The 72,089-nt window shown below is 43.9% G+C and overlaps 2 protein-coding genes across 5 annotated transcripts; one reads left to right on the top strand and one right to left on the bottom strand.

Annotated features, from left to right (window-relative positions):
• Window positions 1-33,424: 33,424 nt before the first annotated feature.
• On the bottom strand, window positions 33,425-47,832 carry LOC129395562 (RNA-binding motif protein, Y chromosome, family 1 member F/J-like). Of its 4 annotated transcripts, none has more exons than XM_055107029.2 (11): window positions 47,732-47,832; window positions 45,755-45,867; window positions 45,195-45,298; window positions 42,056-42,233; window positions 39,993-40,145; window positions 37,866-37,980; window positions 36,801-36,911; window positions 36,255-36,365; window positions 34,677-34,787; window positions 34,502-34,590; window positions 33,425-34,002 (listed from the first exon to the last, which is right to left on the bottom strand). In XM_055107029.2, exons 2-11 carry the CDS (start codon window positions 45,861-45,863, stop codon window positions 33,701-33,703), a joined length of 1,383 nt encoding a protein of 460 aa, XP_054963004.1. In that variant the 5' UTR covers window positions 45,864-45,867; window positions 47,732-47,832; the 3' UTR covers window positions 33,425-33,700. The 4 variants fall into 4 exon arrangements, with proteins under 4 accessions (XP_054963004.1, XP_054963001.1, XP_054963003.1 ...); XM_055107026.2 differs by adding an exon at window positions 35,709-35,819 and having other exon boundaries at window positions 33,701-34,002; window positions 45,755-47,832; XM_055107033.2 differs by adding an exon at window positions 35,709-35,819 and having other exon boundaries at window positions 33,990-34,004; window positions 34,509-34,590; window positions 45,755-47,832.
• A 9,733-nt stretch (window positions 47,833-57,565) lies between these two features.
• LOC129395572 (testis-specific Y-encoded protein 3-like) lies at window positions 57,566-60,305 on the top strand. The gene is made up of 6 exons (XM_055107046.2): window positions 57,566-58,042; window positions 58,650-58,727; window positions 58,856-58,967; window positions 59,069-59,214; window positions 59,321-59,402; window positions 60,096-60,305. Exons 1-6 carry the CDS (start codon window positions 57,689-57,691, stop codon window positions 60,116-60,118), a joined length of 795 nt encoding a protein of 264 aa, XP_054963021.1. The 5' UTR covers window positions 57,566-57,688; the 3' UTR covers window positions 60,119-60,305.
• The last annotated feature ends 11,784 nt before the right edge of the window (window positions 60,306-72,089 follow it).

The raw sequence follows: 72,089 nt of genomic DNA, 5'->3' as shown, positions 1-72,089 counted from the left end.
AGAATAAGAGTTTCCTTGTTGGTGGCTGAAATGGGAATTTATCGTTTTAAAGTATCAAAACTGTCTAGTCATTAAAACGTGACAGTGTTTGGAAGAAAACGCTCATGCAGTGGATTCCACTGAGGGTCATTCACAAGCAACAGGGAAACGTTTAGTGTGGAAGTCATTTAGCCAGACCCAGGAAACCCTAGGCTGACCAGGAACATGGAAGTCAGGAAAAGAAGTGGGGAGTATGGAGGCCACATCCCACCCAGCATCAATCCATTCCACTGCCATTTGGCTCTAGGTATGAAAGCCCTTAAATCAGGAGTTTGCCAGGATGGCGTCAATTTGCACTCCACATGTTCCTTGCACGTAGGAGTTCTGCCACCTGAACTCCTGGCTATGGTGTGGACCGCTTGTGCAATTAAGGGAATGCGGGCATAGAATTGGAAACACCTTCTGTGTCATTTGTCTTTATCTTTTTGCAGGTGAAGTTGCGGGACCCCTTCCCCTTGTCACCAGATTATATCCTCACCGTTATCTGACCTTATTTCTGCTCATATTCTATGTCCCAGGATGAAATCCCAAAATGAGGGAGGAGTGTCTCCTCACAATGTATAGCACCTGATCAGCTGGGAACTGAATTCGACGTAAATATAAGGGCCCTGAGGACCAGACTGCTAGTTTCTCTCCCTGGGTTGGCTGCAGGAAAATGAAACATCGGGAAATGTCTGTTTTTTTGGTATGGTGTGCTCCTCTTCTTTCTAGAAGAGTGGCTTTTATTGCACGGGGAGATACCTTGGTCACCGGCAGGCTTGGCCCGCCTCCAAAATCACTGAGGATTCATGATTCACAGAAAAATAAATAACACAAGCCCGACAGCCCAAAAGAGCCACAGAGACAGGCCACCGAAAGGTTAATATACTCAAAAAAAAAAAAAAAAAACAAAAAAAACAACACTGAAGTGCTTTAGCCACATTCCTTTAAGCAGACTCCAGTTAATGGCAGACACACACACACAGATACACAAACACACAATAACACACACACAGGCAGACATCCAACATTTGCAACACTCCCACAAAAACACATAGCCTGTCAGCTCCTCAGGCTGAAGGATTATGCAGGGAGCCCCATCTGAGACAAAGTAACTCCAAGGAAAAGAGATGGGCTGTACCTAAATATCACAGATAAGACAAGTTCCAAAAAGACACCCTTCCAACATCTAGACAGCATGCAGATGTTTTCTGATCCTTAGGGATTTGGCAGCTTATTCCTGGGGCTCTTCTTGATGTTTCTTCAGGCTGGCTCACGTCCTCCCTATCCTAGGATTATGGGACTATCCTGTGGATCTCACAGAGTAGACAGGTGAGAGACCTCAGCCGATGAACCTCCATGGAGGTCTCCTCCTTGGGAGTCTTCTCCACAAAGCCGCGGGGACTTGTCGCTAGGCAACAGTGACATTCACTGTGACTCTAGACAGAGTTCACACTCAGGACTGGTGCCCTGAGACTAGCTTATGTGGATTCCTGAGACAGGCTTATGTGTCTTGCTGTAACAGCGTTCAGCCTGCCTAAGCAGAGGAAAATGGTACAGTCGGAGCTGGCCTGGTATCAAGAAAAAGGCTGCCTGTGAAGACCCATGGCAGGACAATAAAAGCCTCGACCTCAGGGCTCATTTGGACCATCTCTGTGGTCGTGTCCTGATGGAGGATGAGGTGTTTCAAGACTCTGAGGTGGTCACTGAAAACTGCCCTTTGAAATCCATTCCCAAAAGAGAATGTGTGTCTGCAAGAATCGGGTCCCATGGTGATTGGCATATAGTCTGTCTGGTGTGTTGTTGATGGTTCTTTGGGTCACAGCATCATACCTGAGACCCCAGAGGCATTTTTTAGCAAAGATGTCTGGGCTCTTGACCTCACTACCTCCATCATCCTATGCCTAGCAGGGGCTCTCTGAGAAAGGCAGGAACCATGAAAAAGGCAAGTCAAAGTTTGAACCATATTCTCACACCTTGGACTGACCTCTTATGGGTGAAGATGAGGTAGAGACCACGTCTCAGAGGTCATCTTTGATGATGGCAAGCCTGAAAATGACGTCCAGTAGAGCTGTTGAAGGACACTGTGGATTGCCCATAAAAGCAAAGAAAAATCAATGCTCACCGGACAGAATGAGCTGCACTGAGCTGGAGTTTAAGCAATGTTCAATGCTTCCTGTCAGAGAACCCAAAAGCCTCCTGCAAATTGCAAACAACTTCAGCCCCCACCATGAGACAACAGGTCGAAACTTGGAGTGCAGCCAGACTCCTCAAAGTCCCTTTTGCTCTTTGAAATCCTGGGAAGCAAAATAATCTTTGGTGAGAGGCAGTCCCATCCAGCCACAGCCCAATGAAAGAATACCTGCTCAATAAGATGACTGTGCAGATGAAAAAAATCAGAGGCTAGACTACCAGGCAAAAGCCAGACAGGGCTGAGTGCTTCTCACCCTACAGGAATCATGCAGAATGCCAATAGAAGTGAAAAAAAAACAAGAGTTTCCTTGTTGGTGGCTATGATGGAATTTATGGTTTTAAAAGTATCAAAGCTGCCCAGTCATTAAATTGTGAAAGTGTTTAGAAGGAAACACTCATGCAATGGGTTCCCATTAGGGTCATTCTCTGTGAACTGAGAAACATGTATTGTGGAAGTCATTGAGCCAGACATAGGAAACCCTACACTGACAAGAAACATGGAAGTCAGAGAAAGAAGGGGCAAGTGTGGAGGCCACTTCCCATCTACTATCAAACCATTTCATTCCCATTTTGCTCCCAGTATGAAAGCCTGCAAATTGAGAGTTTGCCAGGATGACCCCGGTTTGCACCCCAAATATTTCTTGCACATTGGAATACTTTCATCTGAACACTGGGCCATGGTGTGGACTGCTTGTGCAATTAAGGGAATGTTGGGATGGAGTTGGAAGTACCTTCTGTGTCATCTGTCTTTATTTTTTTGCAGTTGAAGTTGTGGGATCTCATCCAGTTCCCACCAGATTATATCCTCACCCCTGTATGACCTTATTGTTGCTCACACTCTATGTCCCAAAATGAAAACCCAAGACGATGGAGTATTGCCCCCTTATGATGTGAAGTAACTGCTTGGCTGGGACCTGAATTTGAGGTAAATTCAAGGGCCCTATGGACAGGAGTGCTAGTGTATCTCCCTGCATTGGCTGCAGGACAATGAAACACTCAGAGATGACTGTTTTTTCATGTGGTGTGCTCCCCTTTTTTCTAAGAGTGGCTTTCTTTTGGAGTGGGAGGTGAGTTTGACACTGGTGGGTCTCAGCCTGCCTCCCAATTCACTGGGGATTTATGATCCACAGAAAACTAAAGAACATGGAGCCTCACAGCCCAAGCAGTGCTGTACAGACAGGCCACCAAAAAGTTGGGAGACTCAAAAAAAAGAAGTGCTAAAATGTGTTAGCCACATTCGTTTAAGAATACTCCACTTATATTCTAACATGCACACACACAGACACACACACACACGCAGACATCCAACACTCTCAATACTTTCACAGAAACACACAGGCTGGCAGTTCCTGAGGCTGTGTGGTTCTGCAGGAAGCCCCATTTGGGAAAGAGCAACCTCGGGGAACACAGCCAGTATACCTGGATATCACAGTAGAGCAATTTCAAAAAGACTCAACCCTATGAAGTCTAAACAGGTTTGAGGAATTCTGCAGATTGTTTTGTATTCTCATGGATTTCACAGTTTATTCCTGGGGCTCTGTTTGATGTTACTTCCGGCTGGCTCATGTCTGCCCTCTCCTGGGATCATGGGACTATCCCATGGATCCAACAGAGAAGACAGGTGAGAGTCCACTGCTGACACACCTCCACGGAAGTCTCTTTATCTGCCAAGCTGCAGGGACTTGTCGCTAGGCAAAGGTGGCATTCATTGTGAAGCTAGCCAGAGCTCACAATCAGGCCTGGCGCCCTGAGACTAGTGCATGCACATTAATGAGGCAGGCTTGGGCGTTGGCTCTCAGACCCGTCAGCCTGCCTAAGCAGAGGAAAATGGCAGAGGCAGAGTCGGTCTGGTATCAGGAAATAAGCTGCCTGTGAAACCCATTGCAGGACCCTAAAAGTCTCAACTTTGGGGGTTATTCAAGCCATCTCCATGGTTGTGTTCCACTGGAGGAGGAGGCATTTCGAGACCATGAAGTGGTCATGGAAACTGCTCTTCTGATTCCGTTCCCAAAGGAGGCTGTGTGAAAGAATTGGGTCCCATAGGGATTGATATATAGTCTGGTGTGTTCTGGAGGGGTTTTTTGGGTGATAGCAGCAGACCTGAGATCCCAGAGGTGGGTGTCAGCAAAAGATGACAAGGCTCTTGACCTCTCTGCCTCCCTTCATCTAGGGCCTTGCATAGGCTCTCTGGGAAAGGCAGGAAGCAAGACAAGGCAAGTATAAGATCAACACTGTTCTCATACCTCGAACTTGCCCCTCATGGGTGCATATGAGGATGTGACACCATCTCAGAGGCTGTCTGTGGTGACGGCAAGCCTAAAAACAGTGTACAGTAGTGCTGTTGAGGAGCACTGTGAATTCTCCATGAAAGCAAAGAAAAATCAAAGCTCACCTGAAACAACGAGATGCCTTTTGCCAGAGTCCAAGCAATGTTCAATGATTCCTGTCAGAGGACCCCAAAGACTCCTGCAAAGTGCAAACAACTTCAGCTCCCACAACAATACAACAATCCACAATCTGGAGTGCAGCCAGATGACACAAAGTCCCTTCTGCTCTCTGATATCTCTGGCAGCTAAATAATTGGTGGGAAGAGGCATTCCTATCCAGCAACAGAACAATGCAAGAGCCCCTCCACTATGAGAAGGCTATGCAGATGAAATGAAACAGAGGCTAGTTTACCAGGCAAAAGCCAGACACAGCTGCCAGCTTCTCATCCTACAGGAATCATGCAGCATTCCGACAGAAGGGGGAGAATAGGTGTTTCCTTGTTTGCTGTAACAGGAATTAATGGTTGTTAAAGTACCAGAGCTGCCCAGTCAATAACAATTGAGAATTTTTAGAAGAAAACGTTCATGCTATGGATTCCCATGAGGGTCATTCTCATGAACTGAGAAACATTTAGTGTGGAAGTCATTGAGCCAGACACAGGAAACCCTAGGCTGGAGAGAAACATGGAAGTCAGAAAAAGAAGAGGCAAGTGTAGAGGCCACATCCTACCCAGCACCAATCCATCCCACTCCCATTTGGCTCTGGGTATGAAAGTTCTCACATTGGGAGTTTGCCAGAGTGGCCCCAATTTGCCCTCCAAATATTCTTTGCACGTTGAAATACTCCCACCTGAATTCTGGGCCATAGTGTGGACTGCTTTTGAAATTAAGGGAATGTTGGGATGGAGTTAGAAGCACCTTTTGTGTCATCTGTCTTTATTTATTTATTTATTTATTTTTGCAGGTGAAGTTGCTGGAACCCATTCTCCATTCAGCAGATTGTATCCTCACCCCATGTGACCTTATTGCTGCTCACACTCTATGTTCCAGGATAAAATCCCAAGAAGATGGAGAAGTGCCCCCCTCATGATGTGAAGCATGTGCGCAGCTGGGAACCAAATTCGAGGTTAATCCAAGTGGCCTTGCAGACAGATCTGCTAGTGTCTCTCCCTGCGTTGTCCTCAAGATGAAGGAAACACTGAGAGATACCTGGTTTTTGGTGTGGTGTGCTCGTCTTCTAGAAGAGTGGTTTTTTTTTTCTGCAGGGGGAGGTGATTTTGGATGCTGGCAGGTCTTGGCCCACCTCCAAATTCACTGGGGATTCAGGATCTACAGAAAAATAACACGGAGCCATGCAGCCCAAGCATAGCCGCAGAGACAGGCCACCAAAAGTTAGTGAGGCTAAAAACAAGAAGCACTGAAGTGTGTTAGCCCCATTCCTTTAAGCAGACCCCACTTACAGGCACACACACACACACAATGCCACACACACTCGACGTCAAACACTCGCAACACACCCACGGAAACACACAGCATGGCAGATCCCGAGGTTGCATGGTTCTGCAGGAGGCCCCACCTGAGAGACAGCAACCCCAGGGAACACAGGCAGGCTGTACCTAGAAATCACATTGGCGTAAGTTTCAAAACCCATACAACCTCTAGGCTGGCCTGAGGAATTCTGCAGATCCTTTTGGATCCTTAGAGATTTTGCAGTTTATTTGTGGGGCTGTGGTTGATGTTTCTTCAGGCTGACTCCCATAAGCCCTCTGATCGTGGTTGACATTTCTTCAAGGCTGGCTCACATCTGCCCTCTCATAGGATCATGGGACTATCCTGTGGATCCCACAGAAAAGACAGGGGAGAGTCCACCGCCAATGCACCTCCGAGCAGGTCTCTTTCTCTGCCAAGCCGCAGGAACTTGTTGCTAGGCAACAGTGACATTATAAGGCTAGCCAGAACTCACCGTCAGGCCTGGTGCCCTGAAACTAGCACATGCACATTCTTGGGGCAGGTTCAAGCACCCAGCTGTCAGAGATGTCAGCCTGCCTAGGCAGAAGAAAATGCACAGGCAAAGCTGGCGTCATATCGGGAAAATGGCTACCTGTGAAAACCCACTGTGAGACCCTAAACATCTCGACCTTAGGGCCCCATGGGCAGCCTCCATGGTCTCGTCCCACTGGAGGAGTACACATTTCAATACTGTTAGGTAGTGGCTGGAAACTGCTCTTCTGACTCTATTCCTGAAAGAGAATGTGTGTGCAAGGACCAGATCCCACGGGGATCAGGATATAGTCTGTTGTGTTGTTCAGTGTTCTTTGGATGATAGAATCATATCTAAGACCGCAGAGGCAGGTGTCAGCAAAAGATGGCCAGGCCCTTAATCTCACGGCCTCCCTTCATCCTGGGCCTCACAGGGGCTCTCTCAGACAAGCAAGAACCACAAGAAAGGCAAGTCCACCTTGGAGACATGTTCTCACACTTTGAACTGGCCTCTCATGGGTGCCGATGAGGTTGAGACAGTGTCTCAGAGGCTGTCTGTGCAATTCCTTATACCCAGAGAGAAAAAAATCACTTGACAGCATTGTTGGGAAACCAGCCCCACACTGCCCAGCAGGTACCCCGAGTCCACCGAAGACAAAGGAATTAGAAAGAGACAGAATGAGAGTTTAAAAGGCAGGTCCAGGGGACCAGAGAATTGGAGTCTTGTTCATGGCCTGGAGCTCTCAGCCTCCACCCAATTTATTGGTTTACAAGCTTTTTGTTCATAGGGCAGATAGGAGGAGTAGAAAGGGATGAGGGGAAGGATTAATCAGTGAAGGAGAACTCGTGAGTCATTCAATAGGATGTATAGCAGTGGCGGTTTCTGTGAATTTCCTTGAGCAAAGGTGTGTGTCTAAACTACTTAATGTATTTAACTTATCGGGACTGAAATGGGTGGGAGTAGGTTTCAGGAGAAGCCAAGACATTTGATTAGACTCCACTGCTTCAAGGGAGTGTTATTTCCCTGAGCAAGCTGTGGCATACCGCTGAGCTGTTATGCTCTCCAGGCATAAGGGCATGAAGGCAATAAGGAGACTTTTCTCCTCAGACACCATCCATGGCTCCCCATGGGAGTCTCACACAGGGGAGACCAACTCATCTGGCATCCCAGAAACTCTCTTTTCCATATGTCCCACTTTTTTGTCCCCATTTTTTTTAAAATTAATAACCACCATTGCTATCATAGCTCATTCACGGTGTCTGTCTTCTCTCCCAAGGTGCTGTCCGCAACTGCAGACTAAAAAAAAAAAGAAAGCACAAACAGACACAAACCAAAATAATATTTGCAGTTGATGATCCACCTATGGTTTTAATTCACTTTAAAGGATTATTGTTAAAAAGGCCATCAGTGGCTCTAGCAAGAATATCAGCTCCAGGCAACAAGCTGAGACGAGCCTGAGATGCTGCAAAAAATTGTTTTTTCAGTTTAGCAGTATCTAATGTTAAATTATCTTCTCCTGGTAGGCGATGTCTAATCAACTCCCAGTGGTGTTCAGTGGTATTATAAGAGCTAGGAGGAAACAAAAATCAGAAGTATTCCAATCACTTTGCATTTGAATTCTCTGCTCCAAGCTCATAATCTGACCACCCATTCAAATTACTGTTTGATGAAGATCATTAATTTGATTTGCCAATTTTTGATCTATTTGGCTTTGGGAATTCCAAAGCTTGGAAAAATTTTTCTGTCAACTATCCACAGAGCTCACAGTTTGAATAGAAGAATGCAAAGCTACACCAGCAGCAGCAGCTATAGCTGTGACCGCTATAAGGCCCGTGATGACAGCTATTAAGGTAAATATGAATCTCTTTGGTCTATTAAGTATTTCTTTTAGTACTGCAGTGATAACATATATGGAGGAAGAGGCGTCCCAAGGTCTATTGAGGGAAACAGGTATCCAAACTCCTTCTCAGGCCCTAACCAGTAAAGTGCTGTTATCTTTATTAAAGGTAGAATTAATGCAGGTAAAAATATGACAGCTGAGGCATGATATGGTTTGAGAGTCAAGTAGGATATTAACTTTTCCTGCTGCTAACATAAAAGGAGGTTTAACACAACTCTGCAATGGGACTGTCTGATTAGAGATCATGGCTACAACAAATCAAAGTTTTTCACTATGAGTCTCTGTTTTATATTCTCCTTTCCAAATCCCAACTGGGGTTTGAGCCAACATTAATTTCCACAATTCTGGATGTTCTGGACTTATAATTGGATCAATCATTTTTGGCTTTGGAGGAGCCATACCATTCTCCTCCCACTTAATAGGGCAATTTGTTTCAATTCTTCTATATAATTTTAGTGCATTATCTGGGAAGTCGTTTGCAAAGGAGCCTCTCCAAAATCTTTGCTGTGTCCGGTACAATTTACGGCAAAGTGACCCCCAGGGGCCCAATCAGTGACGATTCCAATGGAATTATTTTGCAATGCTGCAGCGCTGTTTGCAATACAATCTTCCCAGGTTAGCACCTCTAGATTTTCAGACCATTTAGTGGCCTGCCTGGTGCAGGACTTCTTATTAGGTTTAAGTTTATTAATCTGATGATGTGTCATAACATAGCCATGCTCAAGGTATTTAATAGTGTCCAAAGACTGAAATGTTCTTCCACTGATTACATGAATAGAGGTCTTTCATCCATTATGTTCAGGGACATAAACCATCCAATGTTGTTTATCATAATTTAAACATCCTGCAGCTGGCCCCAGGCAGATGGGAGGAAAGTGATAACCAATGGAAACATTCATTAACATTCCTTCCTCCTCTGGATGAGTAGGACCTTGGTTATCTATTGGTCCAGGCATCCAGACACTATCATTAACATAACCTCCACTGGGGCATCTAAACTTGTAACAGGCCTAATCAGTGGTGGGAATGCAATGTAGGTCCAATAAGTGTAATTTTGATCTGCCCCACTGCAGGGAGACTCACCACCAAGGAGATTACCACCATCATAGCTACCATTAGATTACTGGTGGTCAGCAGCTTGTGCTGAGACCGCAGGTTCTCTTCTTCAGTGTGAGCTAGTCTCTTCATCTGCCCCCAGGTCGGTGGAGTTGCTTGGTAAGTTTTACTGGTTTCCATCTGCTCAACAGAGATGTTCATCTGAGCCATCTGATGAACTGGGGGTGTAGGGACTTTCTGAGGTCTTTTCCTCTTCCTCGAATTCTGGCTCCTGGCACAGCTTAAGATGTCTTGTGGGTACCCAGACAAGAAGTTGATTCTCTTCTGGTGAGATACAACCAAATCCTCAATCCCAACAAGACCCACTGGGGCCTTTTGTTTGGGTCAGTTTTTGGGCCATTGATAAACGCTATGATTGACACATCTGCTCCTGTATCGACCAGAGCCTCAAATTGTTTTCCTTTAATAGTGACCTACAAATAGGACTATTGTCAGAGACTTGATTTACCCAATAGGCAGCCTTGCCTGCTGAATTTGTGCTTCTACATCCTCCTTTTTTTCTGAGCTTTCTCCTATCTTAACATATGGTAAAAACAACAGCTGAGCTATTCTGTCACCTGGATTAGCACTCCAGGGAACAGTGGAGGAGATAACAATTTGAATTTCTCCCTGGCAATCAGAGCCCACTACCCCAGTATGTACTTGAATTCCCTTTAATTTTAAGCTGGACCTTCCAAGTATAAGTCCCACCATGTCCTTTGGCAATGGGCCGTAAACTCCCGTTGGGATCTTCCTGGGAGTCTCCCCAGGAATGAGGAATACAGCTTTTGTACAGCATGTATTTACTGCCCCACTTTTATCTGTGGAGGGGGACAATTGCTCTGCATTTGTGCAGGGATAGACTGGGCTGGGAATCCTCTGTTTGGGGTCAGGGATGACCCACCCTGAATTGGGAATGCCCTGTTTTGAATCAGGGCCTGGTCCTGAGTTTTGCCTTTTTTGGCTCTTTGTACACTCTCTTTTTGCATGTCCTATCTGTTCCCAATTATATCAAGATCCAGGGAACACTCATGTGTTTTTTGTTACCCTTAGTCCAGCCATTGCCTGAGAAAGGAGGCTGGGCTCATATAAGGGCTCCTCACTGCCATCACAGGCTGTAATATATTCACTTACAGTTTTTTCCTCATTTAGATCTGCCTTTACCTTAATAGATCTAATTTCTGCCTGACATTCTCTATTCACAGTTTCATAAGCAAGCAGCTGAATGATCACTTTCCTGGCACAAGAATTTGAAATAGTCTTTTGAGCAGCTTCTTGCAAATGGGGTGATAAAATCTGGATAAATCTCCCTTGGACCCTGTCAAACTGAGTTAAAAGAAGGATAAATAGTAACAGGGTCATGAATTTTTTTCCTGGTATCTTCAGCGTATAGTTCTGAGCTGATCAACAGACTCATCACCCATTACCATCTGTTGATTTACAGTACCCCATGCCTGTCCAATTCCAAGCAATTGATCAGATGTGATATTAATAGGAGGTTGGGCCTGAGCATTTCTCCCTGCCTGACTTGTTGCTTCATCTGTCCACCAGGTTTTAAATTGGAGAAATTGAGAGGGAGACAGGGTGGATGGAGCTAATGACTCCCAATCCATAGGTATTTAGGGCCTGTTATAAGCCACAAATTATAATGAAGAATGAACCTAAGAAAAATTTGGCCCATATTGTCCAATTGCTTGCTTAAAGTCTTTTTAATATTTTAAAAGGAAATGGCTCCCAGCAGGCCCGAGCATGTTCTCTGGGCTCCTCAGCTGGAGAAATAATTACCAGAAACTGCCAAGCATCCAAATCCCCCATTTCTTGTGCCTGTCAAATGGATGCCTGAATTGCCCCTGCACCATAATTTGTGTTTGGACTGGCTCACAGCATTTCTCTCCCATAATTAACAGGTGGACAAGCCTAGATCATTCCCTCACCGTAATTGGCTGTTGGGCTGTTGAAGCTTCCCTTTACCATAGTCAATGGTAGGCCGTGAAACAATGGGAGTGGCAAGCTGTGTCTCAGTCTCCCTTTCCAAAAATTCATAAGGCTGAGGTGGAGGTGGCTGTTCTGCACCTTCTTCTAAAGGGGCAGTAGGGGGAACTGTTTCTTTCATACGTTTTTGGAGGTTAGCCTATACACCTTCCCATTTCTCCCCCTTTTTTAAACTAGACTGTGATGGTTGACTGTGCTGATTATCAGACTCCTGATTATTAAACTTTTTTATGTCACCCTGAAACTTCTCCTCCTCCTTCTCAGTGTGGAAGGGCTCCAGTGCTGTTTTAATTGCTGACCACACAGACCAAGTGGAGAAGGGAGTATCGTGGCCCTCTTGTTGTGCTCCTTTTAAGTCTGGTCCGATCTTGTCCCAGTCTTTTACATTCATGGTTCTGTATTCCAGGAACCAAGGAGAATACTTTTCTATGAGATGGAAAAAAGATATGAGATTTTTGGTACTCATAATTACTCCTCTATGGCTCAATAACTGCTGCACCAGGCTTAAGTAATTAACAAACTTGTTTCCAGCCTGACCCATATTTTCCTGAGGTTGCCCTGGAATTCTCTGAGTGCCCCACTTACCTGTAGAGTGTGAAGGGAAAAGGTACTCGGACATCCTTTGTCAGTCATCCTGCACTTTCTACGCTCTGGTGTTCCCTCACTGGATGATTTGTAGAGATATAGGGAGCACCGTGTTGGGCACCAGATGTTGAGGAAACAAGCCCCACACCACTGGGCAGGTACCCCGTGTCCAGCGGAGACCATGGAATTAGAAAGAGGAAGATTGAGAGTTTAAAAAGCAGGTCCAGGGGACCAGAGAATTGGAGGCTTGCTCACGGACCCGAGCTCTCAACCTCCACCCAATTTATTGGTTTACAAGCTCTTTGTTCTTAGGTCAGATGGGAGGGGTAGGAAGGGATGAGGAAAATGATTAATCAGTGAAGCAGAACTCGTGAGTCGTTCAATAAGATGTATAGCAGTGGTGGTTTCTGTGAATTTCCTCTTGCAAAGGCATGTGTCTAAACTATGTAAGATTTTTAACAGCCAGGAGCAGTGGCTCATGCCTGTAATCCCAGCACTTTGGGAAGCAGAGGCGGGCAGATCATGAGATCAGGAGATCAAGACCACGGTGAAAACCTGTCTCTGCTAAAAATACAAACAATTAGCCAGGTGCAGCGGTGGGTGCCTGTAGTCCCAGCTACTCGGAATGCTGAGGCAGGAGAATGGTGTGAACATGGGAAGTGGAGCTTGTGGTGAGCCAAGATCACACCACTGCACTCCAGCCTGGGTGACAGAGGGAGACTCCATCTCAAAAAATTATAATAGAAATAATAAAAATAACTTTTCAGGACTGAAATGGGTGGGAGTGGGTTTCAGTAGAAGACAAGATGTTTGATTATACACCACTGCTTCAAGGGAGTGTTATTTCCCTGAGCAACCTGTAGCATGCCGCTGAGCTGTTATGCTCTTGAGCATAAAGACATGAAGACAATAAGGAGACTTTTCTCCTCAGAGGCCACCCATGGCTCCCATGGGTGTCTCACACAGGGGAGAAGAACTCCTCTGGCATCCCAGAAACTCTCTTTCCCACAGAGAAAGGAGTGAAACAAGCTGCCTTGTTCTGGAGTCCTAGCAATGTTCAATGATTTCTGTCAGAGAACCCAAAAGCCTCCTGCAAAGTGCAAACAACCTCAGCCCCCATAAGGAGACCAATACCCACAACCTGGGTTGCAGCCAGCCTACCCAAAGTCCCTTGTCCTTCCTGAAATCCCTGGAGACCAATAAATCTGTGGTGAGAGGCAGCCCAACTCAGCAAAAGCCCAGTGAAAGACGCTTTCCACAATGAGGAAGGACATGGAGATGGAATGAAACAGAGTCTAGATTACCAGGCAAAAGCCAGAAATGGCTGCCTACTTCTCCACCTACAGGAATCATGCAGCCCTCTTGTAAAAGCTGGAGAGCAAGGGTCTCCTTGTTGGTGGCTGTAGCAGGAACTTATGGTTTTAAAATTATCACAGATGCCCAGTCATTAAAACATGACACTGTTTAGAAGGAAACACTCATGCAATGGATTCTTTGAGAGTCACCTTCCATGAAGAGGGAAGTGTTTAGTGAGGAAGACATTGAGCCAGACCCAGGAAACCCTAGGCTGATGAGGAACAGGTAAGTCAGAATAGGAAGAGGCAAGTGTGGAGGTTACATCCTATATCGTATCAATCTCTCTCACTCCCATTTGGCTTCTGGTATGAAAGCTCTCATATGGGGGTTTGCCAGGATGGCCCCAATTGGCAATCCAAGTCTCCAAATGTTCCTTGTACATTGGAGTACTCCCATTGTAGCAGCACAAGCCATGGACAAAACCCTTCAGACACTGGCTTAAAGAAAGAAGTGACTTTATTCGGCTGGGAGCATCAGCTGACTGTCTCAAAAACCAATTTCCCCAGAGAGAGATTTCTGCCATTTTTAAAGGCTTACAACTCTAAGAGGGTCCCTGGGAAGGGGTCGTCATTGATTGAGCAAGCATGGGGTATGTGGCTGGGGCTGCATGTATGGGTAATCAGGATAGAAGAGAACAAAACAGACGGTTTCATGATGTTTCCTCATACAGTGTCTGGAATCTATAGATAACACAAGCGGTTAGGTGAGGGGTTGATTTTTAACTGCCAGTCCTGGAGTGCCGTGCATGTTCTGCCTGGCAATTGAATTCATCTCTGCCTTTCTTTAGTTTTTGATTCCTTTTTCTTTTTTTTAAGGTATGGACAATAAGAGAGGTGATCTCCCTCCTTATTCCCCGCTTTGAGAATCTCACTTATTAGTGGGAGTTCTCACTCTCATCCTCCCTTCCTAGGTCTTCCTGCAAGACAGATCTATAGTAGTTCACGTAATATACAGGTGCTGAAGCATTTTGGTGGACCAAGCAGACATCCGACACTCACAACAATCCCACAGAATCACACAGCCAGACAGCTTCTGAGGCTGCATGCTTCTGCAGAAAGCCCCACCACAGAGAGAGCAACCACGGGGTACACAGGTGGTCTGTTCCTCGAAATCACATTGGAGCAAGTTTCTAAAGGACTCACTCCTACAACGTCTAGGCAGGCCTGACGCATCCTGCAGATACACTTGGATCCTTAGAAATTTCACTGTTTATTCCTGGGGCTTTGCTTGACTTTTCTTCAGGTTGGCTCACATCTGCCCTCTCCTAGGATCATGGGACTATCCCGTGATCCCACAGAGAAAACAGCCAGAATCCACCACCTATGCACCTCCATGGAGGTCTCCTTCTCCACCAAGCCACAGGGACTTGCTGCTATGCAATGGTGGCATTCATTGTGATGCCAGACAGAGCTGACAGCTTAGGCCTGGTAGCCTGAGAAGAGCGCATGTGCATTCGCAAGGCAGGCACAGGCGCCCAAATATCAGATCTGTGAGCCTTCCTAAGCAGAGGAAAATGCTACAGGCAGAGCCAGCCTGGTATCTGGAGAAAGGCTTTCTGCGATAACGCACTGCGGGACCCTGTAAGTCTCAACCTCAGGGCTCCGTCGGGCCATTTTTGTGGCCTGGTCCAGCTGGAGGAGTTTCAAGACTGTGAGGTGATCGCTGGATGCTGCTCTTCTGACTCCATTCCCAAAAGAGGCTGTGTGCAAGGATTGGTTCCTATGGGGTTTGGAATACAGTCTGGTGAGTTGTTCAGGGGTCTTTGGCTGACAGAATCATACCTGAGACCACAGAGGCATTGTCAGCGAAAGTTGGCCACGCCCTTTACCTCATATCCTCCCTTCACTCTGAACCTTGCAAGGGCTCTCTGGGAAAGGCAGGGACCATGGCAAAGGAAAGTCCAAGGTGGAGCAGTGTTCTCACACCTCAAAGTGGGCACTCACAGGTGCAGATGAGGTTGAGACAGTGTCTCAGAGACCATTTCTTGCCGTTGCCAGCCTGAAAATGGTGTCCAGTAGTGTTGTTGAAAGTCAGTGTGGACCCACCATGACAGCAAAGAAATCAAAACTCACCTGACAGAAGGAGCTGACTTGTGCTGGAGTCCAAGCAGTGATCAAAGATTCCTGTCAGAGGACCCAAAGCCTCTTGCAAAGTGCAAACAAATTCAGTCCCCACAAAGAGACCAGGACCCACACCCTGGAGTGCAGCCAGCCTAACCGACTTCCCTTTTGCTCCCTGAAATCCCTGGCAGCCAAGAGATCTGTGGAGAGAGGCAGTTGCATCCAGCCACAGTCCAATGAAATACTTCCTCCACAATGAGAAAGGACATGCAGACACAATGAAACACAGCTTAGATTACCAAACAAAAGCCAGGCATGCCTGCCTGCTTCTCATCCTACAGGAATCATGCAGCCCTCCAACAGAAGTGGGAGAAAAAGAGTTTCCTTTATGGTATCTGTAATGCTGATTTATGGTTTTAAATGTATCAAAGGAGCCCAGTCATTAAAATGTGACAGTGTTTAGCAGGAAACATGCAAAGAATTCCAATGAGGGTCATTCTCCATGAATGGGGAAACATTTAGTGTGTAAGATCTTAGCCAGACCAAGGAAACCCTAGGCCAACAGGGAACATGGAAGACAGGAAAGGAAGAGGCCAGTATGGAGGCCACATCCCACCCAGCATCAATACATCCCACTCCCATTTGGCTACGGGAATCAAAGCCCTCAAATCAGGAGTTTGCCAGGATGGCCCCAGTTTGCACACCAAATGTTCCCTGCACATTGGAGTAGTCCCAGGTGAACACAGGGCCATGGTGCAGACTGCTGGCGCAATTAAGGGAATGCAGGGATGCATTTGGAAGCACTCTCTGTCTTCACCTTTTTTGCAGGTGAATTTGCAGGACCCCATCCACCCCTCACCAGATTGTATGCTCACCCCTATGTGAACTTATGGCTGCTCACACTCTCTGTTTCAGAATGAAATCCCAAGACAATGGAGGAGTGTCCCCTAATGACATTAAGCACGTGCTTGGCTGGGAACCGAATTGGAGGTAAATTCAAGGGGTCCTGTGGACAAGACTGCTAGTGTCCCTCCCTGGGTTGGCCACGGGACAATGAAACACTGGGAGATGTCACACTTCCTGGGTATGACGTGCCCCTCTTCTTTCCAGAAGAGTAACTTTTTTTTTTTCTTTTTTTTTCTTTTTTGCAGGGGGAGGTAATTTGGACTCTGGTGGGTCTCAGCCAGACTCCCAATTCACTGCGGATTCATGATCCACGGAAAAATAAAGAACACAGAGACCCACAGTCCAAACAGAGCCACAGACACACAGGTGACCAGAATGTTGAGTTACTAAAAAAAAAAAAAAAAAGAAGCTCTGCAATGTGTTAGCCACACTACTATAAGCAGACTCCACTTACAGACATGCACACCCACACATACACCCACAAATACACAAAGCCACACATGCAAGCAGACATCCAACACTAGAAACACTCCAACAGAAACACAGCCCAGCAGCTTCTGAGGCTGAGTGGTTCTTCAGGAAGCCACACCTAGGAGAGAGCAACCCCAGGGTACACAGGCAGGCTGTATCTAGTAATCACTGTGGGATAAGTTTCAAAAATACTTACCCTTACAATGTCTAATTAGGCCTGAGGCATCCTGTAGATCCTTATGGATCCTTAGGGATTTTGAAGTTCATTCCTGGGGCTCTGCTTGATGTTTCTTCAGGCTGACTCACATCTACCCACTCCTAGATTCATGGGACTGTCCTGTGGATCTCTGAGACAAGACAGGCAAGATTCCACCACCAACACACCTCCAGGGAGTTCTCCTTCTCCGTCAAGCCACAGGGACTTGTCACTAGGCAATGGTGGCATTCACTGTGAAGCTAGCAATAGCTCCCTGCTCAGGTCTGGTGCTTTGAGGCTATCACAGGCACATTCATGAGGCAGGCTTGGGTGCCTGTCTGTCAAAACTGTCAGCCTGCCTAAGCAGACAAAAGTGGTACAGGCAGAGCTAGACTGGTATTGAGAAAAAGGCTGTCTGCAATAACCTACTGTGGGACCCTAAAAGTCTTGACCTTATTGACCCTCTGGGTCATCTCGCTGGTCAGGTCTCTGTGGAGAAGGAGGTATTTCAAGACTGTGAGGTGGTGGCTGGAGATGGCTCTTCTGTCTCCATTCCTGAAAGAGTCTGTGTGCAAGAATCAGGTCCGACGGGGATTGGAATAGAGTCTGGTGAGTAGTTGAGGGTTCTTTACGTGATGGAATCACACCTGAGACCTCAGAGAATAAAAATGGCTCATCACCTTACCTCACTGCCTCCCTTCATCCTTGGCCTCACAGGGCCTATCTGGGAAAGGCAGGAACCACGACATAGGCAAATGCAAGGTTGAGCAGTGTTCTCTCACCTTGATCTGGCCTCGCTTGTGGGCAGATGAGCTTGTGACAGTGTCTAAGAGGCCGTCTGTGGTGATGGCAAGCCTGAAAAAGGTGTCCAGTAATGCTATTGATGGGCAATGTGGACACCCCAGGAAAGCAAAGAAAAATCAATGCTCACCTATGAGAATGGGCTGCCTTGTGCTGGAGTCCAAGCAATGTTCAATGATTCTTGTCAGAGCACCAAAAGTCCTTCTGCAAAGTGCAAACATCCTCAGCCCCCAAAACGCAACCAGGACCCACAACCTGGAGTTCAGCCAGTCTATCTGAAGTCTCGTTTCCTCTCTGAAATCACTGGAAGCCAAAAGATTTGTGGCAAGAGGCAGTCCTATCCAGCAACAGCCCAACAAAGGAGCCCTGCAACAATGAGAAAGGATGTGCACATGAAATGAAACAGAGCCTAGATAACCAAGCAACAGTTAGACACTGTTGCCTACTTCTCATCCTAAAGGAATCATGCCACCCTACAATAGAAGTGGGAGATCAGTAGTTTCCCTGTTGGTGCTGTGTGGGAATTTACATTTTAAAACTATCGAAGCTGTCCAGCCATCTAAAACATGAGTGTTAAGAAGGAAACACTCATGCAATGAATTCCCACGAGGGTCATCCTTCTTGAACCGGGAAATGTTTTGTGTGGAAGATGGTGAACCAGACCAAGGAAACCCTAATTCGATGAGGAACACAAAGTCAGAAAATGAAGAGGCAAGTGTGGAGGCCACATCCCACCCACATCAATCCATCCCACTCCCATTTGGCCCTGGGTATGAAAACCCTCAAAGTGCAAAGCCCCAGTTTGCACTCCATATGTTAATGGCAGGTTGGAGAATTCCCACTTGAACACGGGGCCGTGGTGTGGGCTGCTTGTGCAATCAACGGAATGTGGGGATGCAGGTGGAAGCAACTTCTGTGTCATCTGTCTTCACCTTTTTTTCAGGTGCAGGTGTGGGACACAATCCACACCTCACCAGATTGTATCCTTTTCCCTATCGGACCTTATTGCTGCTCACACTGTCTGTCCCAGAATGAAATCCCAAGATGATGAAGTAGTGCCCCCTCATGACGTTAAGCACCTGCCTGGCTGGTCTGACATATTGATTAATCATACTTATAATTGTTTACATTCATTGTTAAACACAATGTTTCATTTTTCTTCCTTATTCTCCACCATTTATTTTCTTCTCATATTAGTTACACTTTGTAACTTATTTAGTTAAATATATACAATGAAGTAACACTGCAGTATTGCAGAAAACATACTGCACTGGAAACAGATTCATATTGAAACAGGAAAATGTTCCTTATCCCCCATTACTGGGCAAGAAATGAGGACAGGTTTTGGGTCTCCGACCCCAGGCAGCATCCAGGGGTGAATTTTTACAGCTCCTGAATCCCCATTGGGCATATGTTACATGGTGTTAATTTAGTTTATCCTAGGTCAGTGAGCACAGTCCTGAGGGTGGATCCCTAGCCAAGAACCACACCCTCCTCTACCAGACACTTCCCTGCCCCCCTTCCATATCAATAGTTTTTAAATTTAAAACTCCAAAAGTAGTACCCAAATCCTTTAGGGAAGACAATTGGAGAAGACGGCATTAGAAGAACCAGTCTAGGATTAGGATCACTGCATAGAAGATGGAAACACAGAGAGCATGTCCTGTAGGCCGTGGAATCACCGTGGAAACATATCTCTTACTGAGAAGGAAAGGGAAACAAACTGGCTTCTCTCATCTTGTTCTCTAATCTCTGCAGTGTCACCCATTAACTGAACTAAAATAGAAAGTCAATTTTATGTGAGCCTAGGAACCGTGCTTCTCAGGGGCCAGGCCTCTCTATAACAGAATAGTGCCAGGGAGAGGTGAGTGATGTTATCTGTGGGCATACAAACCCAGGACCTCAAACAAAGGAGTATCAGAGACAAATATAGTATGAAGAGATTAAGAGAGAAGTAATATCAGGAACAATTCATGCATGATATTTGTGAAAAGACCAAAAAATAAAACAGAGCTTATGAGGTAGTAGACATAATAAGAACATAAAGAAAAGCAGGCAAAATTGTAAAGTCCAGGGTATTTAACTTTCCTTTATAGGATTTTGAAAATCCCTTCCAGAATCGTTTTCCCAATAGCTTCCTTTCATGGATTCATTCAAGAAATATTTAGTGAGCTAGCATGGTCTAAGAATTGGTCAGATGGCATCATATGCATTGTTAGTACTTCTTTCATTGACAAAAAGAATGTTTCTTTTTTTCTACAATGTTTTTCTCCCAAACATTCTTCATACAAATTCGAATCCTTACTGATCCAGTCAATTGTTCCTGCCCTAAGAATGTTCCCCAAACCGCTGCAAACCCCGTTAAGAACTTCATTCCTCTCCAAGTTACTAAATTGTGTCTATTTTAACACTTGTCAGAGTACATTGCAATTATCTCTGTTCTCTTTATTCTCCAATTAAACTATGACTATTTTGAAGGAAATATCTATAAACACAATAGCTTGTCATTTGTCAATACTTATTGTACCAAAGGTTATTAGATATTAACATATAATATTCTAATATAATTATCCTAATTTTTGGAAAACAATACAAACAATGTTCACTGCCCATTCCTCATGAACTGCTCAACTTTAAACAACGTCTATGCTTTGGAACAATTATACAAACTTCCAAAGAACACCTGAAAGTGTTTTTATTTTGTTTGACTTTGTTTTGTTATATTGAATTATTTTGTAGAAACAAAGTCTTGCCCCATGGCCCAGGCTGAAATGCAGTGTGCAATCACAGCTCACTGGAACTTTGAACTCCGGAGTAAATAGAAAAACAGGTGTGTGCCATCATGCCCAATTTAATTAATTAATTAATTAGTTACCTTTGTAGAGATTGGTCTTGCTATGTTGCCTGTGCTAGTCTCCAACTCTGGGTTTGAAGCAATTCTCCCTTCTCAGCCTCCCAAAGAGCTGTGATTCCAGGCATGAACCACCAGATCTCAAAGAGGAAATTTTAGATTTTAGAATATTGCAATATGTTAGACTTCATTTCTTCTTTCAATTTTGCATTTGCAGTGGCACTTAAGAAGAATTATTTCTTATGGTGAGAGTGTGATTTCTCATATTTGGTCAACAAATTTTGAAATCTTTGTTTACTTAAACCCTAATAACTGGTAGTCAAGTCAGCTGAAAGTCAAGTACATGTCAAGTACATGGGTGTTTTTGTGTTGAGGTTTTGAAGGCAAATGTAGAGAGATATTAAGAACCAAAGACATTATATATATATATATATATATATGCTAAAGTTTCATCCTTGCAGGTGAGGCATCATACACGGCAAGGATAGTTTTTATAAAATACCATGAAATACATAATTTAGTAAACAATTCAGCACTTGAAATTTCCCAACTTTGTTTTCACCAGGAGTTAATGATGTATGGCACTTCTAGTAAGTAAATTAATGTTTGAACTGCTGTTATTTAAGTCATTGCTCAGCTAATCATTTATCAAAGATTTTTACTTGTGCAATATCATAAATGCTGGACATTAAAAATTAATCACTAGGGTTTATGTATCTAAGAGCTACCATCTAATGTGATATTCTTCACTAAGTTGACAACAATAATTATGCAGAAAAATAGTCATTCCCATAGTGTGAGCCATTACAGCAATTTCCACTGGAGGATTTCACAGTCAGAGTCCAGATCTAGGCAACAGTGATTAATATAAAGGTTTTTTATGAGAAGAGATTTTGATATATCTAGCTGTCTTTAGATGTCAGTGCCTTGAATAGACGGTTTGGTATTAATAAGAAAGGGTGCATTGGACTGGATCCTAAGAAACATACTGAATTGTTTTTCTTGTTCTCTATAACATGAAAGCTCAAACAGAGATATAGAAACAATGGAAAATTTCACAGCATGGCCTGACATTTCACAGCACTTTTTTTTTTTTTTTAGCCATGTACAAATTCTTTAAATATACAAAGGTAGGACTGTTACAGGAAAAAAGTGTTGGCGTGAGAAGTCACAATCCACAGCAAAGTAAGTGTCTTGTGGATGGCACCTTGAGTGATGAATTAGAGTGAGAATCAACTTTCAGGCTGCCAACAGGGGACAAAGAGAATGAAGTTATCATCAGTTAACATTATTGGATCAATTAAAGTGAATGTTGACAGAGATTTTGTTGGTTTTACATCAAATTGAGTATAGTACTTCAAATTGATTATTTGATAAAGATAAACTCTTACCAAATTTCCCACATGTAAAATTGAGGATTAAAAGATTACACAACCCATACATTATGGGTATCTCATATAAATTTATATACACATGTGCAAACTTGCAGTGTGCTAATATTTGTCTGTATCTAAATATATCCAAATCCACTGATGAACAGTTAGAAATTTAGAAATTATTCTCCCATTTTACCATTCCCTTTCTTAGAATTTTGTCACAAATATAATTTTTCCATCTATTTGAAGGCTACTCTCTGGAGTCATGTAATGTATGGTTACAGTAAAGCCATGAGCTATCACAGGGTTTGTATCAGAGAAATCGATAAAACTGGTGTTATAAAAGATCCACTGTGAGAAGAAATTTATACTTCACATGACTACAAATACAGAAGTGCTATTTCATTGAAAGCTGGTATCAGTCAATACAATTTGTTTTTAAAGTTTTATTTAAAATACTTAATCTCAAAAGGATTATTCAAGTAGAATAATGTTATTGGTAATAAATAATGATTAAGAATTTCCTTTCCTTTGTTGATTATTTAAAATGTAAGTAAAATACTAAAAAGTATTGTATAGTGTAGTTTCACAATGCATTCTCTATGGTTTTTGTAAAATTAATGGCCTCAATGGAATTTTTTTGGCACAGAGAAATTTCCTTATATCATTTTATTAGTGTACTTTCACTTTGTTACTTGCTTGCACATCATAACTGATGGAAATAAAAATATTTTTATTTACACATATACAAAGCATGGAATTTTGTTTTCTAGTGAGAAAAAGTCACCAATAATTTTATCTGTATAGGAACATTTTGACATGCCCAAAGTTCTTAACTTCCTTTTCTTTAGAAGTTTCATATTTCAGTCTAGGTATGAGATGGAATTGACTGTGATCATTGTTTTTATTTCACTGTGACTACTGAGTTTCTGACACAGTGATACTAATGTATAGACTTAAAAGCTTGCCACTTCCTCCTCCTCCTCTTCCTCCTCCTCCTCCTTCTTCTTCTACTTCTTCTTCCTCTTCTTCTTCTCCTTCACCTCCTCCTCCTCCTCTTCCTCCTCATCCTCCTCCTCCCCGCTTTGGACCTGTCCATGTGATTTCTGCAGTAATATGCACCGTTTTCTGAAATAAGGTTGCTGAAAGATACAAGCGTAAGTGGAATTCTTTATTTTTGGGAACCCTTAGGAAGAGACAAGTAAAACTGAAACATACTTGTGATATGAATTTAAGTCTGCAGTTTCTCAGAGAAGTACAAAAAGGATGAAAATAAATTTAAAAATACATGGCTTATCCAAAACAAGAGGTAGAATAATGAAAAATTTAAATTGACATAAAGACCAATTTAAAAGTTATAATTATTCCAGGTGAGAGAAAGTAGCACTAAAAATCCCATTTTCCCTGTTTAAATACATAACTATTACTGTATCTTCAGGCTTAAAAAGTGTTAAGTCTAACTTAAGCAACAATTTGGCAATTTCTAACAATGAGTGCATCATCTTAGAATTTCTCCAAGAATCTTTTGGGAGAAATATAATCTAATCTTGCTCTATAAACAATTGAATTAATCAAGGAAATTATTATGACTGTAGTCTTGCAATTTCATTGTCCTTCTCTTTTCAGTTTTTACATATTTTCTTTAAAATTCAAAATCCCCTGGGAAAATATGATAAATAACAATGACTGAAACAGTTGAAAAACAAAAACTGAGCAGCGGACACATTTCAAGGTTTCCTTTATGAGAATGCTACACTAACCATGTAATACACACGATATAAATCACTGTGAGAAAAAAAAAAAACATTTGTATAGCTACTTAACAGTTTATACAGTAACAGCAAATATTCTCATTTGAACTTCAAAAGGGTTTTTAAACTTGTGTTTCATAAATGAGGAAAATGTGGTTTCTATTTCCTGTATTTGCCTATTACAGCAGTTATCACACTTATTATTCCTCATTTATCTCTGTGCCTGTAACAACTGCACTCTCAGAAGGACCATGTTTTTCTGAGCTTCTTGCAGACTGCCAGGCTTACTGTGGCATTTAGAAACTATCTGCTGAATGTTTGTGATATCTTAATGCAAGTTAGATTCTAGGCCACAACTAATTTTCTATTTGGTATTTTGGTTTGTAGAGCTATTTTTCCTTTTCAGTTTTTTTCTTTTTTTTAAATTATACTTTAAGTTCTAGGGTACATATTCACAATGTACAGGTTTGTTACATAGGGGTACATGTGCCATGTTGGTTTGCTGCACACATCAACTTATCATTTACATTAGGCATTTCTCCCGATGCTATCCCTCCCCAGCCCCGCATCCCACCGACCGCCCCATGTGTGGTGTTCCCCACCCTGTGTCCCTGTGTTCTTATTGTTCAACTCCTACTTATGAGTGAGAACATGCGGTGCTTGGTTTTCTGTCCTTGTGATAGTGTGCTTAGTATGATGGTTTTCAGCTTCATCCATGACCTTGCAACCACAAAGAGATACCATCTCATGTCAGTTAGAATGGCAATCATTAAAAAGTAAGAAAACAACAGATGTTGGAGAGGATGCGGAGAAATGGGAATGCTTTTAAGGGTTTTTTTAAGTATACTATAAGGATATACTTATCTGGACCTGGAGTGGACAGTGAGTGGACAGTGCAGGTCATGGTCAGTGGGACCTCCAAAGGAGGCACCCCATTCAAATTGGAGGCTCTGCAGGAGAGGGCAGCCAGGGCGCAGAGTTCGAAGGCACTCTTGGGGGAGGAGAAGGTGCTGGTGGTGGACAACATCATGGCATGGTCCAGGTGGTGGTTGAGGAGAAGCCTGACATGGAGCCTGGTGGAGGACCAGCAGACAGCCTGGCCCTGGCTCCAGCACACCCCAGCCAGCCACAGACTCGCTGGAGGCCCTTCACTTGAAGCAGAGTTCCATGAATAACCAGTCCACATGGCCTGCCCACAGCTGAGATGTAAGCTTTGGCAGAGGTGCCTTCCCGGCCTGGATAGCACAGGGGCCATCAGCCAGGGCATCTCCAGCTTCTGGGCCAGAGGCACATCTTTGCAGCTGCCCATTCGGAATGACTGGCAACAGGGGGTGGGCATCTGGCTTCTTGGGGTGGGGAGCAGGGGAGCCAAGCTAGGGGCACACGGGGACAACCAGGAGGCAGGGGATGGGGGATAGCGAAGGGAGCTGAGGCCAGGGTCCTGCAGATAGGAGGGCAGCTTGCTTGGGGGTGCCCTGAGAGCACATGGTAGGGACTGGGAGCCAAGCTCAGCACTCACAAGGGAGAATAGCAGTCCCATGGACCCTTCACTCACAGCAGAAACTTGAAGGGCATGTTTCCATGAGAAAGTCCTTGGAGGAAGGGGAGTCTGCAAGCCCACGCCAGCCATAGAAACCACCCTGGCTGCCCATGTCTGTGGCCAGCAGCCTTACCCCAGAAACACAAGGTGCTGAAGACTCGGGTTCACGGTGCACTGGGCTGCGGTCCTCTGCAAGGCAGGCACAAACTCCCCAGATAGGCTTTCTTCCTTCTGCCTGCACTGCACCCAAAGAGCTGTAGGCCCTGAGCATATACAACCTCCGTTGCACAAAGACCTCCATTACACACATGGGAGCCCCATGGGGAGCGACAGGCACAGCCCTGCAGTCCCCTCTGTCCACAGCAGCTCCCTCAAGTGAACACGCCCACCCCTCAGGAAGAGCAGGAGAAGAGGGGACTGCACACCCGGACACCCTCAGCAGAGCCTGTCCAGCATCCAGCACACAATGACCATGTGCAGCTCAGCAACTCTGAAGATACAGCCGCCTCACACAACAGCACCCCACACCCAATCCCCTGCCTACTTGTGCCGCCCGCTCCTTGTTGGCAGGAGCTTTCTGGGCCTCCCTCCACCCTCCCACAAGACCACCACAACCACTACCATGCCCCCAACACTGGACAGAGACAGGACCACCAATGCAGGGTACCAGGTCAAAGGTTTTGGGATAGCCCTGCCAAACACTCTCCCAGCTCTTGCAAAGTTGTGGGGTGTTTCCTGGCATGCCCACCCAGTCATCTGGAGGTTCCTTGACCAGAGGCAGATTGTGCAGCACACCTACATGTCGGCAGAGTTCAGAAACCATGAGGAAGTCCTGCTAAGTAAGCTACAGGATGGATTTGAAGCTCAGGCTGAGGAGCCGGGGTCTGCGGGACGGGTCCAGGGTCCTGTTCAGGTTGAGGTCTTCCTGGGGCACAGGGGTTCTGAGTGGTAGAGCTGGGAAGGGGCAACACATGCTGCACCCCAGCCAGCAGGCCCTCAGCCCAGATAGATGAAATGGATCCTTTGAGTCTGTCCTCTTCTTCTTGGCATGGCAGGTGGAGGAACTCAGCCATCCGGGGTACCGGCAGCAGGATGAAGTCTTCCTTTCGTCACTACCTTTATTTCCACAATAAAGTGATCATTAAGGAATATCGTGTTCGCATCCTTGGTAAGGAGTGCCTCCTGGTGTGGTAGAGAGGGTGGAGTGTGGGACGCTAGGCCTGGCATGAGCCTTTCTGACTCTTGTTCCTGGATGCAGGGCTTCTGGCTCTAGTGTAGTCCAGTGGTTCTAGAGTCATCAGAAGAAGCCCCACCTTCAGTAAGGACACAGCCTACCTGAGCTTCCTCAGCTAGTTGGCTGACTGTGACCACTCAGGGTCAGCCAGGACTGCTGAGGCAGGGGCCGCTGTGGGGCGTCATGGGAAAGGACCTTGCTGGTCTTTCCTTGGCATCTTGGTAACTGGCTTTGAACTATGACCTGACCTTTCACAGACCACTTTCCCCACTCCTCCAGATCATCAGTCAGGGCTTCCGACTCAATCCCCTGCAGCACTACCTAAGGATTAGGTCCTCAGAGAGGGAACAGAGAGGAGGCCAGGTAAGCAGCCCACAGCTGGGCGCTCAAAGGCCTGTGGGTCCTGCAGCTGTGACACACATGGAGAACTCAAGGCTCAGGGAGGAGCCTGCAGTGAGAAATCCCAGGCCATCCCTGGACTGGGGCAGAAAGGCCCATCAGGGAACTGTAACACTCATATTTCAGAATTGGGGAACCTGAAGTGCCTAAGAGGCAGAAGTGGCAAAGGTCAATGGGTGAGAAGCAAGGCTCAAGGGATAGCTGTCTCATCATCCTTCTCTGGCTCCCTTCTATGCCTTGAGGCCTGCTACTACCTGGGGCTCAGTTTGGGCTCAACTAGAGTGCACGCAGGGCATGCCTAGGTCTACGTACTTCTAGAATGGCTATCCCAGCCATGTCATGTTTTGTTTCAATGACCCCAGGCTCCCCTGACATGCTTTATGCCCGCTGCCATCCTCATTCATGCTTCCCCGGCTCTCAAGACATTTCCTATGACATTAAAAAATAGACATAAAGTTTTTTAAATGCCTTAATAATATAGATGCAGATAAAAGATTTCATTATAAAAAGTGCTTTTCCTCTTTACTTGTATCAAAGTCTTTTTCATGATGGGGAAAAGAATGCAACATACTTTGGTAAGTTAAAAAAGTATAAAAGTAAAAATAAATCCTACTGCAGATGATCAATTAAATGGCAGCGGATCTTCTGTGTGTGTCCAGGGAGGGTACGTGGCTGAGCAGTAAGCCTCACCTGAGTATTGGTGTAGACACCCAGTTTCCCTCGTACCAGTGTGGGTATGGGCACGTTCCAGTTTGCGTGTCCAGCCTGTGTGTCTAAGCTGACGAACGCATGTGCACACCTGTGCCTGTGTGGCTTTGTGTACCTTGGTTTTGGGAGGGCCGACCCTCCTGCCCACAGGTGTGCCTCAAACTCAGCTCTTAAGCTGGCAAGCAGGGTGCCGCTGGGTTTGGCAATCCAACTTCAGGACCCGTGAAGTCTGCATGCTAGGGAGAAGCAAAGAGTCCTCATGGTTCTCACAAATGGCAGAGGGAAGAGGAAAAGGGTGGCTGGCACGAGCTACCTAGAGGAGATGTCATAAACCTGAAATGACACCCAGAGGGATATAAAACCTAGTAGCTGCCTGTGTTTACCTGTGTGTTCGGCCGGGGCATTCAGGTAAGAATCAGTGAAACCTGCAGGGCTTTGGGATTCGCTATTCGGGAATCCCTGTGCACCAGAGTCTCCGGCCCATGAGAGAGGACAGCATGTGGGTCTGGCAGGACCTGAGTCTCCAGGGAGGCTGGCATTCTCCCCAAGAGGTCATGGGTCGGTAGGTGGAAGAGAAACCTGGGCTGTGGGTTCAGGTAGATGGGACACTTACCACTTAGCCAGGTGGGAGCTCAGGAGAGGGCCTGCTGAGCAGCGACCTAACTGGCCGGTGACACCCCGTTCCAGTGCCGGGTGTGTGCACACCAGCTTTGCCCCATGCACCCTCTCCAGGATGCCTCACCTGGGCAGACAGGAAGCAAGGCACACAAGATCCTAAGCTTATGGTCATGAGTGGACCCAGACTGGGGGGTCCCTAGGATCACTGTTCCCAGGAGAACCAGGCATGCAGGGTCTCTTCAGGACAAGGGTAAAATGCATAAGCCCAGCTCTCCACCCAGTGGGTGTCTTGCCCTGATGATGTCAGCCATGGCAGATACAGGTCTTCCACCTAGATTGCAGATCCACAGGCTTACAACCTCCCCCTGGCCTTCTCTGGGACAGACGCCTGGACTCTGGAACAGCCAGTGCCCCAGGACTGTTCCTTCCCCACCTCCAAGCTTGCGGGAGGCTCAGTGGGGACTCTCCTCCTAGTACATGGCCACCCACAGGCACTGTCAACAACCCAGGGCCCTTCTACATTCCGCGGTCCTGCCACCTTACCCAGCAGTGGAATAATGGGAAGGCAAAGAGCGGGAACAGACAGAGCGGGGGCCACAAGCCTCACCCTCCCACATGACAAGGGAATGAGTGGATCCTTCTAAGTGCAGGCAGCTGCTTTCAGAACATAACTGGAAGCCCAGCACCAGCTGAGGGATTCACTCTGCCACAGCTGGGCATGGGGGATTTCATTGTGTGCCAGGGAACTTGATCCTCATTACCATACCAGGTGGACCTCTCTTCCAGATCACAATATGCTCACACCCTCCTTTACCTGAATGGACTCCTTGTCCTCACCACATGGTGTTAGCTGGAACTGCTACTCCTGGTGCCCCAGCTGCAGTTTCAAGGTAAAGAGATAGAGCAGCACACCCCTGAGTCCTTGTCCTCTTATCCAAGTAATATCCATAGAAATAGTAAAATAGTGGCACATTAGACCTATTGACATTTTTAAGGCTGATTTCTTTATAAGCAACTTTATCTCATGTATTTTATTTACAACTCTCATTTCAAAATCAATTTTTGCTCAAGAGTTATTTCAACTTATAGCCAAATGTTCAGAGCTATGCTACATAGATTTCAAGTTTAAAAGTCTGTATCTGCTATTATTTTGGGAAAAAACCTAACCATCACTTGTAAAAATAAGTAATTATTAGGCATGGTCACTGTAGTGGTCTAAAACACACTTTGAAATTCTTCTCAAACCCATTTGAAAATATTCCTGATGGAGCTGAACACAGTACTTGCTTCTAATGTATAGAAAACACTGCACGCAGTTTCTGGATACTGGACCACCTCTGGCCTAGTTTAGAGACGGTGACACGGCTCTGCCTAAGTCTCCTGCTCTCATGGGGACAAACCCCTTAGGAGCCCCCGACCAGTACATCACGCAGTCTAACACCCTGATAACACTATGCAGAAGGGACATCCAATGGAGAGACTCAAAGAAACAGAACAAGGTGTCTGAGCATCTCAGCAGTCCAGCCCCTGCTATTTGAGTCACGCTAGCCATGGCACCAGGGAGATGAGAAGACACCCGCCAATGTCCCCATCTTTGGCCATCACTAGATTGCATCCTCCTGAGTGCCCCTGAACCACATTCATTTGGCTAAGAGACTGAGGGCGATTGCAGAGACTGACCGTTAGGAAATTATAATTATGGTTTTAAGCCACTAAGTTTTAGATAATTCTGAAAAGCACTTCAGACTCCTAGAAAAACTGAGTTGTCTACTGACTTCATTGCAGAGAGCTGTAAAGGCAAACATCATGAATGCTAATACCCTGGAAAAGTCAAATCATCCAGACTCTTCTAAGCACAACAGATCTTTAATGTCCGTTCGCTATGGCTGGAGAATAATCTAACATGTATCTGATAGAGTTGTTTGAAAGCCTCTGTTCACATCTCTCAGACTGGTATGGGTCGACTCTGGTCTGGTTTAATTCTAGGCAACTGCAGCAGCTCACCTTTCATTTAGGTCGTGGCCTACCCTGATTTTTTTGATCACTGACTGTGTCTTTGTCTGCGTGTATATGTTTTGTATGTTACCATATTTTATCTGAGGAGGCTAAATAGTAGTACTATAATTGTTTTGTAAACATAAAACATTCCAGGAAGTCAATATTGCTGATCAATCCAGCTTTAAAACAGATACGCAATTAGACATGTCAAGATGCCACATCTAGTATCATACCAAAGCTAGCCAAGCTTGGTGGCCCATGGATGTTATCCCAGCTACTTGGAAGGCTGATGCAGGAGAATCCATTGAACCCTGGTGATGGAGTTTGCAGTAAAGTGAGATCACACCACTGTGCTCCAGCCTGGGCAACAGAGCGAGACGCTGTCTCAGAAATAAAAAGAGAATAAAATAATAAAATAGGAGAGATCACGGGAGAGAGAAATGCATACAGCTGGGTGGGCACTGTGGCTCATGCCTGGATCCCAGCATTTTGAGAGGCTGATGTGGGTGGATCACTAAAGGAAAGGAATTCAAGACCAGCCTGAGCAAATATTGTGAAACCTGGTCTCTACTGAAAATACAAAGGATTTGCCAGGATTGGTGTCATATGATTGCAGTCGCAGCTGCTTAGGAGGGTGTGACTGGACGATTGCTTGAACCCGTGATAAGGAGGGAGCAGTGAGCTGAGATCACGCCACTGCACTCCAGCCTAGGTGACAGGGCAGGATTCTGTCTGAAAAAAAAAAATAAATCAGTGAGAGAGAAAGATACAGAGACAAAAAGAAAGAAAGACAGGAAGGAAGAAAGGAAGGGAGGGAAGGAGGAAGGGAATGAAAATTTGTACCTAACAGTTGTAAATACTTTTGGCATACATGTGATATTTTGATACAAGTAATGTGAACTGGTAAGGGAGGGATCAAAGAGGGGATGGGGGTGGGTTAAATTATACTTGCTTAGAAGGAATCATATCTAGTGTTCAGTGGCACAGGATGACTACACTTAATAATGATTTATTGTACATCTCAAAATAATTAAAAGAGCAAAGGTGAAATGTCGCTGATACCAAGAAAAGATACGCCAGACTCAGTGAGGTGGAATGTCGCTCATAATAAGAAAAGATATGCCAGACTCAGTGGCTCACTGCTATAATCACAACACTTTGGGAAGCCAGGAAAGGAGGATCATTTCGGTCTGGGAATTTGAGACCAGCCTGAACAACATATCCAAAACATTGTCCCTACAACACACACACAAACACAAAAGCTGGGCATGGTGGTTGGTGTGTGTCTGTAATTCCAGCTACTTGGGAGGCTGAAATGGAAGGCTTGCACATTTGAACCCCGTGTTCAAGGCTGCAGTGAGCTATGATGGTGCCACTGCAGTCTAGGCTGGACAACAGTGTGAGACCTTGTCTCTAAAAAAGAAAAAAAGAATCGATAACTGCTTGAACTGAAGGATACCCTATTTATTATTGATATATTTGTTGATTGATATAATTATTTTTGTGTTGGAGTCGCACTCTGTCACCCAGGCTAGAGTGCATGGTGCAATATCGGCTCACTGCAGCATCAGGCTCCCAAGTTCAAACCATTGTCCTGCCTGAGCCTCCCAATTAACTGCAACGTACTACAGGCAGGCACCACCATGCCCGGCTAATTTTTGTATTTTTGGTAGAGATGGGGTTTCATGGTGTTGGCCAGCCTGGTCTTCAACTCCTGTCCTAAAGTGCTCTGCAAGCCTCGGCCTCCCCAAGTGTTAGAATTAGAGACCTGAGCCATCACACATGGACAGTAAGATACAAAAGACTCGGGGGATTTATCTTTTCACTTCATCCTCACAATGCTACAGGTGAATGAAAACACTTCATAACACGAATAACTCACCTGAAAATCAAAGTTGGTAACTTCTCCCTTTAAAATTATTTGTAAACTTACCCTATAAAAATTGATGATTGTGTCAAAATTTTTCAAGAACATACTTCCTCCTTGCGGATTAGTCTGTCAATTGTAAGAATTATGGACTGCAAAACTTCTGGAACTTGATGTATTTCATTTCTTTAGTTTGTATAATCAGGAAAATTAATTCATTTAGTTATTTCGGTCTAAATATTTTTATCATTCAATGATGTCTTAAAACTTTAAGCAATCCCGTCGGAAACTTTATGCTGTTGTTTATGTTTTATACACTTCACTTTCCTCTAAGTATGAGGTTTAAAGTGTTTCCATTCATATTATCAATTAAATACGATAGGCTGACAGTGGAGGCACATGCCTATGATCTTAGCACTTCGGGAGTCTGAGGAGGTTGGATCAGGATTTTAAGAACAGCCTGGCAAACAAGGTGAAACACTGTCTGCACTAAAAATACGAAAATTGGCCCAGCTGTGCTGCACACATATCTAATACCAGTTACTCAGGATGCTGAGGCAGGAGAATAGCTTGGACCCAGAAGGCAGCGGTTGCCATAAGCCAAGACAGAGCCACTGCACCGCAGCTTCGGCGACAAAGCTACACTTCATCTCAAAAAAATGTGATACTATCCCAACCACTCTAGATTATTCCTATCTCTAAGAACATATTACTACACCATTATTTACAACATCCATTGGCAAAATATTCAAGAAAAAATTAATGTGGGTACCTCACAAGACAAAACACTTACTTTCCACTATTTAAACTACGAACATTTAAATTCATTATGGTATGCACCTGAGAAACTTAGCTGGTTCACTTCTGATTTAGGTTAAAAAAAAAAGTTTTCATTACCGTTATCCTCTTCAGTCACAGAATGCTTCACACAGAATGTTCTGGATGTCTTAAACTTTAGTATCAATACATCTAATTATTTCCTTTGACCTGTACTATTCCTCTAAAAAATAAACATTTTATGGTGAGGCAGACAGTTTTGTAGTCTTTCTGAAGACTTCTCCAACATTTTAACCTTGTTAGTTTTTAAAGAGAAACAGCCTAATTAGAAAACTTGAGCAGCTTGCAAGGGCGACATAACACATCCCTAATTTTGCATCTGTGTTCAAAGAAACAAAGGAAAACGTACAACAAACTACACAATTTACTCTCCTATTGAATTTGCTTTAAGCATGTGCGGCTAACCAATAACACCAGGCATCTTGCAGTACATGTAAAATTTTATTGTGAAAATTTTAAGGTAGATATTACATCTAAACACTTTCCAAATAGCATCAACAAGCATGAAATTACTTTGAAAACAATTCCTTTTCCTTTGAATACCTCAAAAAATTCATGGAGGAAGTCAGTATCTACCTCTCTCCACAAAACCAACATGTTTCTGTCAGTAATATGCAGGTAACGATGCAGAAATAACATTTCAATTTTTGATTTGCAAACAAGGTTTGGTATGCAATAACTATTATTTTGAATGCTTGCTTTAATATCTGCTCGAGTCTCCTTTTTCAGATCGACTCTCCCCACCATCTACTATAGATGCCACATAACTTGAGCTACCATATGCTTCACGAGGATCAGGGAGCACCCTACCCAGAGAAGGCGGATTCCTTTGGTCTTTTCTGCAAACATGCTCACGATCACAATAATGAAAATCACCACAGCTCCTTGAGTAACTCTCCCAACTTCTGCCATATCTATCTCGTGTATTACTATATGCATGGCAGGTGCTTCCACCATAAGACATCCGAGGCCCTCGTGCAGGTGGTGCATCATGAGACGTCCCTGCAGGGTTGATAAAATAATATGTGGGACTACATTTAAACATTTTTACTGCTATCATTAAAGCATGAATTAGTTAAAGTACTATTTGGAAATATCTGCTTTCCTCCGCCTTTGTTGACAGGATATTAATCAAGTCTTCAATAGTCAGAAGGTTTTATTTAAGAGAAGTGTAAGAGTAGTATTTTGCAGCTTAACAAACTTAATTCTAAAGTAAATGCTCAGTCACATTTTCTTAACGTTAACTGAAGTTCTCACCTTCATATCATTCCCTAGGCTTTATACTGATAATGAGTACCAGATAAGCACTGTTTATTTTATTATTTGTGCACAATGATGAAAATGAATAAATATGTTTCTGGGATGATCAAAAAAAAAAGAATACTCAATATTTAAACATGTTGCATATGTCCTTTACAATTTTCCTTAGAATTTCATTAAAATAACAATCCGGTCTATTAAATAAAATTCTGTAATTTACAAATCCATCCTGGACCCTTACCGTATCCCTGAAATGCATCTCTATAAGAACTTCCACGTAGATGTTCAGAATGATCTCTACCAAGGGCCTCACCGTAGCCATCGTGATAACTAAATTGAAAAAAAAAAAGTCTTTTCAATTTCCGAATGAACAATTTAAGAAATCCATTTGATAAATCCAGATAACATGACAGTACCTATATCCTCTAGAGGAATGTTCATCCCAACTAGAATGACCATAATCACGGTATGCATAGTCTCTAGGTGGTGGAGTATAATCCCTGGTTTCTCGGGAACTTGGACTATTTCTGCGTGCACAGGTTTAAGCAAGGAATGTTAAATTGTCAAATTGTAGTATCCAAAATAGAACTACATTACAACTTAAACACAGTTAAATTGCCAACCATCTAAATAAAATACCCACAGATCCCAAATGCCCAAAATGCCCAAATGCCCAAAAAGCACATGAAACAGATACTGATAATCAATGATGCAGGAAATGCATTTCAAATAAAAAAGGAGCTTCCACACTTCACACACACACACTGGAAGGGCAATAAATTTTCAAAAGCAGGAAATAACAAGTGTTTGAGAGGATGTAGATAAATTGGAGCCCTGACACAATGTTATTTGGAATGAACAATATAAGAAATCTATTTGATAAATCCAGAAAAAGTTACAGTATCTATATCCTCTAGAGGAATGTTCATCCTGCATAGAATGACCATAGTCTCAGTATGCCTAGCCTCTAGATGGTGGAGCATAATCCCTAGTTTCTCGGGAACTTAGATGATTTCTCTGTGCATAAGTTTAAGCAACAAATTTTAACTTTTCATCTTCTAGTATCGAACACATGACTAACTTACAACTTTAAATTAAAAGGCCAAACATCTAAATAGATATTTCTCCAAATAAAATAGGCAAATGGCCAAAAAGCACAAGGGACAGATACTCATATTCAGTGATTCAGAAAATGCATTTCTTTTTGTTTTATTATACTTTAAGTTCTAGGATACATGTGCATGATGAGTTAATGGGTGCAGAAAATGCATTTCAAATCCAAAATGAGATATCATATTTCACACACACAGATGAATGGCAATAAATTTTCAAAAGCAGGAAATAAAAAGTGTTTGAGAGGATGTAGATAAATTGGAGCCCTGATACAATGTTAGTTGGAATGAACAATTTAAGAAATCTATTTGACAAATCCAGAAAAGGTACAGTACCTATATGCTCTAGAATAACTTTCATGCCGACGAGAATGACCATAATCATGGTAACCATGGCCTCTAGATGGTGGAGGATAATCCCTAGTTTCTTGGGAACCTCGATGATTTCTGTATGCATAAGTTTAAGCAACAAATTTAAATTTTCTACTTCTAGTATCTGATATATGACTAACTTACAACTTAAACAAAATTAAAAGGCCAAACATCTAAACAGATATTTCTCCAAATAAAATGGGCAAATGCCCAAAAAGCACATGGGACAGATACTCATATTCAGTGATTCAGAAAATGCATTTCTTTTTTTTATTATACTTTAAGTTCTAGGGTACATGTGCATGATGGGTTAATAGGTGCAGAAAATGCATTTCAAATCCAAAATGAGATATCATATTTCACACACACAGATGAATGGCAATACATTTTCAAAAGCAGGAAATAACAAGTGTTTGAGAGGATGTAGGTAAATTGGAGCCCTGATACAATGTTAGTTGGAACAAACAATTTGAGAAATCTATTTGACAAATCCAGAAAAAGGTACAGTACCTATATCCTCTGGAATAAGTTTCATGCCGACGAGAATGACCACAGTCACGGTATGCATGGCCTCTAGATGGTGGAGCATAATCCCTAGTTTCTCGGGAACTTCGATGATTTCTGTATGCATAAGTTTAAGCAACAAATTTTAAATTTTCAACTTCTAGTATCCGATATATGACTAACTTACAACTTAAACAAAATTAAAAGGCCAAACATCTAAATAGATATTTCTCCAAATAAAATGGGCAAATGCCCAAGATGCACATGGGACAGATACTCATATTCAGTGATTCAGAAAATGCATTTTTTTTTATTATACTTTAAGTTCTAGGGTACATGTGCATGATGAATTAATGGGTGCAGAAAATGCATTTCAAATCCAGAATGGGATATCATATTTCACACACACACACTGGAAGGGCAATAAATTTTCCAAAGCAGGAAATAACAAGTGTTTGAGAGGATGTAGATAAATTGGAGCCCTGATAGAACGTTAGTTGGAATGAACAATTTAAGAAATCTATTTGACAAATCCAGAAAAAGGTACAGTACCTATATCCTCTAGAGGAATGTTCATCCCGATTAGAATGACCATTATCACAGTATGCATAGCCTCTAGATGGTGGAGCATAATCCCTCGTTTCTTGGCAACTTGGATGATTTCTGTGTGCATAAGTTTAAGCAACAAATTTTAAATTTTCAACTTCTAGTATCCAATACATGACTAACTTACAACTTAAACAAAATTAAAAGGCCAAACTTCTAAACAGTTTTTCCCCAAATAAAATCGGCAAATGCCCAAAAAGCACATGGGACAGATACTCATATTCAGTGATGCAGAAAATGCATTTCTTTTTGTTTTATTATACTTTAAGTTCTAGGACACAAGTGCATGATGAGTTAATGGGTGCAGAAAATGCATTTCAAATCCAAAATGGGATATCATATTTCAAACACACATTGGAATGGCAATAAACTTCAAACAGCAGGAAATAACAAGTGTTTGAGAGGATGTAGATCAATTGGAATGCTGATACAATGCTAGGTTGGAACGGAACATGATGCAGCTACTATGGAGAAATGTGGTGGTTCCTCAAGAAAACAAACATCATTATCATAGGACCATGCAATTCCACTCATATACACCCAGAACCGAATAGGCATACTCAAACAAATATTGGTGCGTAGAAATACTCGGGTGGAAACAACCCAGATAAAATAATGGGTTAATAGCTTGTGGAAGGAGTGAAGTGCTATGATGTAAATGAACCTTCAGGACATCATGCAAAAGGAGAGGAGACAAATACAAAAAGTCATGTAGTGTTTGAGCACATTAACATTAAATACCCACAACAGGTTAAGTTCAGAGGCAGAACACTGACTGGTGTTATCTAGCAGCTGAGGAAAAGGAGAAACTGGGAGGGACTGCTTAACTGGTAGTTGGAGTTTTAATTTGGAGTAATGAAAATGTTCTGGAAGTCGATGGAGGTAGTTGTTGCCTGGCACAGAACGTATTAAACACCACTTAACTGTTCACCTTATAATATTTAATTTTGTTATGTGAATTTCATCACCACAGAAAAAAAAATCAACTGTGTTTTTTAATTTTTCCTTTACCCATCGTTAGTTGCATAACCATCATATCTTGGTGACATGCGATCATTTCTCCAGGAAGATATTGTCCCTCTGCGTGGAGGAACTCCATAATTCTCTCTTCTTTGTGACATGGGACCTTTAACATTCAAATGATGGAGCATTACGTAAAGAACACCAAATCTGAAACGCTATTTTCTCTTCTCTCAAACAACTTTTTAAAATTATTTCTTCTATGACTCCATTCTTTGCTTCCTAAATTACTAGACAGACATGACACTGTGAATATTTCTCATGGCTTTGGATAATCCCATGGCTTCCACAAGGCCAGTTCTTCTAATGAAGCTGAAGGCAAACATTAATGCTTAGGTAAAAGTTCATTTGTAATGGTTAATAACTACTTAGTTCTTATTTTCTTTTTCATGTAAATTACTGATGACTGTGAGTGACACAGGGAAAACACGTAAAACCATCAAACTCTTCACTGATTTTAAAGTTTACATACATTGTCCTTTCTCAGCCAAAGAAGGTAGATTTTCCAATATCATTCAGTCCATCTCACACACACATAAATACAGCTACCTTTAAATGACTCTATGCTAAATGTTTACATAAAAGTTCTTTATGTCTAACTGGTTGGCTCTATCTTAAATGTTGACAAATTTAAATGTATTAGTGAAGATTTTCTAATGATGGTCAGGATTTGCTTTTACTGCAAAGAAAGCAATGCTATGCAAGGGGTCATTACAACATTGTTGCTATTTCAAAATAGAAAGTTTCTCCTTTAATATATTCTTCACTTGCTATTCCTTAGAGGTCAGTGTTTCACATATGATACCTTCACTGGCTAATTTTCCAATGGAAATGTGTTGGCTTGGGTATCCTGAAGCCAATAAATACCTCCTTTCACCGATACTCTACGTATGAAATGTAAAATTGAAAATGGCAGTTTTTAACTTCCTCCATATGTGGATGGAGGACTAAGAAAGAATTTTAATTTGCTCTGCTTAAACTTCCTTGCTAAGAACTTTTATTTATTGTCTTATTTTCTTCTGCTCAGTCTGCAGTCTTACAATTCTCAAAAGTATTACTTGCATTCAACCCTACTGCTCACCTCATGTTGCTTAGTTCTAAATTCTCTCCTCAAATAATTTCAAATCTTACACTAAGGACCTTGTGTTAATGTTTAAACATCCCGGTACAATCTCAATTACTGATTTACATACACCTATATTTCACAACTCTGCATTTCTGTGATATCCACTTAATTTAAGAATTTTGGACTCCTACGTGTCTACCTCTCGAGCCTTAAATTTATTTTTAAATCATATTTAAGCCCAACGACTCCTTGTCTGCTAAATGCTCTTGTAGTTCTTTTGAATCTTCATGCAAGCAGAGAGTATGCCTTGCACATACGCATTACTGAGGTCTCAGAAGCTGGATGGCCAGGCTTAGCGGCTCACACTGTGAGTGAGTGTGGAAGGCTGAGGCAGCTGGACCGCTTGAGCCCCAGGCTTTAACATCAGTTTTGACAATGTAGTCAGATCCTCTCTCTACAAAAACATAGGAAAAAAATGTAGCTAGGTGTGCTGCTGCATGCCTGTAGTTGCAGAAACTCGGGAGGCTGAAACAGCAGAATTGCTTGAGCCCAGGAATTTGAGGCTATAGTAAGCCGTCATCTCACAAATTTGAGGCTATGGTAAGCCGTCATCTCACATAGTGCACTCTCACGTAGTAAGAGCAAGACTCCAACCCGGCAAAGTCACCGAACAAGCAATTTTTAGAATGGGACACCAGGGGACTTAGGAAATGGAAGAATTAATTACATCAAGAAGCCTACCATCAAAGAATACTGCTAGGAACTTTTAGAAAAATTAAGGGGAATTTTCTAGCCAACACAGGATTAAAAGGAATGTTGGCCTCACTCTAATCACTTCTTTGATCTGCAATGAGAAGCTCAAGTATTTCTTCAACATAAATCTGAAAGGTACCTAGTGAGATAGAAACTATAATAAAAGCTATCAATCAGCAATTATGCTCACGTATGTGTCACTTCCCTTTTGTTCAATGAACTTAAAGCTAAGCATTCAGGTAAAACGGCTCATTTTCAGTCATACAAAAACTACGGTCTTTCTGTCAGGTAGCATTTACCTTGGCTTCCCATCCAACTACTGCTTCTTGCCACAGCAGAAGGAGCAGATTTTTTCAGAGGAGGACCTCCACTTCTTGAAGATGGACCTCTTTTAACTGGAGTGAGTCCCCTAGAATAACTCATCTTGAGATCAGGAGTGTATCCACCATCATCTGTATTTCAAACAAAATCTTTTTAGTTAACTAACATCACTGTTTCTTAAATGGCTAAGTTTTAGTTGTTTACAAATATTTTCTACATTTTATAACAAATTCACATTTTGTCTAAACTAATAAAATTAGCATTCCTACATGGTATTAGTACACTTCAAGCAATAAAAGTTCATTTAGAAAACCTAGAAAGGAACTCAAGTATCATAATATATCGGTATGAGGGAGAGATGTGGGAAAATGGGGCGTGAACAGGGCAGAAACCTATCACTAAAATATCTAAATATAATAGGCATAAAAATATTAAAAGAAAAATGATAACTGACTGTTTATATCCTTCTGTAATGAGGAAAAATTTTCAAAGCACATCATAAAGATAAACTAATTTCCATTCAAAGAAACTCAAATATTTCCAATACCAAGAAGTCACATATCAGGAAAATACATTGTCTCTAAAATTTGTTAACACAATATAGAATTCTTAAAATTCCCTTATGAGACACTAATTTTCAGATGAGACTATGCTGAATTTTAACAGTCTTTAAGAATTGCATATTCGGTAATATAAACATTTTTATACGTCTACAAAAATGTAGATATATGCCAATTGCCAGGTGGTGTTACAGGTTAGAATTTATATATACATTCTCGTCCGTGGCAGAGTATAATTGAACCTCACCCTCAAGATCAGTGGAGACAAAATAGCCATGAAGCTATGCATCTTAAACTGGAGCAAACACTGCAATTTCAACTTGAAAACAATCTCCAATTAATTACACGTCTGGTTATTAAAACTCCAAGTTAATTGTTAGAGTTTTGAAGGTTGGTTAATAGATAATACAACTTAACCAACAGGTTTATTTATTTATTTATTCAGATGCACTCTTGCCCTATCACGCAGGTTGGAGTGCCATGGCATAACCTTGGCTCACTGCAGCTTTTGCCTCCCAGGTTCCCGTGATTCTCCTGCCTCAGCCTCCTGAGTAGCTGGGATTACAGGTGCACGCCACCACGCCCAGGCAAATTTTTTTGTATCTTTAGGAGAGACAGGGTTTCACCATGTTGGCCAGGCTGGTCTGGAAATCCTGACCTCGTGGTCCACCTGCCCTGTACTCCCCAGGTGCTGAGGTGACAGGCGTGAGCCACCTCGCCCAGCCCATCCAACAGTTTTTTTTTTTCCTTTTTTTTTAAATATATGGTTTGTTTTTCTTTTGGATGTAAAGATGGACCCCTCATTTCTATTAAGTAAATCACTCATAAATATCATTTTCAGTGACTCAGCCTCCAGCAAAGAAAGATTCATACATATCTGTGAAACCGTGGTTTTTAGAACTTTCCAGAGTCACACACTCTTTTCAGAAATTAAAGTTCTACATTTCTTCAATTGAAAATGCTTTATGGCAGGCCAATGTACAAACTCTCTGTATCAAAATTACAAAGCAATACATTTGCATAGATGTTTCCACATGTAGACACAAGAAAACAAATACTGCAAAATCAATCTTCAGTATTCAGTTACTTTTTCCTGTTGGAAAATTTTAAATATTACATCGTACTTTGATAATACAACTGACACGAAGTTCTGGGCCCTAAAGTAGAAAACTCTAAAGTATAATGAATATAAATGGGTTCTGCAGAAAACCGGTTGAGTACAGGCAATCAGCATTCACAAACACAACCCAGTTTCAAATGTGTGTTACTTCAATGCAAACTTACTATAATTTTAAAACAAATGTTAGATATTAGTTCAATCATTCTTCTAATACGCCTTTAGTACTTAGAAATAAGTTTGCTTATTATCAATAAGCTAATTTTCTCTTCATACAGGAAATAAAAAAATTGAGAAATTTTGATATCGTCAAACTTATTTTCTTTCAGTCCTATGGTTCCATCTTTATATTTTAAAACATTACCCAGGTGTCCTTCATGTGAGGGAAGCCACCCTCTTGTTCCTCCACTGCTTCCTCTTGCAGATCTCAGACTTCCTGAAGGGCTTCTGGTTCTCGAAGAAGCTGGTGGTCTCCGCCTACCATCACTTTGAAAAGATGGTTTCTTGGCTTGTTCTACTTTTATTGCTTTTCCATCCAAAGACTAGAAGTATTAAGGGTACTATCAATAACACTGGCACATTTAACGTATGCACATTTTACAAACATTTTTACATCAACTGTAGTTCAATTCGAGGTATTTTCTCTCAAAAGGAAACTTTTTTTTCTCCTAAAATGAACACATCTTTCGCAATGCCAAATTTGAGACAGTTACTGAGCACATGCCTTCCATTAAGGGATCAAACACAAATTCTATTTTTCAAATTCCTTGAAAACTTCTCCATTATTAAAAAAAAAAAACTCAAACATAAAAAAAAAGATTGACCCATCACACATTCTATGGAAGAATGTGGCACATCTGTTTTTTACAATATATAATCCACTTCATCTTTGTAGTCACATCACTGATTTGAAAGTTGCAATGTCCCAACGAAACTTGTGTCATTTAAAAAAAAAGAGCTTACTTTTTCAGAGTGATTAGTCACATTACTCATTATGAGTTGTTTCTTGTTGGATTTGCTAACACTTACATAAAATGTCCCCATATGATTTACAATTCTATATTGACTCTAAAAATGTTTCTGTAAATGTGATCCTTGTTTGATCTCATTAAGTTTTCTTGCCTTACTCATTTCTTACCTTGCCTTAGACGTGCCCCTAAAAAACGAATCTTAATATAGTACTTCAGGTAATTTCTCAGAAATGCTTAACTATCCTAATTAATTTCATAATAACATTTTTCACTGTAATCTTTTCTACAGGCCACAGCAATTTTTGAAAACAGTTCAGCTAATAATGCGATTTTAAAATTACATGGCTTTTGTTATTTGGAGGAAGGACTTAAATCCCTGAACAAGACCCCTTGCAGCCACATCGCCCGTTGTTCCTACCTTGAAACTTCTTTTGTTATTTCTGGGCTCAAAATATTTTCCCCAGATTTGCCCACGGCTGCTTCCTTCCCAGTGTTCTGAAGTCAGCCAAAATTCCTTAACTGTTAATTCCCCCTGAAAACTCGAAGAACCTCCTTTATTGGCCATCTTAACATTAGTGTGCATACAACATTCATAGTTATTTTAACACAATAAAACATGTGAGATGAAGTAATTTAGAAATAACGTTGGCTGGGCGCGGTGGCTCACACCTGTAATCCCAATACTTTGGGAGGCTGAGGCAGGTGGATCATGAGGTGAAGAGATACAGCTCATCCTGGCTAACAGGGTGAAACCCCATCCCTACTCAAAGTACAAAATTAGCTGGGCGTGGTGGCACGCCTCTGTAGCCCCTGGTACTGGGAGGCTGAGGCAGGAGAATCGCTTGAACCCGGGAGGCGAAGGTTGCAGTAAGCCAAGATGGCCCCACTGCAATCCAGCCTAGGGCACGCAGCGAGTCTCCATCTTAAAAAACAAACAAACGAACAAAAACTTTACACAAATTATCTGCCCTTTTGCTTGAAAACTAGAGGGAAAAAAGAAATTATCATAGATTCCTATACAGAAGTCAAAATTATCTCCATACCTACCACAAAGCCATGAACCAAAAGCAACTCTCGGTTTCTACCACAGCTTGAAATACTAATTTATAAGGGTGAATAAAAATGTACTTTCTGCTATGTGACAGGAAGTGTGCTAGATGTAACAGAAAGAAAAGCAACTAGCAAGACTTAAATATGCACTATATACAATTTCACGATCAATAGATTAATACATAGTACAGCGAGTAGAAAATACCTACAATACGCAATGAGGAAGAAAATATGAAATCTAAGTGGTTTTTGAAGCATAAATTTTATTTATGAGCCATACACAGGGAAGGATAATTCTCAAGAAGTCTAAAAAAGCACTTTGGGAATAGCGTGAAGACTAACAGGACCTAAAAACAGATTGGGATAATGTTATTTATTTATTTTATTTATTTTTTGTTGTTTTGAGACGGATTCTTGCTCTGTTGCCAGGCTGGAGTGCATCGGCGTGGTCTCGGCTCACTGCAACCTCTGCCTCCTTGGGTTTAACCGATTCCCCTGCCTCAGCTTACTGACTAGCCGGAACTACAGGCACACACAACCAGATGCAGCTAATTTCTTTTTTTTTTTTTTTGTATTTTAGTAGCGACAGGGTTTCACCATGTTGGCCATTATGGTTTCTTTCTCCTGACCTTGTGATCTGCCCGCCTTGGCCACCCAAAGTGTTGGGATTACATGCATGAGCCACCATGCCCGGCATGATTGGGATAATGCTATAAAGCAAAAAACACTAAAGAGCACAGAATGGAATGCTCTTGACTACAATGTAAAGGAATTCAATAATTAATATAATTACATAGAAGTCTAAAGCTTAAGTAAACACACAATCTCTAGATTTAAGACTCAACAGGACAAGAGACCATTGGTTCAATCAAAACAAGTCCTCAAACACACTGGGGAAATGAGTAATTAGCTATTCATGTTACATAAATTACTCTGGTGACAGGAAAGAAATGTCCTTAGGAGAAAAAGCAAGCACGGAGCCAAGAATGCCAGTTACTTCTTCTGTTATCTGACTTCAATGTTCTCATATTATTTTCTATTTTCAACTACTTAACCTTTCCGTAAATGTAAGGGTCTTATTTAAATACACTTTTGCAAGAATATATTTTCATAAAATACATTCTTCAAGAAGGAAAGAGTCTTTCCTTCTTGTGCATCTGTTATTAATAGCATTTAATAAATATTGACTTATTACTTTCATTTACATGAGGGTTCCTTTTAAGTTTTAAAGCTCTTCAAAACCTTTTAAAATCTATTTGCACTCATATCGAAATACAAACATAGAAAAAGGTTACCAAATATTAATTTATAGAATGTTAATTCCAATACCCTTCCAACTACACTTGCACGTATATGGCACAAAAAAGAGGATGGCTTCATATGTCATTCTACTATCTTCAAAAGTTTAGTAATATTAAAAAGACCTAGAAATATTGTTAATTGAAGAACAGAGTTAGAATATTAGTAATAAGGGACTCTTACCTTTCCATTCATATCTTTGGCAGCATTCTTAGCATCTGCAGGGTTCTCAAAAGTAATAAATGCAAAGCCTCTGGATTTGCTGGTTCGATCCTTTATCAAAAGAACTAAAATATATGAAAACATTTTACATTCATATAATGGACTCATCAAGGTACTCACCATCTAAAGGTTACATCAAACTAAAAAATAATTGCATTTCACATCACTATTATGGTTCTCAGTACTCAGTCACCCCTACAGTCAGTCTAGTTTATTCCAGTTTGTTTCGGAACTCCACAGCACATTTACTTTCCCTCATTTTCCTTTCTAAGTAGTAGGTTATCCTTTCCACAGAACCTTAACCTACTACTATGAGAATTTTCCAAATATCAAACGGATACTACAAAATAAGAGTTTAAAATGCATAAGGCATTTTAACGTAGGTATACAATGAACTTCGAAAAAATATATTTTTTCAAAACATATATATATATAACATACATATTTTAAACATACATATTGAAATATACATGTGAAAATACACACACACACACAGAGAGAGACACGGTTTTAAGAGTTACCTTCTGATATGGGACCATGTTTCCCAAATACTGCTTTAAGCATCTTCTCATTGGTTTCTCTATTGAGGCCACCAATGAAAAGCTTGCCAGGATGATCTGCTTCTACCATTGTGCTGTAAATGGTAAAAAATTATCTATATTTAGATATAAATAAGCTAAAAAGAGAAAATTTTATTACGTACTGTGCTGAAAACCCAAGTAAAATTCCCTTCCCGAGGCTGACATCTTTTTAATATTTCTTACTTTATATATGTAAAATTTGTAACACTCAGAGCAGAGGGGCACTAACTTCATGGACAAATGCTGCATTTTAGTATGTACCTGACAAAATCTCACTTCTAAAAATTAGATAAGAAAAGCTATTGTAATTTTCCTCAGTTGCAATATGAAGAATGTCCCCATTTAAATAATTTTATTTGAAAAGAATCTATTTATGAGGTACAGTGTGATGTTTTGCATATTTTCTTTCTTGAGATGTATGTCTCCTGTTGCCAAAGTGAACTGCTCACCGCAGGCTCTTCCACCCAGCCTCAACTGATCTTCCTACATCTCAGCTTCCCAAGTAGCTAGTACTACAGGCGCTTTCTACCACAGCTGGGCAATTTTTTGTATTTTTAAAAATAGACAAGGGTTTCCCCATAGTGCCCAAGCTAGTCTCCAAATCTTCGGCTCAAGTGTTCTGCCGGCTTGGGACTACCAAAGTGATGGGATTTCAAGGGTGACTCACCACACTCAGCATGATATTTGGATAAGAGATTAAATCGAGCTACTTAAAATGTTCTAGGAGGAGAATATTTTAAATATTTTACCATCTTTTAGTGATTTGAAATATACAATAGGTCAAAGATCCCCAAACCCTAGCCTTCAACCCGTACCTATCTGTGGCCTGAATGTGATGCCGGAGGATGACATGTAATACCTGTCTGTGGAGAATGTAACGCCTGAGGATGACCTGAGGTGGTACACTTTTATCCGGAAACCATCCTCCCTACTCCCTCGCTGGCCCTCCCTGTCCCCGTGACAGCCTCACTGCCCCACCTGGCCTCTGTCACATTGCTCCTACCGGAAGACCCGCCCCACCACGTGCCCCTCGGAGCCCTGCCGCCAGCCCCCACTCCCAAACGTGTCCACCTCGCCGCCTTCTTCCCCTGCGCAACCCTTGTCTGAGGAAAAACTGACTTCTACTAAACCAGTCCCTGATGCGAAAATAGCAATGAAAGAGTCCATTACGTTACCCAGGCTGGTCTCAAACTCCTGACTTCAAGCCATCCTCCGACCTCCACTTCCCAAAATGCTAGGATTACAGGAGTAAGGCAGTGTGCCAGGTTAACAGAATAACTTAAGCGCATCTATTTTGTTCCAGTTTTCGGCTATCTAACTCCATTTATCTCGGTTACACCCACTTATTCGGTTTAAATTATTTACGGTGCCAAAGATACATGAAACATCTTTCAAATACTGTCATACAACGAAGGAGACAATCACAGGCTTTACAGAGGCAAACTGAAACTCAGATTATTTGTGGCCCCATATTTCTACATACACTAAAGTAACACAATTTATGTCAAAATTTGATAATTTCTTCCAAGCAAATCAGACACGCGACATGTGCTAACTAAAAGTGTGACTTTTTAATCGCAGTGGTTAAGTGTATTGCCTGTATTCTGAATTATGACCACATTCACAGAGAAAACCCGCTTTAATAAAAAGTGCACATGAAAACAAATGGCGGCTTAGCACCATCTCCCACAACTAGTCGGACATATTAGGCACTTAAAGGTAGAATCCTCAGCAAAAATCAATGAGTTTAACGAAAGTGAGTCTCTTAATAGCACTGAGGAGTTCTTTCCCCCACTGACTCCTCCCGTAATTCAACAACCACACATAGAAAACCCATCCCCTTTTGTAGACAAAATCCCAAACCTTTGCTTTCTATTCTTGCCGAGAGACCCAGCTGTCCAGAGAAACAGAAAATACCTGCGCTTTTTAGTAGGACAAAGAGCCTGAGGTTCGCCTGGCCCTCAGGCCGTACGGAACCGGCTTCGGAACACCACAGGGCCAACTGCGGGAAGGACAGCGGCAGCTACCCCGAGAGGGAAGGACGCCAGAAGCCGTGCCCGGAAATCCCGCCTACCTCCAGCGGCCAATCATTGCGAAGGCGGTGGGCGTCAGCCAGTTCCTGCGAAGGCTGTGGGCGTGTCCTGAGGCCCCTCCGCCCCAGCTGGCCTGCAGCTCCATCATCTCGCGGTAACTCTTCCGAGACCACGCTTGTGCCATGTGGCGGGCGGCAGTGGAATAAGGCACACGCGAACTGTGAGCCCTTTGCAATTGTGGGCATGGAAGACCTACACCCTAACTGGCATCCTGAGGGTGGCAAGACATTAATTAACCCACAGGGAACACATGAAACATCTCACTTCATTAGGCAGGCTAGGCTGATGGTACCGAATATTGCAGATCCAGAGGGGAGAGAGAGGGACAAGCGCTGCCCGCTGGGGCGAGGGCAGCGGCGGTGGCTTGGGGGGATTGGGGCAGGGCGGGTGCGTGGGACTCAAGTTGACTGGTACGTTGCTGAGGTGGAATTCCTCTGCACCAGAAGCTGAAACCCTGCAAGGATTCTGTCAGGTCTAGGCAAATACATACTCCGAGTTCCATGGTTCCTCCCTGAGGATGCTGTACTCACAGGGGCATTCCAAAGGACTTCTCATCCTGTGTCCTGGGCACACGGGAGGCCTACCGCCATGGTCGCCAATGCAGTGATCCGTGTGCACTGCTTTGCTGGTGCAGAGGCTCTCACAAATGCAGTGGTGGCCGTGGTGCCTGCTAGCGGGGCTCTGGAAGCCAGGGCCTTGGCATCCGACTCCAGGGCTGCTGTGCGCAGCTAACCCTGCTGGGTATCTGAGCCGCAGTGTGAGAGTGACAGGCTAAGGGCCCTGTGGGGCTCCCCAGGAACCCTGTTCCACATAGGTGTAGGATGTGGTTCTCAGCAGGGCAAGGCCCGCAGGCCTCTCCTGGAGTTGCCCCCAGAGTCGAGGGGTGCCGGGGGAGGGGGTGGGGGGTGGGAGGCACAGGCTTTGCTCTGTTGGAGCCTCAAGGAGGGCACCATGTTAAGGCTGGAGGCTGTGCAGGAGAGGATGGTCTGTGCACAGAGCAGGAAGACAACCCTGGGGGAAGAGGCATGCTAGTGGGGGATGACATCATTGCAGAGATGGAGGTGGTGGCCAAGGAGGAGGCCAATGTGGAGCCACAGCAGGAGGACCTGCAGGCACAGCCTGGCCCTGGCCCCAGTACGCCCCGGCCAGCAAGAGACTCGCTGGACGTCCTTCACTTGGAGCTCCGCTACGTGAATGTCCCAGGCCACATGGCATCCCCGGCTTCTGGGCCAGAGCCATATCCTTGCAGCTTCCAATTCGGGATGGTTGGCAGCAGGGGATGGGCGCCGAGCTCCCGGGAGCGGAGGTGGGGGGAAACAAGGTGGTAGGCACTGGCGGTCAGCCAGGATTCAGGGCATGGGGGACAACAAGGGGAACCGAGAACAGGCTCATGCACATAGGAGGGCAGCTGAATTGCATGTGCCCTGAGGGCATGTGGTAGGGACAGGAAGCCAAGCACAGCACTCACCAGGGAAAACAGCAGCGCCAAGGACCCATCATAACAGCAGAAAGTTGAAGGATACGATTCACTGGGAAAGTCCCTGGAGGAAGGGGAGTCTGCATGCCCATGCCAGCCATGGAACTTCCCTGCTCCCCTTGCCTGTGTCCAGCAAGCTTACCCCAGAAACACAAGGTGCTCAAGACTCGATGTCACTGTGCACGGGGCTGCTGTCCTATGCAAGGCAGGCACTGTCTCCCCAGACACAATTTCTTCCCTGTGCCAGCACTGCACCCAAAGATGTTTAGGCCCTGAGTATATATAAGCTCCCTTGAAACCACTCGAGCTCCATGGGGAGAGCCAGGCACAGCCCCGTAGCTACTTCTACCCACAGCGGTTGCCTGGGGTGGACACGTGCACCCCTCAGGGAGACCAGGAGAAGGAGAGACCACACACTCAGACAGCAGCAGAGCCTGTCTAGCACCCAGCACAGGAGGGCCTCCTGCAGCTCAGAAACGCCGAGCAAGTAGTCGCCTCACACAACAACACCCCGCCCCCAACCCCCTGCCCACTTCTTCAGTGCCAGTCCCTGGTCAGAGCAGGTTGTCTGGGCCTGCCTCCACCCACCACCAAGACCACCACAGCTCTGATGGTGCCCTCCACGCCAGACAGAGACAGAGGGCCTGGAAGGGAAGGTGCCCTGCCCCACACTCTCCGTGCTCTTGCAAAGTTGCAGGGTGTTTCCTTGCACGCCCACCCAATCATCTGGCGGCTCCTTGACCAGAGGCAGCTTGTGCGGCACACCCAGATGTTGGCCGGGATCACAAATGATGATGAAGTCCTGCTAAGCTACGTACGTGATGGATTTGCAGGTCAGGCTAAGGAGCCTGAGTCTTCGGGAGGGGTCTGGTGTCTGGGTCAGGTTGAGGTACCCCTGGGACCCGGGGGTGTCTCAATGAGAGAGTTGGGAAGGAGAAACACACACTTCACCCCAGCTAACAGGTCACCTCACCCCAGCTACATGAAATGCTGCTTTGAGTACGTCCTCTTTCTCCTTCTTGGCCAGGTAAGGGGAGGAAAGCAACTCTTCCGGGTACCGGCGGCAGGATGAAGTTTTCCTTTTATCACAGTCTTTACTTCCACAATGAAGTGATCATTCGGGAGTACTGCCTTGGCATCCTCGGTAAGGAGCGCCTCCCAGCATGGTAGGGGAGCTGGTGTGTGGGAGGGTAGGTCTGGCATGAACCTTCCTGACTCCTCTCTTTGCAGGATACGGGATGTCTCATTCCACTGCAGTCTAGTGGTTGTGGGATCAGGAAGGTCAAGCCTCCAGCTGCAGGCAGTGACAGAGTGGAACGAGATTTCAAAACAAAACAAAACAAAACAAAACAGTCACTGGAAAGATAATAAAATACATAAATGTGGGATGTAATATGTAATCGTGATAAAATAAACTGGATTTTTTGTATAAATTATACATATAAATGTAATGACAAGACAGTGATAAGACAACTCATGGTCTTATCTCAATACTTAGTGTCTTCATGTAACATACGTCCTTTAGGATAGTTATCGACCATTTTCTTTCCAGGAGAGACAGATGAGAATGCAGAAATGTTAAAGTGCAAGTGCCGGAAGCTTCCAGCTGTGCCCACCTGTATCCTGACATAGACAGTTTCACTGTTTGCTTCATTAATCACGCCAAAGGCTCTGATGCAAATGTGGTACAGAGTCACATGTTTTTTTATCTACATGATAGAAACTATAACTTCATCCCTATATAAAAGGGTATACAGCATATACCTCGATGATAAATATAAGTGAATCATTGATCAGTAGGAAACCATTTTAAAAGTCTTTCACAACAGAAAAAAATCCCTGAAAACATTTTCTTCTCAATCTCTGAGTTTTCTTACATGGCTTATGAACCTCTATCCACACTCAAGACATAGTATGCTGCTCTTCCAACAAATTATTCATTGTACATAATTCCTGTAATCTAATAACAGTACTTTTACACCTCGGGGTTTAAAATGACTCCAACTTTTTTCTGTTTCTCCAATTAAAATAACTTTTTTAAGGTTTAATTTTCACTAATTTTTTGCAGTAATATTTTTGAAGGTATTTGACCAGGATGATTTGGTTATATACCTGTCTGACGTCTCCCTTTCCTCTGAACACATATTTTATTACCCACTTATTAGATCTCAGTTTAAGAAGTTGAAATAGGGATTTACATCTAAATTCTACATTTGAATTTACAGGAGTCAGTGAGTCCAGGAAGTGCCTTTATGCACAGACCAATATCTGGGAATGGCACTAGGGGACAAATAAGCTTTACCAGTCTCAAAGCCCTGGCTACTACAGTGAATCCACCCTTCTCCTGGGTCTTATCTACTTCAGCAAAAGAAGGCCACCCACTAAACCAGGCCCTTGTACTTTGGGCGGAAACTCCTAAGTCCTCTAGTCTCCTCAAACGGACAACCAGGCTGCCAATTTTCACAATAATAATTTCTATAGCACTGAGTCTTTGCTAGCCTTGTAACTATAGCTACTGATGCTACAGTCTGGTCCCTGTATGATAAAACACCAGAGCAACAGAAACAAAAATATTGACTGAAGCCTTCTAAAATCTCTGTAAATATATCTTCAATAAATATGTTCTTTTTTTTACAGAACGACTGCTTTCAACTTCCTGAACTAATGCTTCGCCTTCGCTAGTTTTCATTGTTGAAATTGATGGAAAAGTGTACATTTAACATGAAAGTCAATACAGAATTTCATATGTCAGCAATTAAAATTTTCAAAATGATGCAAAATACAAATGTGAAACTGTATTTGTGAAATTTACCATTCATTGAAATTTGTTTTCCTACCTACCCAGGCACAGAATTTGTTATAACTGTCTGCATGTTCTCCTCATGTGGGGGAAAAACAGCACCAGCCGGCACGGGAATCCTTTGAAGCTGGAGGGAGAGGTTGCAATGATCTGAGAGTTTGCCCCTTCACTGCAGCCTAGATGACACAGTGAGACTCCAACTGAAAAAAAACAAACAAACAGACACACACACACACATACACCCAAAAAATTGATAAAAAAAAAAAATCCATACTCGAAAACATGCTAACAGGCTAACTCCCATTTCTAACACACGCACACACACACACACACACACACACAATTCCTTTAAAACGAAAGTTCCACAAGGGCGAAACAAGAAAACAAATTTAACACCCCCCATAGAAAGTACAAAGAGTAACCTGAAAAGAACCCCAGGGGAAAACAATTCAAAATTTACAACTATCTACCCTAAAAGAAGCTGAAAGTCCCTCAAAACTTTCCAGAGGCCATGTCCTTGTATTACAAAAATGATCATAAAAACTGGCAGGAGTAGAAGAATAAAAATGCATCTTAAAACTTGCTAAAAACATCAAGTCTCCCATAAGAATTGTAATGGAAAATGGATCAGTCGGCAGTGTTTTCCATACAATTATGAACTAATTATATTTCTTCATATTTAAATTTGTTTTTTCAATATTCTAAGGAATTAACTTTTATGTTAATAGTAGGTGATGTAAGAAAGCAGGTCTTTATCAAGACAACTGGCACTGCATGTCCACACCATTACTCAGGTGGGCCTTTATTCCCAGCGAGGTTCCCTCCCTGGACACACACTGAAGGTCCCCAGCCATTTGGCAATCTCTTCACATTCCCAGCCCGGGAGGTAGCCCTAAAATACATGTACGTGAAGAAAATAAAACGTTGCGTCACACTGGAGCCCAGTGTGGTCCTCCAGATTCCGTGGGAGGTGGACTAACTTATATGGGAAGGCAGGGCAGTGGGAGTGAGGATGGCAGAGAGGATAACACATGTCACGGCAGCCGGGTTCATGGAAACAAAACATGACTGGCCTGGGAGAAACACTGTGAAAGGACATAGACCTAGGTGGGCCTCAGGTGGACATCCTTCTGGAGAAAACGGGAGCCCTGGTTGATCTCAAAATGAGCCCCAGGTGGCAGCAGGTCTTACCGCAGGGCAGGGAGCTGGCGAGTGATGATGAGACAGCTATCCCTTTAGCCCTGCTTGTCACCCGCTGACTTTAGCCATATATGCATCATAGTGGCTTAAGGTGCCCCAATCCTGAAATGCGGGTGTTACATGTCCCTGATGGGTCTCTCTCCCCCAACCCATGGATTGCCTGGGATTGCTCACTGCAGTCTCCTCCAGGATCCTTGGGTTCTCCATGTGGGGCCCAGATCCAGGTCAAAAGGCCTCTCAGTTCCCAGTCCTTCCCAGCCCTAGGCTGCTCGCCTGGCCTCCTCTCTGTTCCGCCTCTAAGGCTTACCCTCTCTCCATGGGATAGAACTGCAATAGATTGAGCCATAGGCCCTGGCTGATGATCTAGGGGACTGCAGACGGGGGTCCAGGACAGTTCAGGTGACAGTTTAAAGCCAATTCCCCAGAGACCAAGGAATGACCAGCTAGGTCCTTTCCCATGATGCCTCACCTTGAACACCACCTCAGCAATCCTGCCAAAACCCGGGCAGTCATGTTCAGCCAAACAGCTGAATAAGCTCAGGTAGGAGGTGTACTGCCTGCAGCTGGAGGCTTGACCTTCGTGATCCCAGAACCGCTGGACTGCAGTGGAATGAGACACCCTGTAGCCTGCAGGGAGAGGAGTCAGGAAGGTTCATGCCAGTCCCACCCTCCCACACACCAGCTCCCCTACCATGCTGGGAGGCATTCCTTACCGAGGATGCCAACAAAGTGCTCCTTCATGATGATTTCACTGTGGAAATAAAGGTTGGGATGAAAGGAAATCATTCTGCCACCGGTAAACGGGATGGCTGAGTTCCTCCACCTGCCGGATCAAGGAGCAAGAGGATGGATTCAATGGGACCATGTCAACTAGCTGGGCTGAGATGGCCTATTAGCTGTAGTGAACCATGAGTTTCCCTTCCCAGCTCTCCCACTGAGACAACGCTGGTCCCCAGGGGGACCTCAAACTGACTCAGACACTTGACTCCTCCCACAGACCCAGGCTCCCCAGCCTGACCTGCAAATCCATCATGTAGCAAAGTAGGACTTCCGCATGCTTTCTGAACCACGCCAACATCTCCTGCGCCACGCCAACATCTCCTGCGCCAAACAATCTACCTCTGCCCAAGAACTCTCCAGAGGGTTGGGTGGGCAAGCCTCGTGACGCCTTGCAATTTCGCAAGAACACAGACAATGTGGAACAGCGCCATCTCCCAGACATTTGGCCAGTCACCCTTCATTGTTGGCCCTCTATCTCTGTCTGGCGAGGAGGCAACGCCACAACTGTGGTGGTTTTTGGAGTGGGTGGAACCCGGACAAGAAGGCCTGGGCTGACTAGAGACGGGAGGCAGAAAAAGTGGGCAGGTGGTTGCAGCTGAGGGACGGGAGGGACGGGGGGGTGGTGTGAGGCGGCTGCTTCTCTGGGTTTCTGAGATGCAGGAGGCTTTTGTGTGCTGAGTGCTGGACATGCTCCGCTGATGTCCGGGTGTGTGGTGTCCTCTTATCCTAGTCTCCCTGAGGGGTGGGCATGTCCACTTGAGGGAAGCCTTGTACTTAGAAGCGACAGCAGGGTTGTGCCTGGCGCTCTCCAAGAGAATTGCGTGGGTCCAAAGGAAGTTATATAGGCTCAGGGCCTACACACCTTCGAGTGCAGAGCCTGCAGGTGGAAGAATGCGTATCTGCGGAGCTGGTTCCTGCCGTGAGGAGGTCGGCAGCCCCATGCGCCGCGAACCCCTCTTAAGCACCTTGTGTTTCTGGGGTGAGCCTGCTGGAAACAGGCACCGAGAGCAGGGGTGGTTCAATGGCTGGTAATGGCATACAGATTCCTCGTCCTCCAGGCAAGTTCCCAGGGAAACGTGTCCTTAAAATTTGGGCTGTGCGCAAAGGGACCTTGGCACCGCGATTCTCCCTCGTCAGTGCTGGCCTTGGCTCCCCTTCCCTACCACGTGCTCCCAGGGCTGCTACAAGCGAGCTGCCCTCACAGCTGCAGGAATGTGGCTTCGGCTCCCACGCTGTCCCCCATCCCCTGCCTCCTGGCTGACCCCCACGCGCCTCCCACCTGGCTCCTCCCCCCAAACAGCCCCCATAGCCCCGAAGCCCGATGACTATCCCCTGTTGCCAGCCATCCCCAATCGGCAGCCGCAAGCATATTGCTCTGGCCCACAAGGCGGCGATGCTCTGTGGCCTGGGGCATTCACGGAGCCCAGCTCCAAGTGAAGGACCTCCAGCGAGTCCATTGACGGCCCCGGTGTGCTCGGTCCAGGGCCAGGCTGTGCCCGCTGGCCCTCCTTCTGCCACACCACGTCGGGCTCCACCTCAACCACCACCTCCACCTAAGCCATGATGTTTTCCCCCTTCAGCACCGCCTTCTCTTCCAAGGCCGCCTCCTTGCTCTGTACCCCGGCCGTCCTCTCCAGCATTGCCTCCAGCTTCAACACGGTTTTCTCCTGGGTGCTCCCACAGACCCCGGGCCTGTGCAGCCCAGCCCAGCCCATGCCCCGCACCCACAGGCTCTGGGGGCCCGCTCCCCAGCAGACCCGCTCCCTGAAAGACTCACGGGCGTCGCCCTGCTGAGAACCTAGTCCCACACCTATGTGGACCCAGGTTTCCTGAGGAGCTCCGCTGGACCCGCAGATCCCGCACTGGCCAAAGGGCTCCGGTCCCCAGCAGGCTCAACTGCGCACAGGAGCTCGGGAGCGAGAGGCCCCGGCCCTGGGCTTGCAGAGCCCCACCAACAGGCACCGCAGCCGCTGCTGCGGGTGCGGAAGCCTCTGGGTCGTCAAGGCAGTGCACAACAGCGTGCGCGCAGGCCGACAATGGCCAACCCTGGCGGCTGGCCTCTGGTGTGCCCGGGACATAGGACAAGAGGCCCTTTGGAATGCTCCTTGGAGTACAGCATCCTCAGAGAGGAAGCATGGTACTCGGAGCCTCTATTTGCCTCGACCTGTGAGAGTGTGTGCCGGGGCTCTGGCCTCTACAGCAGATCAATTCCACCTCAGCACACGCAGGCGACTTTCCTCCCACGTGCCCGCCCTGATCACATCCAAAGGTAGATGAAGAAGAAGAAAGCAAGCTTGAAACTCTATACATTCCTAAAAGCATATCAGAAACTCACAAATAACAGTGAAATCAAAGAATGATCCCAGCCAATTCCATTACATACCTAGACTGAAATATGAAACTTCAAAGAAAAGACAGATTAGAACTTTGGGTTTGTAAAAATTTTCCTAAATAGGTATAAGTATTGGTAACTTTGTCTCACTAGAAAACGTAAACAAAAATCCATGTTTTTCATGTTTGTAAATATACATAGTTTTATATCCATCAGTTATGACATGCAAGAAGTAATAAAGTGAAAGTACAATAAAATGATATATGGAACTTCCTCAGTCTTAAAATATTCCATGGAGACTGTCAATTTTATGAAAACTATAAAGAATGCTTCATGAAACTACATTGTACAGTGCCATTTACTATTTTACGTACATTTGAAATAATCAACAATTAAAGGGAATACATCAACATTATTTAATACGAATAACGTTATTTTTCTTGAGTAATCCTGTTGAAATTAAGGATTTTAAATAAAACATTAAAAACAAATTATATTGACTGCTTTCAGCTTTGGATGAAATCATACTTGTGTATTTGTAGTAATGGGAAGCATAACTTTCTCCTCACAATTAATCTTTTATAAGGCAGGCGACTTTCCTCCCACGTGCCCGCCCCGATCACTTCCCCCAGGACACCCCTGCCGCCCTAGCCCCAGGAACCAGAGAGTTTTCTCTGGATCTGCAGTATTACTTCCATACCATCTACCTGGCCTGCCTAACGAAGAGAGACGTTTCCTGTGTTCGTGACACATAGAGATGTTCATGGCTTGCCACCCTGAGGATGTCAGGGCACAGGGCTGCCATGCCCACAATTCCAAAGGCCACGCAGCCCGCGTGTGCCTGGATGCCTAGCTACCCGGCACAAGCTCCAAGGGCTTCTCGGAGGAGGCTTGGGCAGGGAAGGCGGGGGGTGGGGGGCTGGAGATGCAGGCCCGCCAGTGGCTGTGCCGCCCAGGGAGACGCCCACCGCCCTCCCATTGATTGGCCACGACGGGAGGAAGTCGGCCTGGGTGCGGCCCCTCGGCCCTTCGCGCGCAGTCCCTTAGGGGGCGCCTGGAAGCCCGGCGCATGCGCCCTGAGGGCTCGCTGAGCTACCGGGTGCCATAGAGGCTGCGGCAGGGTTCCTGTGGCGTGGGTCGGGCAGCACAGGCCTTGGTGCGTGCGAGTGCCGAGGAGGGCACCGCCTTCAGGATGGAGGCTGTACAGGAGGGGGCGGCCGGGGTGGAGAGTGAGCAGGCGGCTTTGGGGGAGGAGGCGGTGCTGCTGTTGGATGACATAATGGCGGAGGTGGAGGTGGTGGCGGAGGAGGAGGGCCTCGTGGAGCGGCAGGAGGAGGCCCAGCGGGCACAGCCTGGCCCTGGGCCCATGACCCCAGAGTCTGCACTGGAGGAGCTGCTGGCCGTTCAGGTGGAGCTGGAGCCGGTTAATGCCCAAGCCAGGAAGGCCTTTTCTCGGCAGCGGGAAAAGATGGAGCGGAGGCGCAAGCCCCACCTAGACCGCAGAGGCGCCGTCATCCAGAGCGTCCCTGGCTTCTGGGCCAATGTTGTATCCTTCTCAGTGTTTCTTCGGCCTTTCTAGTGGAGAGGTGCTCTCGGGGAAGTGTAAGTGACCGATGGGCAGCTCGGCGTCGATGTGACTCTTTGGGGAACAAAGGGGAGTTGCCACGGACAAATGTGGCTGCGGAAAGCCACAGCAGGCGTGGGTACTATTGTCCTGCAAGCGGCAGAGAAACCCTTGGTGATGCCGAGCAGCAGACGTTTGGGGCATCTTTTTGAAGAGCAGAAGCGAGTTCAGACCAGAAGAGGTTTTTCGGTGAAGCAAGCTATTTTTAAGGGAGTGTGATTGCTGCCCCTCGCTAGTCCGATCTGGGACTGGGCGTCTTCGGCTCTAAGCAGATTCTGCCACTCCTCAGACACCAGCAAGTCTCTGCAAATCGCGCCTCCCCATGTCAGTGCAGTCAGCCTCAGAATCATACACCCTCTGTGAACACAGGAGGCCTTAGTTTACGGGGAGGGGGAGGTGAAAGGAGATCATACATGGAAGCAGATCTGAGAAATCCCCTACCCCAGCCTCTGGGTGCTCTTAGGCCTTCTTCCCTGTTGCTCGTCGCTTTCCCTTCCATCGTGTATAAAGTCTCTTTGACCTAAATCAGATTGCAAACCACCCCCAGATGTCAGCCCTGATCACTGACGAAGATGAAGACATGCTGAGCTACATGGTCAGCCTGGAGGTGAGGCCAGGAAGACTGAGGCGAGAGGGTTTAGCGGGGGAGGGTAAGGGAAATAATTCATTCCTGTAAGCAAGAGTGAGCACCTCACCCGAAAACGTATTTAAGCTTTCTCCACCTTGTCCTGACAGGTGGAAGAAGAGAAGCATCCTGTTCATCTCTGCAAGATCATGTTGTTCTTTCGGAGTAACCCCTACTTCCAGAATGAAGTGATTACCAAGGAATATCTGGTGAACATCACAGGTGACAGGTGGCTCCCAGGATGGGTAGTGGAAGGAAGATGGCGGGTGGATCATTGCCGACGTGATCCAGCCCCCTTCCCACAAAAACTCCTGTCTCTGTAGAATACAGGGCTTCTCGTTCCACTCCAATTGAGTGGTATCCGTATTATGAAGTGGAGGCCTATCGCCGCAGACACCACAGCAGCAGCCTTAACTTCTTCAACTGGTTCTCTGACCACAACTTCGCAGGATCTAACAAGATTGCTGAGGTGAGTCCTCACTGGGAAACATGAGAAATGACCCCGTGTGTTCCCAGCTGCTTGGGTCACCTTTCTGAGCCCTGATGAGGCCTTTCCCGATTGAGTCCCCTGACAGATCCTATGTAAGGACCTGTGGCGCAATCCCCTGCAATACTACAAGAGGATGAAGCCACCTGAAGAGGGAACAGAGACGTCAGGTGAGCCGTTAGTTGGGACTGGAGCTGTTTGATGCCTAGTATAAGGGGGTTGATGCACCTGCCTATTCAGGGAGCCTGGGTGCTCATTTCAGAAATGTAGAAATTGAGGCTCCTTTGGTACATGTAGAAATTCCTTGAGAGGAAGACAGAGAGTGACAGAATCCAGGACGTTCATGGCATTGGGCTGAAAAGGCACATTAGAGACTTCACGCAAAGCAGGTGATAGCTGTGGAGTCTTAAGCCCAGTGAAGAATCGTCCATTTCCAGAATCAATGAGGAGTAAAGCTGAAAATCATTCAGTTCAGTCTGTGGCACTTGATTCCATGGCTGTGAACCCCTCCGGCAGTCATCCTACCAACCCCATAAGATTGGGCTCCCTGAATGTGCGTCCTGATCATCCTTGCCCCAAACCACAAAGGACTGTTTAGATTGATGGATTTCCTTAAGCTGTTGCCCCATCAGACTTCTGTGTGCTTTTAGGGTACAGTGCATCTTGTTAGCCGACTCCCCTCACAGACAATACTGGGAATGGGGCAGGGATTGCGCAGAACAGTTTGTAACACGTGGTAGGAGGAAGTTTAAGGGATCACAAATGGGGAAGGGATATCCTTTTCTCAGCGGGCCCCACAATTGAAACATTTCCAAGTATGGCTCAGAGAAAATGCGTTTTAACGTGAGTTTGTGTTTCTCTAGGGGACTCCCAGTTGTTGAGTTGAATATGATGGAGCATCAGATTTTACCTAATACAGCAGAACTCCTAAAAAGTTACAACAGTATGCAGGACGGCAGTACTCAGCATGGTCTTATGCACAGGAACTAAAGGAAAAAGAGGTCGAGTCACCAGAAATCAGGAAGAGGGGGTAAATTTGGATTGTATGGAATGAAAAATAAACATTCTCAAGGATGTGTGACTCTGTGTCTGTGTGTGTGTGTGAGTGTGTCTTTGTGTTTGTGTGTGTGTGTATGTTTATCCACTTTATTCGGGTGTGCTAATGAATTGATCCATCCACGTGCTTTATTCTCTTCATGGAAATTACCAGTCTGCGTTGGAGCTGGGCCTCTAAAGTTGTAGAGTGAATGGGTGTGGGATGTGTTGGGATTCTTCCTACAGGACAGAGTGGGGGAGGTAAAAGCAAAAGACAGCTTAGTTGGAGGCTGACTTCATCCTATGGAAGCAGAGATAGTTCAAGGAATGGGGTTACTGGGTTTCCAGGTCCCAGTTTGCTGGGACCTCCAAAATCCTTCATTTTGAGTATCATCATACACAATAGATAAGCACAGGATGATGGAAATCTTAAAGTTGGCTTTCGTGTTGAATCCACATGTTCTTTTAAAGGTGAATGCATAATCCTTTTCTGGGACAATCAGCCTCTCAGGACTTCTGAAACATCAACGTGAGAAGAAATGGGCATGTAAGGTGTATGGAGGGACTGTGGGAAAGGTGACAGAGGCATGTGGGAAGGCATTCAGGATACACTTTTGGCATAGATGACTACGGGAAAAGACAAACTTACAGAAGTGAGGGGAAAGGGCGTGGATTAGTGGAATGTAAGATTGTTGGAGAATCCATCCAGGGACTCTCTTGTCACTTGATGACCCTGGATATGGACACTCTTGTGGATGTTTACATCTTTAGTTGGGTTAAGCTTTTCTCCAAGATTCTATGTTAGGTGAGGAGCCCATAACGTATGTAGCTAACAACACTACGATTGCATTTTGTGCTCTTGCAAAGTCTAGCGAGTCTCTATATTCTCCCTCGTGATTGGCACTGCAGATTGTTTCTGGAGCCCAGGGCCCTTTAATTTTCTGTGGCCTCTTCAGCATACTTTGCCTAAGGTTTAGAATGTAAAGCGAATATAGTTGTAGAGTATGTGTTGCAAGCCTCACACAGGAGGACAAAACATACAGCTTTCATTCGCGAGTGGGAGGCTGCTTCCCAGGAACACCTGTGTCTATGCACAAGACAAGGGGTTGCCTCTGTCAAGGATGGGGCAGGAGGATTTCAGTGTCGGAGGCAGAACTTTCTTTCCTGTTCCCAGATGAAAAGAGTTCCAACATGAGCATCCATGTTGACCACACGCTAATAGAGTGCTAACATTCCTGTCCCGTATAGACTCTGGTCAGCACAGCTTCTGTGAGAAGAGCTATGTTGTTTCAGGGAAGAGGGTTTGACAGTCAAAGTTCCTGAATCTGTTGTGGGGCCTTCAGTATGCTTTCTACCCCTTCTGCTCGGTATCAAAGCAGTTGAGCTTTGAAAATCTATCGCCCGGTTTTGTCCCTGCTCCTATGCAGACAGCTGAAGCTGTGGAGCGGGAGTCTTGTCCTCCCTGACTACCGTCCCCCTGACCCACAAACACAGGAGAAACACGTTTTCTAAGCAAATTATTCTGAAAACAGTCGGAACTCTTTGGCCCCCTCAAGCTGCCCTCTATCCTACTGTGTGCATGTCAAAGACACTGTGGTCCAGTACGGTATCCGTATAGTGGCAATGGGGCAACAGATTGGTGTGTGCACTCTGCGCAACTCAGATTAGGAAACGTCTGGGGACTTGCCTATAACGAGGTCGTCTTAAAATGCGTTTCCCCAAATTTAATGCATAGGAAAATGTTGAGGAAAGGGTCTTGCAATGATTTTTCTAGGAGGTAAATAGATAAGAAAATGACCGTAAATGGATGCCAGGACTAGTTTTGGAGCTAGCCTGTTTTAAAGTGGTGGTAGGGGAGGAGCTTTTTCCAAGGCAGGCAGCAAACCAGGAACTGTCTACAATGGATGGGCGTGCCATGGGTTGGTGGCTCAGCCATATTGCCACCCCACCGAGTGAATGCAGCAGACTGGGCTTCTTCCTTGAATCCTACGTGCAATTCAGTCTAGTGATTTCACATGAGATCCCTTCTTCTGGTATTATCACAGATCGTGCTGAATTATAAAGGCTGTGTAACACTTCTTCCACTGAATATCCGTGCACGTGGGCCACAGATGCTAAGGGCACTGACAAATTTGCATTGTGCCTCAGTAACTCGGAAGCACATCTGTGATTTGTACCGACGGGGACTTGGTGTCTTTTCATGTTTAAACTACCACGTGTGTGTTTGTGGTTGTGTATGTTTATTTCTCTGTGCGAGTTTGTATATTTTCTCTGACTCCACCTAGGTCTCCGTGGTTCCGATATTTTTCCACACTCCCTGCGGCAATTTGCACATGCCTATCTCTACAACCATTGTAGACTTTGTATCTGTGTCTTTGAACATCTATCAGTCTCTCTCCCTTCCTTTTTTCCTTTCCTTCCTCTACACCCCTCCTTTCATCCTTCCCTTACTTCCCCAACACACGCTCTCCATCTGTATCGTCTGTCTTTCTATTCTCTATCTGGGTTTACTTTCTAATTCTGAATTCAAGGGCATTGAATTGAAAAGAAGCACTCTTTGTACTTTTATGTCTTTTAACTCATTTGGGGAATTTGGCGTGTTATTATTTACAGTGTTCTCTCTGCCCTTTCTCATTGTTCTCCCCAGCTGGGGCTGTTATTATGTGAAAGCTGGTTTCCTTCATCAGATCGCATAGGCTCTGATGATGTTTCGTTTATTTTGATTCTCCTCACACTACATAGTTTTAATTTACCTAATGTGACTGTTTTTTGTTTGTTTTCCGAGAATGGGTCTTACTCTGTCTTCTAGGTTGGACAGCAGCCCCACGATCTCAGCCCACTGCAGCCCAGGCACCACACACCCATGTGATCCTCTCAACTCAGACTCTCACACACCTGGCAGTACAGATGCATGCCACCCCTCCAAGCTATGTATCAATTAACTAAATACTTACTTTTTGAATGTGGGTCCATGTTGCCCCAGGCTCATCTGGAACTCCTGAGTGCAGGCAATCCTCCCACCTCAGCTTACCAAAGTGCTGGGATGACAGGTGTAACCCATGGACCTGCCATGGCTTTGTGTTTTTTACTTTTTTCTTCCTCCTCCTCACGTCTTGTTTTGAAACATGCACTGAAGGTTTCAATTCATGGACTATAGTCTCTGTGCCTGGAATTTCTATCTTTCAACTCATCATCAGCATTCATAGGGATTTTCATATATATATACACATATATAAAAATACATATATACGCACATATATACGTATATACATGTATATACGTATATATGCACATTTATATACGTATATACATGTATATATTATATATATACATGTACACAAATGTATTTATTTCTCAAGTTACCAAAAGGCTTGCATTCTTTCCTGTGTCATGAAAAAGACTTTGCTAGAAAAGAAAAGCACTGCTTTATAATACAATATTTTATTTGCATTTATTTTGTTAAGGCATTTTAAAAATTGTAGGTTTAATTAAAAAATGTCATATGAAATGATACATATTTACCACTTAAGGCGTGATGTTCAACAGGTCATATACATTCTGCATTGGATACATCCAGCCAATCAACATATGTGTGTCCTCACATAGTTGTCATTTTTGTGGTGAACAAACATGGCATGCACTGTATTCAAATATTTTTAGAGAAAGAATATGTTACCACTAGTTATAGTGAGCATGCTGAAGAAAATATTTTTAACCTATTCCTCCTTTATAACTAGAAGTATGAGTTCTTCATCCAGCATCTCGTCAGTGCACCCTCTTCACCGCAGTCTTTGGAGTCTTACTTCTCTGAAGTCCGCTTTTTTGATTTCATATAAGAATGAGATCACGTGCTATTTTCCTTTCTGATACCTGGCTTATGTCACTTAACAGAATGGCATGCACACATTCAACAGATTCCCATATTCAACATATTTCCATTGCGCATACGTGTTTTTGCTGCATTTTTTAATCCATTTATCAATGGAGGGACACTCAGATTGCTTCCGTATTTTGGCTACAGCAAAAACGTAATGAGTGCAGCAATAATTGCATGGGTGCACGCACCACTTCAACATATTGATCTGTGTACTAGTGGGCGTGCCCGGGTATTCTGATTTGCTGGATCATATAGTGGGTGGTTCTACTTGTAGATTTCTGAAGACTGTTTATACTTAAATAAGAGCCATAAAGCTTCTTTAATGCCAGCACTAATTTACATTCTCCCCAAAAGTGAGCAGGGAATTCGTTTTCTCTGCATCCTCACCAGAGATTAGGGTTTTCTTTTCTTTCTTTTTTGTTTGACTTTCGGATAATATGCATTCTGACTGAAGTGAGAAGAAATCTCATTGTGTTTTTGATTTGCATTTTCGTGATGGATTGGGGATACTGAGGACCTTTTAGTGTGTCTTCTGGGCAACTGTATGTCTCAGTTTCACAAATGAGTCTTCGCAGCCTTCGCCCATTTGTTTTCATGCTATTGAGTTGTTGGGAGTTCCTTCTGTACTGTGACTATTCAATCATTGCTCCCATCCTGTAGGATGTCCCTTCTGTATGTTGAGTTTTCTATGGTGTGGTGAAGCACTTTAGTTTGCTATGATTCCATTCTCTGTTTTTGATGGTGTTTACTGTGTTCTGGCAGTCACTTTGAGACCATCATTGCACACACGGACGCCATGGAGCTTCTTCCTTGTGATCTCTTCTGCTATTTTTATCGTTTCAGATCTGACACTGGAGTTTGGTGATAAATAATCCACTTGTAAAATCCTTTGTGTGGCTATTCACATTTCCCCAACCTAGTTTATAGAAGATACTTGATTTTGCATTGGGCGTTCTTGCTTCTTTGGGTAAAGGCGGTGAGATGCAAATGCAGTGACTTAGTTCTGGGCTCCTGTTGTTTTTCCTGAGCTCTAGTCTCTGCTTTTCTGCCAGTGCTATTGTATTTTGGTACAAAAAGTTTTGTAGTAGTATATCATGAAGTTAGGTAGTGTGGTGGCTCCAGCTTTGTGCTTTTTACTGGATTGCTCTGGGTTTTCAGGATCTTCTGCCATTTCATAGCAAATTTGGGATTCCCAGATTGTTTTTCTAAGAAGATTGTGTCATTGATATTTTTACAGGGGTTGTATAGAATCTGAGGATGCCTCAGGTAGTAGTGATGTCAATGCCGTTTAGACAATGTGCGTGTTTGTGTGCACATGCTCAGGGCCAAGAGACACTGGGTGTCCTCACCAATACTGAGGTGGGCCTTAATATCCAGGCAGATTGCCTTCTGGAAACACACAGAATGTCCTGTTCTGTTTTGCTGTCTCTTCACATTTCCTCCCCTGTGAGCCCTGTGTGGTCCTCCAGATTCCCTGTGCAGTGGCCTGCCTTTTTTGGGGTGGGGAGTTGGTGGGTGAATGAGGATGGCGGAGGGAAGCAAGCATGTCAGTGGAGCGTGGTGTCATCCAAACGGTACTTAGCAGGCCTGGGAGAGTCATTCTGGGAGGACGCAGACCTAGACAGGCCTCAGGTGGGCATCTGTGTGGAGGGTGAGAGATCCCTGGTTGAGCCCAAACTGAACCCCAGGTAGAAGCAAGCCTCAGGACAGGGAAGTAGCTAGCAAGGGATGATGAGGCAGCTATCCCTTGATCCTGGCTTCCCACCCATTGACCTTAGCTGCTTATGCCTATTAAGCAGATTACGGTTCCCCCATCGTGAAATGTGGGTACCACAGTTCCCTGATGGGCATTTCTCCACCAGCCCATGATGGCCTGAGTTTCCTTACTGCAGTCTCCTCCCTGAGCCTTGGCTTCTCTATGTGTGTCCTACCTCCAGGACCCACAGGCCTCTCAACCCCCAGCCCTGGGCTGCTTCCCTAGCCTCTTCTCTGTTCCCTCTCTGAGGGCCTAACTCCCTTGGGTAGTGCTGCAGAATATAGAGCCACAGGCCCTGGCTGATGATCTGGTGGACTGGGCAAATTGGCCGTGACAGGTCAGGTTCTGGTTCAAAGCCAATTCCTCCGATGCCAAGGAATGTCGAAGAAGGTCCTTTGCGATGATGCCCCATAGCTGCCCCACCTCAGCAATCGTGCCATAACCTGGGCCGTCACAGTCAGACAACCAGCTGAAGAAGCTCAGGCAGTGACCTGCGGGAAACTCGGGCTTTCACTTGCATGACCCTGGAACCACTGGACTGCAGTGGAGCCAGTCGCCCTGTATCCTGGAGGGAGACGAGTCAGGAAGGCTCACGCCAGGCCCAGCTTCCGAGGTACTACCCCCTCTACTCCTCATGGAGGATGCCAATGCAATACTCCTTAGTCATCACTTTGTTTCCGAAGTAAATGTTGTGATGAAAGGCAAACTTCTTCCTACCACTTGTATTCAGGGTGGCCGAGTTCCTCCACCTGCCTGTCCAAGAAGGAGAAACAGGGCTGTGAAGGGGCAATTTCATCTAGGTGGGCTGAGGTGGCATTCTAGCCGGGGTGAAGCATGCGTTTCCCCTTCCCAGCTTTCCCGCTGAGACACACCTGAGCCCCAGAAGGACCTCAACCAGACCAGGACCGTAGCACCCTCCCCCAGACCCAGGCTTTCCATCCTGACCTGCAAATCCAACATGCAGCTTTGAAGGACTTTCTCATGGTTTCTGAGCTCCTTGCTCTCACCAGAAAGAATCAGAACTTTTAAAGTGTTCTTTACGCCAACTTACATTTTTCATTTGGACTACCTCATGTTTTGGATGAGGCATGTATTTTTACATTTATTTTCACCCTTATTGTACCTCTATGATAAACTGCTTGCTTACATTCATACCATAATTATGTCTCAGGTTACTTGTCTGTTCCTAAAGATTCACTGAAACAAAGAATTGTATATATGCTTGTATCTTTCAGCAGCCGTATGTCAGATAGCACTGCACATTACTGCAGACATCGCATATACAGGTCCAAAGGTAGATGAAGAAGAAGAAAGCAAGCTTGAAACTCTATACATTCCTAAAAGCATATCAGAAACTCACAAATAACAGTGAAATCAAAGAATGATCCCAGCCAATTCCATTACATACCTAGACTGAAATATGAAACTTCAAAGAAAAGACAGATTAGAACTTTGGGTTTGTAAAAATTTTCCTATATAGAAAAAATTATTGGTAACTTTGTCTCACTAGAACACATAAACATAAACAAAAATCCATGCTTTGCATATGTGTAAATATACATAGTTTTATTTCCATCAGTTATGACATGCAAGCAAGTAGTAAAGTGAAAGTACAATAAAATGATATATGGAATTTTCTCAGTCTCAAAATATTCCATGGAGACTATCAATTTTATGAAAACCACAAAGAATGCTTCATGAAACTACATTATACAGTGCCATTTAGTATTTTACTTACATTTTAAATAATCAACAATTAAAGGGAATACATGAACATTATTTATTACGAATACCGTTAATTTCCTTTAGTAATCCTATTGAAATTAAGTATTTTAAATAAAACATTAAAAACAAATGATATTGACTGATTTCAGCTTTGGATGAAATCATTCTTGTGTATTTGTACTAATGGGAAGTATAACTTTCTCCTCACAATTAATCTTTTATAACATCGGTGTTACTGTTTTCTCTGACACCACCATTGTGAGATCGCACAGGTTTACTGCATGCATGCTTTACATGCCTCCAGAGAGTAGGCTTCAAATATATGAAAAATTATATTTATGAAAAAATTCTAGGAAAGGGAATGGTGAAATGGGAGAGAATTTCTATCTTGTTAACTGTTGGTCACTGGATTTGTATATACTTGGATATAGACACATATTGGCACACTGTGAGTCTGCCCATGTACATATACACTTATATGAGAAACCCATAATATATGGGTTGTGTAATCTTTTAATTAATCCACAATTGTATATGTGTGAAATTAGATAAGTGGTTACCTTTTCTTTACTCAATTTGATGGAAAGCCAAAACAATCTGTCAACCTTCATTTCAATTAATCCAATACCGTTAACTGCTGGTAGCTTCATTCTCCTTGCTCTCTTACGGCAACCGGAAAGTTAATTCTCGCTCTAATTTTGATTTCAAGCTGCGATCAACAAGAATGTCACCTTGCTGTGGATTGTGACCTCTGACTCCACCTCTGTCTTCCTTTTGCAGTCCTACCTTTGCATAGGTAACAAACTTTGTACATGGTTAAAAGGATAAAAGTTCAGTGAAATGTCAAGCCATGCTGTGGAATGTTCCATAGCTTCTATATCTCTAATTGTCCTTTGATGTTATAGAGGCAAGAAAAATAATTCAATGTTTTTCTTAGTATCTAGTCCACTGCACTCTTTCTTCATAATACTGCAAACAAGGCACTGACATGTCAGCGTGGCTGGACGTCTCAAAATCTCTTCTCATTAATTACCATTATGTTAATCACTGTTGCCCACAACTGGAATTGGACTGTGAAATCCCCTGGTGGAAATTGCTATAATGGCTCAAACTACTGGAATGACTATCTTTTTTTACCTGAAAATATCTGATGAGCATAGACATATGCTATATACAGGAACATATTGTACATTAACAACATACCATCACTGCCACTCAATAATAGGTATCCCAGAACTTTGAGCCAAACTGAGCTCAGGTGCTCCCACAAACCAAGCTTTTCCCTCCACAGATTTCTTATGTCAAAAAGCCACAATTCCAGGCCAGGCTTCGTGGCTCTTGTTGTAATTTCTACATTTTGGGAGGCTGAGGTTGGTGGGTCACTTGAGGTCAGGAGTTCGAGACCAGCATGGGCAACATGGCAAAAACCTGTCTCTACCAAAAATACAAAAATTAGCCAGACCTAGTGGCACTTTCCTGTGGTCCCAGCTACTTGGGAGGCTGAGGTAGGAGAACCGCCTGAATATGGGTGGCAGAGATTGTATAGTAAGCCAAGATCAGACTACTGCATTCCATCCTGGATGTCACAGCGAGATCATGACTGAAAAAAGAAAAAAAAATAAAGGCAACTCCACTCATCCACTGGCTTAGGTAAAAAATACTGGAGTTGGCTGGGCTCGGTGGCTCACACCTGTATTCCCAGCACTTTGGATTTTGGGAAGCTGAGTCGGGCGGGTCACCTGAGATCTGTAGTAGGAGAGCAGCCTGGCCAACATGGTGAAGCCTGGCTTCTACTAAAAATACAAAACATTACCTGAGCGTGGTGATGCATGCTTGTCATCCCAGCTACTGCAGAGGCTGAGCCTGGGAGGCGGAGGATGTGTTGAGCTGAGATCCTGCCACTGCACTCCCTCCTGGTCTACAGAGCGAGAGTACCCTGTGACAAACAAAGGTGAAGAGAACAAGAAAAAAAATTAGAAAAATAATACCCACTGCAAAAGTTTGCCACAGAAAAGATTAAACATTTCACCAACTTCTATCTTCTATCATGGAAGCCAAGGTTATTTGGACCAAACCTCCTGTCTTAGTTCATTTCCATGCTGCTGAAGAAGACATACCTGAAACTGGGAATAAAAGGAGGTTTAATTGGACTTCCAGTTCCACATGGCTGCGGAAGCCTCAGAATCATGGTATACGAATAAAGGCACTTCTTACATGGCAATGCCTAGAGAGAATGAGGAAGAACTTAAAGCGGAAACCCCTGAAAAACCCATCAGATCTCGTGAGACTTCTTCACTGTCACAAGAATAGCATGAGAAAGACCAACCCCCGTGATTCAATTACCCCCCCCCCCCCGGGTCCCACCCACAACACGAGAGAATTCTGGGAGATAGAATTGAAGCTGAGATTTGAATGGAGACACACCAAACCATGTCACTTCCCAAACAATTAAAAATTCCCAATAGAAGAAGCATTAATTATATCAAAAAGTGGTGGACCAAGAAGGAACTATTAGCCTCATATCTCAAGAAAGACTCTAGTCAAGGCCTAGGGACTACTCATGAAAAGAGTATAATAGCCGACTCTCTCGCAGTGGATCTGGATTCCACCGGACTGTATCTTCACAGTGAGGGTGAAACAGAAGCAAACCCATTCCTATTTCCAAGCTCAAGGAACTTTGGTCAAAGTTCTCTTGGAGCTGAGCAGAACAAGGAGGCAAACAGAAGAAATTTGTGTCCCTGAGAAGTCATGGCCACAGGCTGGCTATCACACAGATTGTCAAGCCTGTTCCATATTGCATGGGTATTACAGAAAATCTCAAAACAGAAATTTGTGTGTGGGTTGTCCCAGAGTAGCAGGATCTGGCAGAAGGAAATTTCCTTCTAACCCTCAAAGAATCCACAGAAATCTTGTTACATATGGGATTTTACCATTTGCTTCATGAATGAGAATGGCCTTAATTTTCATATCTTTTTCTACACTCAGTTTATGTCTTGTTGGCATCAAAGTTCTGCTTGCCTCACACAATGAGTTTAGGATTTTCCCTTTTTTATTCTATAGAATTCTTCATGTATATTGAAATGCTCTGCCTGGGGAAAAAGTCCGAGCCTAGTGTTTTATCTCTAGGAACAATCCTTTATTTCCTCGAACATTTACGAGACTATTCAGATTATATATGTCTTCTTGTATCAATTTTATGAAGCTATATACATAGCTTATATTTATATATGTATAAATGTAAGATACAAATATAAAAATTATATATAAATATGAAAATATATATAGAGAGCTATATATATGTCTATATATATATAGACAGATTATAAATATCTGTCAATTTGATTTCAGTTTTGAAATTTGTAGGTTAAGGTGTTAAGGATATTTCCTTATTAGCTTCTTAATCTATGCTGTATCTATGGTTGTGTACCTTTTAAATTCTTAGTTTTATCAATGTTTTCTGCCTTTTTTTCTAAACTTGACTGACGGTTGCATCATTTATTATATTTCTCCAACAACCAAAGGTTAGCTTTGTATGTTTTACTAATTTTGTCTACATCATTATTCCCACACTTTAGTTTTTCAGAATTGATTCTGTTGTTTCTTTTCTCATTCTTTATTGAAATATCTAGTACATTAATTTTCAAGTTATTAGAGAAATCTTTTTCTGTAAACTCCTATTGTAATATCACTTTTCTTGCTACTCACAAATTTAATCTTTAATATTGGCGGTATCATTAAGTTCTAAGTACATTTCAATTCCTAGTATGATAATCTATGCATTGCTGAGAAATAGTGTTTATAATTTTGTTGTTCTATTTCCACTTAATTTTATTTTTACTTCTGCTAACTCAGTTGAAAATTCTTTACTAGTTTTTAAAATCCTTCAACCGAAGAGACAGAGGTTGCAGTGAGCTGAGATCAGGCCACTGCATTCCAGACTGAGTGACAGAGTGGAACGAGATTTCAAAACAAAATAAAACAAAACAAAACAGGCACTGGAAATATAATAAAATACATAAATGTGGGATGTAATATGTAATTGTGATAAAATAAACTGGATTTTTTGTATAAGTTATACATATAAATGTAATGACAAGACATTGATAAGACAACTCATGGTCTTATCTGAATACTTAGTGTCTTCATGTAACATATGTCCCTTAGGATAGTTACAGTCCATTTTCTTTCCAGGAGAGACAGATGAGAATGCAGAAATGTTAAAGTGCAAGTGACAGAAGCTTCCAGCTGTGCCCACCTGTAACCTGACATAGACAGTTCCACTGTTTGCTTCATTAATCACGCCAAAGGCTCTGATGCAAATGTGGTACAGAGTCACATGTTTTTGTATCTACATGATAGAAACTATAACTTCATCTCTATATAAAAGGGTACACAGCATATGCCTCAATGATAAATATAAGTGAATCATTGATCAGTAGGAATCCATTTTAAAAGTCTTTCATA

This window comes from Pan paniscus, chromosome Y, assembly GCF_029289425.2.
Source record: "Pan paniscus chromosome Y, NHGRI_mPanPan1-v2.0_pri, whole genome shotgun sequence".
NCBI lineage: Eukaryota > Metazoa > Chordata > Mammalia > Primates > Hominidae > Pan > Pan paniscus.
The sequence above is the reverse complement of the archived record's forward strand: the minus strand, read 5'-3'. Positions and strand labels throughout refer to the sequence as shown.

Bases quoted from the DNA above. Each gene is read 5' to 3' on its own strand.
- LOC129395562 (XM_055107026.2), bottom strand. From the start codon at position 45,863: ATGGTAGAAGCAGATCATCCTGGCAAGCTTTTCATTGGTGGCCTCAAT. The intron at 36,912-37,865 runs GTAAAGGAAAAA...TTATGCACACAG, and splicing joins GGTTATGCAACTAACGATGG to AAATCATCCAAGTTGCCAAG. The intron at 35,820-36,254 runs GTACTGTACCTT...TTATGCATACAG, and splicing joins ACTTATTCCAGAGGATATAG to AAATCATCGAGGTTCCCAAG.
- LOC129395572 (XM_055107046.2), top strand. From the start codon at position 57,689: ATGGAGGCTGTACAGGAGGGGGCGGCCGGGGTGGAGAGTGAGCAGGCG. The intron at 58,728-58,855 runs GTGAGGCCAGGA...TTGTCCTGACAG, and splicing joins GCTACATGGTCAGCCTGGAG to GTGGAAGAAGAGAAGCATCC. The intron at 59,403-60,095 runs GTGAGCCGTTAG...GTGTTTCTCTAG, and splicing joins AGAGGGAACAGAGACGTCAG to GGGACTCCCAGTTGTTGAGT.